Here is a 72,089-nt window from a genome sequence, read left to right as displayed (position 1 = left end):
TGAAAAAAAAAAATTGTTGAAGCTCTTTTAAATAGTTTTAGTAATGTTGATTTTAGTGTTCTATGGTAAGCCCAACTTATGGCTGAACTCAAACTGCTTGAAAATGCAAAGAAAATTAGAACGTAGTTTAAATTTAGGACAATTCTGCCCTTAGCAGAAGTGTGTCTTTCTATTTGCTCATGTTTTCTTAAACTTATGATTCACATTTTTTTTTTTTTTTTTTATAAGTTTTTAACTGTACAGAACCTTAGATAGATGTCTTAACCATTTTTATACAGTAGTTTAAGGAGAATATATAGAAGAAAATGTATAGGTTCAGGAGTGTGTGACCATCACAAATCATTTTTTGAGATGTACTGTTCACAATTATCAAAATTATCAATGAATCACAGTAATATAAGATTTTAATTTGAACAAATTTAAAAGTTCAGGAGTGTGACGATCTCATATCATTTTGAGATGTACCGTCTCATTGTTGTCGACTTGGTCACTTCGAAGAAGTTTAATTTCTTGAAGTTTGAGAAATGCACTACGTAATCCTTAAACTATAGCTGCGATATTGGTACAGCAGTTCACATGCTGCCGTACCGATATCGCAACTACAGTAAAAGGATTATGTAGTGCATTTCTCGAACTTCAAGAAATTAAACTTCTTCAAAGGATAAAGTCAAAATCAATGAGAACAGTTTATCTCAAAATGATTTGGGATTGTCACACTCCTAAACTTTTAAATTTGTTCAAATTATAATTTTATGTTACTGTGATTCATCAATAATTGTTTGAATTATTCATACTTGGTGTCAACAATATTTTATCATGACATCTTTTTAAAGTTTAGTGCTTTTCTATTATGCATCATGTATAAAAAATTAATATTCATATAATAAAAATACATAGAGGACCAATAAAAAAATATAATTTGCCAAGAATCTTTTATTTCACATCATACAAAATATTTCTTATAAATATATAAAAGAAAAATATTTTTTTAATTTTTTTTATTTTTTCCTATATATGTGTACCCCCCCAAAATAGGGGCTGACCTTACAAAACTGCTTATATGGCACTTTGAGACCATCCCTTGCTGCCCTGCAGACCAGAGAACTCATACAGTAGTCAAAGGATCCCATTAACAGCTGTGGAATGTGTCTTAAGAAAGGAAAATTGAGTATTTGGCAACTCTGTATTTGCTACTGGAAGTATTGCCACTTGGTCATCTTCCAGTTTTGGTTAGCATTCACTGAAATGGAGTATCTTGAAGTTGATAAGAACGTAATTGTAACTAAGACAATGCTGAGAAGTTTTTTATCCTTAACATAAAATTTTGACTTAGATGAAATTCTTAAAGGTGATCAAAATGTTCCAGTGAAAAGTAATCTTGAACCCAGAAGTACTTGATAAAATTCTCAAGTCACACTTGTAATTTAGCCAATTGCCAGATTTTTATAAGTACCATTTAACTAACTGAAGCAAATTTGCATTATTTATGACTGGACATTAAATTTATATTTTTTTACCCATTCAATGCCCTAAGACCATCTTTGACTATACAGTTTCATACTCCTTTTGAAAGGGACAGTCTAAGTAACTCCTACTCCACAATGGTCTGAGAGAATACTGTGCTTGGAAAGTATGATGCTCAAGATAAGTACCTGGGTAGCAATACCATATTGAAAAGTGTCCTCTTCATATCCACTTCTAGGGGTGAAATTTCATTGCTGTATAGCCCAATTTCTATAATGGAATGCATACCATAGAATAAAAGTCCAGTTTAAGAAAATATATTCAGAAAGCATTGGCACTAGCCATAACTTCCACGTTTCCCTTAGATCGATACTACTTGGATAAGCGGAATATATTCTGACTCAATAAATGACAATTTTACCAAATTAAGATACATTTTAAATGTGACTTCAAGGTTTGAGCAAAGATTTTCCTTGCATTTACAACCAAATATTTTGATTACAGAGATTATTTCACTACTTTTCATGCAGATGTATCCGTTTACTTTGTCCAGAATAACCAGTGTGTGCATGGTCAAACGCAAGAATTATATCACGCAGTATATTCACGTGAATTACACAATAGTTAACCTGAATCCTACATTCATACCATTGCATCAGTTGAAATAAAAGGCAACTTGAAACTTGAATGTGAATGAATCATCATTAATGTTCAGACATTTTTAATTTACTTGAAAGTGACAAGTCACAGCTGAAGGCACGAGTCATTGTTTCGAGCACAGTTCATTATACGAGGTTTCAAAAACTTCCAAGAAAGCGGTAAGACCGAATACACGTCAGAGAAACACCATTCACACGCTGCTTCTTTGATGAGCGAAAGACTTCAGAAAAGGGGATGACATCTGTGCAGGGTACTACCCTGACGCCCGCTAACTTCACCCCAGCGAGACGGCAGATCGAACTAGTGTTGCATTCCCCTGCACGGACGAGTTAGCACAGGCAGCGTGCCCGCCTAGGCAAGGCTCTGAGAGACGTGCATATGGCACTAAGGTGGTCTTAGATACCATAAAGCAGCAGTCAAATACCTCCCTTGGCAGGCAACTAACTACCTGACCTTTACATTATACAAAACCATCTGTACATATTAAGTAATTTCCTGCATGTTCTGTAAACCAAAAGGCAAAATTTATTCAGTGTGCCTCTGTAATTATGCGTCTAGGTGCAAATGGCTATCTTCAATCTTTGGTTCTCCTTGATATTGTATCAATTTGAATACCTCACATATCTTCTGACACAACAGCAAAATCCGAACAGATACGACCTACGCCACTTGAGAAAAATATCGTCTACCAATGCAGAAAGTAAACTGTTAGGAATGAACCAAATCATCTATTTGTACTATGTTCATCAAACGTCAACATACAAATGGAGGAAATACTAGCAATTGTACAAAAAGATCAGCATCCAATTTGGCAACGTATGCAAAGCAAAGAGGATAAAAAGTCTCATGAACACAGACTAATCAAATGGTAATAATTGTGCCATGACACAATAACAGATTCACATTCAATCTGTCAATAAGGTAGTATTTTTAAGTCTCTTCTTTTCAAGAGAAAAGGCAAAAGTCCCTGTCCCCAATAGCAGATAAATGTACAAAGATCATCCAAATCAAGTTGATGCCAACAACATGAAGGCAATCAAAATACAACAACCAGCTTAAAAGATCCTTTACTCATACCTTGAAGTAAGAATGAACTTCAGTCTTGCTCCAAAGACTTGGATTTCTGAATTTGGGCCAAACGGCAATGGGTAAAAATGAGGAAGTACTGTATAAAATGCAGAGAATAAACGAAGGAGGTTAACTGCTCTGCAATGCATCACTTTATTAACAAGCAAAATAACTACTGTGCACTGAAGACCTAGCACACACATAGGAGTGAAGGTATTGGGCAACGAGCATATGCTTGCAAATAGACTTGCTAAAAATATAGCAAACTTGATCCCTTTACATGACGATTTGAAAGACATTAACCTCAAAAGGCTCCAAGCAAGCGAACTGCTTCACAACAGTAGGGAAAGACTAGGGAGTCAAGTAGTGAAGCTGCCACTCTAAAACCTCACCAAGTTTGCAGACCTCACATGACCTTAGAAATGGCTTCACATCACAATTAAATACACAGTACTTCGCCAAAGAAGATATAGTAATAAGTTTCTTTTGGTATATGTAAAGAGCAGCGAAAAAGTTACCAATTGCGCACTATTCACCAAAACCTGCTGAAATGGTTGATCCGCAGGGCTCTGTACTAAGCCCATTAATATTCAACATCTACACAAATGAACTATCACGACTCCAGGACATTTGAGGGTTTATATATACTGACGATCTCTGCATTGCAACACAGACATGGACCTATAAGTCACAAAAGGAAGACTGACGAAGGCATTATCATCTCTCTCAGACTATTACAAAAAAATGGGAATTTAAGTCAGAATGCATGAAAACCCCTGTATGCTCATTCCATCTTAACAACCTCCAAACAGAAAACTGAAACTAAAATGGGAAAACAAAGAACTGCAAAACCACCCACATCCGGTGGACTTGGTGTCATTCTTGATAAAAAACCGACTTTTCAGGAGCATGTTAACAAGCTCAAGAAAAAAGTGGCCACCAGAAATAACCTCCTCAGCTGATGCAAAAACTTTAAAGCGAACAGCCTTAGCGCTAAGTTACTCCACAGCAGAATATTGTGCGCCTGTGTGCGAAAGATCAAGTCACACTAAAAGACTGAATACTAATCTAATGAAAGCTTGTAGACTAATCACTAGTACACTAATAGCAATAACCCTACCAGCTTTGCACAGACTAGCCAACATCACGCCACCTGGCATCCGTCGAGATGCCCTATCTAGATGGGAGAAGACCAAACAAGAAAATGATCACAGGCTCCCACTCTACAACTATCATAAAACAAGACGTCTGAAATCACGGAAGAGTTTCATGACAGTGAAAGAACTCGAGACCTCAGCCCTATCAAAATATAGACTGTATAAATGGAGAGCGAGTGACAGTCAGACCAACTAACAATGCCCTCCCTAACCCTAGTGAAGACGTAGGTTATGGATCCTCCCTTACCATGAAGAACAAAAACTGGTAGGACAAGGAATAACATCAAGAGGGGCCGACCTGTTCGGACATGGATCTAAGAACAGGAAACGATACAGCACTCAATGGGTAGAAGAATGGTGCGATAAGATATAATGTATGATGTTGCAGCAGTTTCTTTCCTTTTAATTCTATGAAACAAAATGGCTGCAGACAAATACGCACCCAGTAACAACCACGAGACTAATAGAGGAATCTATTATCGATAAGACATACACAACAACCTGGAATTAGTACAATGACTCACAAACTAGACCTAAGACAGAATTAATGAATAGCATTTTCAGGAAAGAGAAATTTCCATGGTAGAGGTGTAAGAATGCCACCACTGTACGTCCTGTGTTCCGTAGAAAATTATGAAAAGGACAGCTGCTGCCCTACAGTCTTGCTTCTTACCAAAAAGCTATGACCACTGCCAATGAGTGGAAACTACAGGTTTGCAGTTGGACTATTAATTCAACTTGACCCACTGCCTATAACTATGGTTGATAACTGCAAAGGCATGAAGTAAAAACCCTGTGAAACAGCGCCCGATGCAACGCAACTGACCCCTTATTGTAGGGGTAATGGAAATGTGATTTCCACCGAACAGAAAATGAGTATCATACTCAAGGCAGAGAAATTCAATAACTTATTCGGGGAACGTGAAATGAATAGCCTATTCAAAGAAAAGGAAATGAATAGCCTATTCAAAGAAAAGGAAACTGAATAGCCTATTCAAAGAAAAGGGAATGAATAGCCTATTCAAAGAAAAGGAAATGAATAGCCTATTCAAAGAAAAGGAAACGAATAGCCTATTCAAAGAAAAGGAAATGAATAGCCTATTCAAAGAAAAGGAAATGAATAGCCTATTCAAAGAAAAGGAAATGAATAGCCTATTCAAAGAAAAGGAAACGAATAGCCTATTCAAAGAAAAGGAAATGAATAGCCTATTCAAAGAAAAGGAAATGAATAGCCTATTCAAAGAAAAGGAAATACATAGCCTATTAAAAAAAAAGGGAACTGAAAAGCCTAATCAAAGAAAAGGAAATGAATAGCCTATTCAAAGAAAGGAAATGAATACTCTATTCAAAGAAAAGGAAATGAATAGCCTATTCAAAGAAAAGGAAATGAATAGCCTATTCAAAGAAAAGGAAATGAATAGCCTATTCAAAGAAAAGGAAATGAATAGCCTATTCAAAGAAAAGGAAACTGAATAGCCTATTCAAAGAAAAGGGAATGAATAGCCTATTCAAAGAAAAGGAAATGAATAGCCTATTCAAAGAAAAGGAAACGAATAGCCTATTCAAAGAAAAGGAAATGAATAGCCTATTCAAAGAAAAGGAAATGAATAGCCTATTCAAAGAAAAGGAAATACATAGCCTATTAAAAAAAAAGGGAACTGAAAAGCCTAATCAAAGAAAAGGAAATGAATAGCCTATTCAAAGAAAGGAAATGAATACTCTATTCAAAGAAAAGGAAATGAATAGCCTATTAAAAAAAAAAGGAAACTGAATAGCCTATTCAAAGAAAAGGAAATGAATAGCCTATTCAAAGAAAAGGAAACTGAATAGCTTTTTCATAGCAGAGAATATGAATAATATATTCACTGAAAAAAAACAGGGCTCAAATAATCAACATACTTGACAGAAAGATTGAAAACAGATTTGATTCTAAGGCCTAAGGGAATAACAAAAAGCTATGAACCTGACCTACACTGGGCGTCACTTAACAACAAAGTCAACTTTATCATTGCAAATAGATAAAGATCTTTACTTTTATCCTTTACTTGAAAGACAAAAGTGCAATATGGCAGTACCTGTTACGATATTTGCCAAGTGTTAAAGAGGCATAAGCTATTCAACTATAAACACAAGAAACATACTTAGATTTCGATCAAAGGTAACCAGCTATGGATTAACTGAAAAATTAGGATAAAATAAATCCATAAAAAACCAGCAACAGGAAAAATTAACTAAACGCCACTCCAGTGACCTGACACCTTTTGTCTTATAGTAATAGCACCAAAGACAGCATTCTACATCATTCTAAAACTGCATACCAAAGTCAACGCCATCCATTACATTTACAATGACAATCAATAACTGTAAAGGAGCTATGTATAAAATACTTCTATGGGAAAATTTTGGCTTTTCTTCCTCCTGATTGACTCCAAATGAGAAAGGCTTAACCCATCTACTATTCCTACAACATATGAAACTTCTTGATCAGTTATCCAGAAGAAAAGAACTTCCTGTCACCTGTCTCATTGTGTTATAGAGTATTTCACAGCAATGAAAATCCCCTTTCTATATCATCAAACTTCAGCCAGGACTCATAGCTATGAAGTTTATACAAGAATGTACGAGGGAGTTGGAGAGCTCAACCAGCTACCCACCCAATCCAAAAGCAATGCTTAAGTCGGAGCATATGAGCTACTCAGGAGTCAATACTAATGAAGACAACCTTGATCTTATAACAGAAACCAGTCAGTTCCAAATACTAACCAAAAGTGCCAGCCTTTCATACAGTCGATTACAAATCAAGTACAAACAAACATTGAAAATTAAGTGCTGCTATGTTTTGATTCAACACAGGTGGAAAACACCTTGTGATATGTACGGAAAGCAAAAAGTATTTCCAGATAAGAAAGAAGTACTGGAACTTATGAGAAATAATGGAGGACACTAAAGACATTGGAAATAAGATTTCCTGAGAGTGAAATTAGAAGTTTGTAAAATAATCGTTTCCTTCATTATAGGGAGGGACCAGACATCGAGAAATAAAACTGACTACAAAAGTGGCTCAGGTGAACAGTTAAAAGACGAATGCCCAAAGGAAGTGACATCAGATGGAAGCGAATTAAGCTTTGCTTTCCATTAAAAAAACAAAAGAGGCAACTGATAAGATGAGAAGCTTTAAAAATGACACGTGAGAGGAAAGAAATCTTCCAAAGAAATAAGAAGACCATCCAACACAGGCAGCATTTACATCAGAGCAGATAGACAAGACATGAGTATAGAAAGATTAAACATGTCTAAAAAAAAACTTATCAAGATACATTTAAGTCATCTTTGGCCACTTTTCTAATGGAAACATAAGGTAAATTCCTGAGATCTGCAAGAAAGAAATTTAGCAGGGATACATCAATGCAAGGAGCATCCACATATTTTACAGAGTAAAATACATCATGGATTTATTAGAACCAAAAAATAAATACTTTACAAAAAGAAAGATATGGTGTAATGAACCTTTCATACTGGACTAAGGATCATAGAACACAAAATGAAACCTTTAGAAGAAAATCAAAATCAGCTGTGAGAACTGAATAAAAAATAAATTCCCCAGACCGGAGTGGAATAAGACCAGGAAATACGTGCAAAGGAAATTAATCAAATAAATGGGAAAGAAGTTTAGAATAGATTTAGCAATAAACACATTGTTTTAACTGAAAAAAGCAGTAAAATGAGAGTATAAATCCACTTAAGAGAGGCCGCAGACAACCTCAGAAAGATATAATACAGGGTGAATTTAGGAAAGAACACATACATATAACCAAGGCACTTCCCCAAATTTTGGGGGGTAGCCAACATCAAACAAATGAAACAAAAAAGGGGACCTCTCCTATCTACGTTCCTCCCAGCCTCACTCAACCGAGTTCGGCTGGTACTGCTAGGGTGGCACAGCCCACCCTCCTCCACCCTCCCCCGTTATCCACCACAGATGAAGCTTCATAACGCTGAATCCCCTACTACTGCTGCTACCTCTGGGGTCAATCCAAGGCACCGGAGGAAGCAGCAGGGCCTACCGGAACTGCGTCACTAAAGGGCTCACTAAACCTTTCAAAGCATTGAACAGAGTTAGAAATGCAATGTAAGCAAGAAACTCCAGGTCGTCGTTGGAGACAGTGAACCCTGCGAAAACAGTTTTATAATTTGTGAAACTAAGAAAATATTCTTGGAAATAAGGAGAGGAATCATTGCTGTACAACCTTTGGATTCTAAGACAAGACAACCCATAAAGGGCAGATGTTAATACAAAATCCCTGAGCAAGGGCTGACATTTGAAATACAGCGCCCATGGATAATGAGAAGATATGTTTTCCATCACGGTCTCCCAAAAGTAGCCTCAAATATCAGTTTTGATTCTTAATTTAGTGACTAAGAAAATGAATCAACAAGGAACTTTCCTAAAGAGGAATAAGTTCAGCATTACCACACAAAACTTCTCAACAGATACTCTACGCAGAACATTGCACAATTTACAGAATCTTTTTTTAGTTTCAACAATCTTTCATGCTCTCAATACGATCTTCATTTCAATAGTAAAGCAATAGGTGTATTTTGGAATCCTTTACCATTAGGTTCAAGCCCTTATGCCATAAGATGAAATTAGCCATTAATAAACTGTGAATTTCATTCTAATCATACTGAAATTTTTTTATAGTTTTATGAAAAGAAAATCAAAATGAATCTACACTTTTTGGTATGGCCAAACTTACGGGATTCCAATACATTTTATTATTTGGTAGAACCATGGATTAACTCGATCTCCCAAAGCATCAGACTTTCCCGTTTGCCAATCTCAGGAAACATGGGACGAAAAAATCTCTAATATTGACTACCAAAAAAACAATGCCATATTAAGGATGATCATATTCCCTCCATATTTTATGCAGATATACAAGCGCATAAAAAATCTACAACCAAAGCGGGCTGGATAAAACCAATCTTTCAGGGAACATTACTATGAAAATTTTCAAGAAAAAACACAAACTGCCTTTTGAAAAGCTCTCACTACACAACAGCAATATATCAAATCCTCTACCGACAGAGATACTCCAGCACATGACAATGATGTCATATTAAGCTTTTGTGGTATTTCACAGGACCGCAATTTCCAAGCCGCTTCCAGGAAACGAAAAAACAACCACTTCCTTCGGAACAATGAGTCTACTCAAAATTAGCGTAAACATTAACTGGAAATTACAAAATCTATAAAGATAATTTCATAAATGTAAAGTAATTACATCACCTCGGGATGAAATGACGCAACTAAGATGCTTGTTCACTTTCCCTCACTCGATCGCCCACAGAGGAACAACGCGTGCGGTGAAAACCGAACGTGTACAAGGTGATACCGGTCTCCTCTCCAGTTAGTTCTTAAAACCTTATAGAGAAAACTGTGCCTGAACTCTTCTGTGTCCTTCGTAAATTAAAAAGGCCCTTGAATTAACAACTCTTTAATTCACATCCTTCGTGCTTTTTGTTTCTTCAAATGCAATGGTAAAAAAATTTGAATAGGTTAACTATTACGTTTTCTCCTAAAAGTCACACTACGTTCCAGAATTCTCAAGTTCAATTATGCACACACTGTTTATATTTAGACAATTCTCACAAAAAAAGCAGTAAAATAATCCTATGTAATTAAATCATTTACTTATACATACAGGGCTAATTGCTCGACAAATAAAGTCATATTTGAAACAATGATATTTTAGCAAATCAGCATCTTAATAGCAGAATATGTAAAGTTTATCCAAGTTTTTTCATTCTAAATAGTAACGTGAAAACCCAAAGGCTAATTCTTTAGCTTTCAGAAGACTATTTTCATAAAAGATGGACTTACAATTATACAATCAATATAGGAATCAGGTTATACAGCAAAACTCAAACACCCCCAGAGGATATCTGATAAGGAAGAACCCCTCACTTCTATGGCAAAGAAACCCAGCTACTGTACTCGAGTTTTAAATACCCTCCAGGTACTGTATTCCTTTAGTCCATCATTATACAAGTATGGAATTAATATGACTGGTCTAAACTTCATAAAGAGTAATACAAAACAGCACTGCCATAGATGGTCTCTGTTCAATGAAAGTCTAAAGAAAATATAAATTCACTTATTCAACCAGTCATAATATTAAAAAGCAACTTTGCTTCATGTTATTGAAAAGGAACTTATAAACTCTGACAGTTTGGCAAATAACAATTGTGACTCAAAATTATCAAGTCCTCCAGGGTTCAAGATTACATTTGTTTCTAGGACATTTGAAGAACACCTTTTACAATCGTATCTAAGTAAACTTTATCGAAAGGATAAAAACTTCAGCATAATCTTAAGCTATAACTTTACATTCTTATCAAATCTAATCAAGATAATCCATTTCAACAAATACTAATCAACTGGAAGACGACAAAGTGAAAGAATGCTCCCAGTATACAAACAGTTGTCAAATAATTTTCCATTCCAAAAAACACATATACCACATCTGCAATGGGAGTAGCTCTGGGAAAGTTTGACGACTGCATGGCCTCCGGCAAGCAGGGAGGGACGTCGTAAGTAGCACCCCGGCAGTTTTGTAGGTCAGCCCCTTCAGGTGTGGGCACAGTATGCCTTTATTTGTTCCAAAATTTCATCTACATCTACACCTGGAAGAGAACTTCATCCTTAGTTTCGATACAATGGCAATGTCAGTTACATAAAAAGACTTTCTTTTGACTATAAGACTGGGATCGTGTTTAACTCGAACGATGGTGAGAAATTTCATCAATTTGCAAAGTGAACTTATCAAACAGTGGTATGATTAATCTGCTGTACCTTTACTTATCATATTTCAGAACCTTACGCCCTAATTGTCATTTACAAACGTTTACCTTGGTCTTATTCTCCAAACATCCACAAAACTGAACAACAGAAATATTTACGGAAATGCTTACGCTGAACTAGGAACACAAATTCAACATTGTACAGCTATATTCATAATTCTTACCTAACTAATCATTACCAATACAATTACATATTGTAAACTAAACCTTCATCAATACAACTCAAAATGAGCATTTATCAAATAATGTTTTCCTTCCTTCATAATGGAATTTTTACTCTAGGTTTCACCTTTATGGAGTTAGATGTGAATAGATTTAAGTATCCATCTGCTCTCTCAATCCCTATTCTTCTTGGTCTTTTCATTTCTGCTACCTTCATGTCTACTTACTTTTTTAGATACTGTTCCTCATTCTATACCATTACAGATACATCCATGAAAAATAATGCTCAATCGAAACTAAATGTAGAAACCCAGTCTTATATCAAAAGAAATTACAATGTCAATTTCAAAACATAATAAATGACTGTAAACATGAAAGTTCTCTTTAACAATAATCAAATCATGTAACAAAATCATTTGATATATACAATAATATACAGTTTATATATCTCTAGAAACCCACACAGCAGCAATGACCAAATCTCTTTACTGTACAGAGGCTTCCAGACTGTACTATACATAATCATCAAACCGTTATTAAGTCTAAGCATTCGCAACATAAACTACAACTAGCTTGTAGGCAAGAAATTCCCTGAAATGGTTTCGAACCTCAGTATTTTACTCAAAAACTCCTAAAAAAATATTTTTCTAAACTCTACACTACTACACAATATCCATTAAAACAAATTGATATGAAAGATTCAGGTAAGTAATACTTTTGCCAAATATATTCAGGTCAAACTATTGTACTAATGATGTCGTTTTCCATCAAAACAGACCGAAATGTTCATAATTTTCAAGCATGGTGACAGAACCTTATCTAAACAAAAACAACTTGAAAGTTTAATCAAAATTAAATTAAGTATCGCCCAAACTAATACGTCATTCTGTTGGATGGCAAAATATATAAAAAGACCCAGTAGCAAAGAGTATGCTTCAGCAAATATCATATCGCTAAACTAACTTGAATCTGCTTTGATATCTAGCAAAAATCAAACAAACCTATACGCATTATTAGACTCATTAGGCAAATTCATCAAGACTAAGAGGCTGATCGGTGCTATTATAGTATGCTATCTACCGTCGAATTTCTACTATAGTATGGTATCTACCTCAAAGTATGTTATCTACCGTCAATGTTAATCCTCCTGTTTGATGAGGATTATCAAACAGATTACTTACCACCAGTATGTTATCCTCATTGGACTTTAATGATAGTTTAATAATATTTATTGGAAGGACAACATGGATTGCATAATTATAAACAGTTTGTAGGTTAGGTTAGGTTGGGTTAGACTAGGTTAGGACATGGGTGCATAATAATAAGCAGTTTGTAAGTTAGGTTAGGTTGGGTTATCAAGTCAGTAGTGATCCTCCTTATTAGAGGCGGATTAGCAAGTAGACCGTATCCTTAGGGACTGATGGTGGGTATCATACTATAGTCAGAGAGGGGTGGTAGATAGCAAAATCGGCGGTAGATAGCATACTATAATAGTACCGGCTGATCTATATGATGTTAGTTCCCCTTGGAAATTCGATTGCAAATTGGAATTTCTGACTTTCCTTGTCACCTATCATTTCCCTTTCCGATTAAAAGAAGAAAAACTTCCTTTCTGTCAGCGTGAAGAAAAACTTATGCTCACAGCCATGAAAACATCCACCAACACTTCATTTTTTAATAGAATTCAAGGATTTGGCCAATGCTGCACTGAGATATTACAGAACATCCTATACATACACAATTCTACTATGATTATCAACAGGCAGAGCACATTTGTAATACCTAACAAAGGATAAATACTCTTTCTATTCCCAAAAAATATGTAAGAGAACCATGTCAAAAAAGTTTAAAAAAGATTTTGAAAGTATACAATGAAGACTCTGCAGAGTCGCAGATCATTCAAACCACTAATCAAACTAGACTCAATTAAAACTGGTTAATAATGACACTTTTAGACTTTCCTTCTACAGTACTTGATTATCCATATTATATAACTATTTCCCTACTCTAGACTGAATAATAAATAGCCTAGAGATTTGACTAAGAACTCTGGTTAAGCTATTCATGATAAATATATCCTGCAAAAAAATATTGACTTCCTTCATAGATGCATCTTCCCAAATTGAAGGATTCTTTTTGGTAACTTTAAAGCAATCAAATTTAATTTAAAATTAAATCTATACTTCATAAACAAACAAACTCTTTGGCAAAGCAATCGTAAACAAACCAACCCTTTGGCAAAGCAATGGTAAACAAACCAACCCTTTGGCAAAGCAATCGTAAACAAACCAACCCTTTGGCAAAGCAATCGTAAACAAACCAACCCTTTGGCAAAGCAAAATGTGCTCTGCCTGATAATAATAAAAATCCTAAACATAAAAAAAACAGACATCAAATATACAGAGAATGCCAGTGAGGTTTTTAGAGTGGCCAAAAGAAAGCTAGTTTACATGAGACCTAGACCACAAGGGATTACAAACTTAAATTTTGCACTCATAATAATGTTCCCTATTAACTTAGCTTTTATAAAACATCATTAAAAATGGTAAAATAATAAAAGAGTGCTTAATAGTATATGAGTATAAACATACCTTGAAATTCTCAACATACAGAGGTGCTTTTGAAATCCAGATTGACAAAGAAAAAAATAAATAAACTGTGTTTTAAACAAGAAATGAACTCTAATGGGGTGTGCTCTAAATGCAGAATGTAAAAAAAATAAGAAAACTTATTAAATTTGTAGTAAAGAACACTGGTGTTATGAGCAAGAACTTAGATACTGTACAGCACAAACTGACTCTACTTCTAGTAAAGAACTTCAGGTCTGTATAGTTAGGCAATATAAAAACTTCCATATTTGTCATATTTAAAGGTTTAAAGGCCGCTCATGAATGGCCCATGCAAGGGACAGTGACATTGCCCTAGCAATCAGGACAATGCCCTAGAGACTGACCATATATCATATGATCAGCACCCAAGCATCCTCTCCACCCAAGCTAGGACAAGGGAGGGCCAGGCAGTGGCTGCTGAATGACTCAGCAGATAGACCTATAGGTTCCCCAAAACCACCCCAACCTTAGCTCACAAGGATGGTAAGGTTGCAGACACTAATAGCACCAATGAGTCTGAGCGGGACTCGAACCCGTCTGGAAAACACCAGGCAGAGACGTTACAAATCAGGCCACAGCAACCACTAAAATTGAGTTTGCTAAGTGCTTATGAGTGTTTCTTTAAGGCAAACCTAAGTCTTATGAAATTTATTAATCTAATTTTGAAAGAGAAACAAGTTGAAGAAACAAAGGTAACTAAAATTACTTTAAAATCAAAACTATGAATGTGCTTCTTCCCTTTCTAGGAACTACAAAACTGCAAGAATAGTGTGAAATTATTTCTAACCTGCTGAACTTAAAAATCAAATTTTATGGTATCCTGATTGCTTTTTCTATGAGAGCTCACAAAAAATAATTGTCTGTATCTATCCCAAATGAATCAAAACACCCTAATTCAATATAAATTAATATACTGTACTTTGAATAATTTTCAGTACCTTATAAATAGGAAATATTCATAATGGCAAACATACAATTAACATGAAAAATTACTTAATCCATTCAAATCAACAAAAATCTTTAATTAAACTCGCTGACATCTCTAAACCTTTAAAATATTATAATTACTCAACCAGTAATATTATCACCAAATGGAAAAATTATGAAACAAGAACCACATAAATTTTGAAAAACTTCTAATGAATTAAACGGATTCTATCATTCCAATCTTTCAAGACCCATTCAACCATAGATATAATCGTAAGTACAATCTCAGCTTACTGGCACTAAAGAATTCCTTTCCTCTTACATTTTTCTTTATTCAATTCTTTGTAACGGGTCCTCGCCTATCCTCCTCCTTAGATTCCTAGACTAGGTTAAGTCTGTTTGGGGTGCAGATATCTATGGTTATCTACGGATACGTCCCTGATTATACGCGATATCTTAGGATAGTCGTTTCGGGGGGTTAGAAGCCCGTGATACCCGACGGTAAATCTCTTGCAATATCACTCGCAGAAATATTATACAGTAGGAAGCTGCCCGAAGGAACTTCCATCAGGACGACATGGCTTGAGCCCAAAATTAGATTTTTCCTACATCAAAATCCGTTTTATGACCTGAAATACTTTCAGCCAAATCTACCTCTTCTTATTCTATAAAAAACCAAATTTCACTACTGATAAAACAAGATTGGTGTGAAACTAGATAGTAAATAGACCCTGAGCTCATTGAAAAATAGTCTAATACCTGTATGCCTTAGAAATTAAAATTGTTTAATTAGATGAGTATACTCCACACAAAATAGCATTCTAAGGTAACTGATTGGGAATAACAAGTACTGTTTACAGCTCAGGATATGTTAAAAGAAAAGAGCTAATTGGTACTGCAGAACTTTTTAAGGGCTTTTGACGTAGGAAAAATCTATCTTTGGGCTCGAGCCATGTCGTCCTGATGGAAGTTCCTTCTGGCAACTTCTACAGTATGATATTTCTGCGATTGATATTACAAGAGAATTACCGTCAGGTATCCCGGGGTTCTGACCCCAGGAAACGACTATCCGAAGATATCGTGTATAATCAGGGACGTATCCACGATAACCATAGAGATCTGCACCCCAAACAGACCTTACCCAGTCTAATCTACTAAGGGGAAGGATAAGTAAGGAGCCGCTACACCTGCTATCACCTTCGAGTGGCCCCTATACGTTCCCGCTTCCCATTCCTTCGGACGCAGCTGATGGCTACAGTTCGGTTGATTTTTGGGGGTGCTTTTAATCTTATAACGGTCCTTCAGCAAAGCCTTGAACTCAAACTCTAATGAAAGCGTATATAACCAAGTAAAATAACTAAATGGACCTGGGAAGACATTCGTAAAATCTCATAATGTTCCTTCAGCAAAGTCTTGAACACAAAAATCTAATGAAAGTGTACAGATACTCGTCGACATATGACAGTGTTTGGTTCCAACAAACAGGTCATAATCCAATCTGCTTGTAAGTCAATATTTGTTAAATTACCATAAGTAACGTTATACTGTGTCATGTTACTGTAATCATCTTATGGTAAATGGTTTGTCAACAAAAATCTGTTTCCTTAAAAAAGGGATTTTGACGTAGGAAAAATCTATTTCTGGGCGAAGGACCTGTGCCGCCCAGTGAATAAGCTCCATTTAAGCACTTATTCTTAGGTAATTTACTGCTAAATATACCAGAGAAAAAATGTAAAGGAGTGCTAGGTTAACTAGCTCGCTCACCTATTGGTGTCGGTATAAAATTGGGCGTATAATCCAGAGGTCCCGCACTATTTAGATTAATCCACGACAGAGAACCCCAATAGAGGAGAGCCGTTCAACCTCACTCGGTACTACTACAATGCATCCGCTCAGAACCCAACTCCTTAGCACCCAAAGTTTGGGGACTCCAAGGGAGAGGAGCTGGGAGGGTTCACTGGGCGGCACAGGTCCTTCGCCCAGAAATAGATTTTTCCTACGTCAAAATCCCTTTTCTGGGCTCGAACCTGTGCCGCCCAGTGAATCTATACAAGAGAAAAATGTCACCAAACTTGCAAAATAAAGGAAAAAACATAAGCGTAAGAGAAATACAGGATGCTTTAATCAGAGATGAGTACCAAAAAACAATTATAAGGGTATCTTAAATATGAACATAAATCCAATAAGGTAGGTATAATAATGCCGTGAGTGATAATATATACAGATACTCAGGAGCATAAAATTTACAAATATAATAACAGTATTCAGGTGCGAGACCAACGAATACAATAGGGTATAAATGAGGCAGGTAAGAGGGAGAGATAAAGAGTCAAGGCATTAACCTGTGAGTTACTCGGGAGTAACTACGCTCCCTGCGGCTACTGTAGAAAATTTTAGGGCTTCCAAATGTTTAAGGTAGTGTTTCTTGAACACTGACGGTGATTTCCACCCTGTATACCTGGAAAGGTCTGTAAAATTCATGTGGTGAAAGAAGTTCACCGAGGTGGCAACCGCCCTGATATCATGTGCAAGAGGAAAAGAGTCAGGGTTAGCTTGTTTAATAAAATACAAAATTTGTTGCCTGATCCCTTTAATAGTAATGGTACCGCCTTGTTCTCTAACGAATAGAGGCCCCGAGGAGTTAGAGGAGGTCCGGGATAGATAAGACCTAAGAGTAGTGACAGGGCACAGCGACGGATCTTGCGTGAGGGGAACAATTTTCCAGGAGGTCCATCTGTTTTGAGGGTCTTCATTCTTAGCCAAAAAGAATTTGTTAGGAGAAAGAAGGACCTCTCCTGAAGGCAGAAAGTCAATATGACCCGGGTCTCTCGACAAGGCTGCCAATTCAGAAATTCTTGCCCCGGAAGCCAAGCTCACTAGGAAAAGTGTTTTCCTGAGAAGGGGCATGTAATCACAAGAACTGTTAATGGTATCAGAAGCCAATTTGAGTACGTCATTAAGGAACCAGGTCACCGGGGTAGGACGAGTAACCGGTTTCAGTCTGGCACAAGCTTTCGGAATTGAAGCTAACAAAGAGTCGGTTAAGTCTATGTTAAAACCCACTAGGAAGATCTTTTTCAGAGCCGATTTAATAGTGGTGATAGTATTGGCTGCCAGACCTGATTCTAATAAAGATCTAAAGAAAGTGACTGTAAGGTTCAAGTTCATACAGTTCACGTCTGAGTCTATTAAAAATTTTGCCAACTTTTTAACTGCAGAGTCATACTGACGGATGGTGGAATCCCGTTTATCTGATTCTAGGAACAAGGTGTTTTGAGGATCAATATTGGCACCATGCATAGCCGCAAACTTCATAAAGTCCATAAAGTTAGGGCGCTCTGAATGTTTGAGAAAGCGTACACAACGCGTGTTTGTACTATCTGAGACAGAACCGGATTGGGTATCGGGTGAGGGTATAGTCTCAACTCCCGCAGGAGAGGATACCAGTTGCTCTTGGGCCAGTTGGGTGCGACCAAGGCTACTTGTCCCTTGAAGGATCTCAGTTTGTCTAGAACTTTCAGCAAAAGATTCACCGGGGGAAAGAGATAAATCTTTTCCCAGTTGTCCCAATTCTGTGACATGGCGTCTGTGGCGTAAGCCTGAGGGTCTAGATTGGGAGCCACATATACTCTCAATTTGTGGTTGGATTCCGTGGCGAAGAGGTCCACTTGGAGGCCGGGAACCTGAGAGAGAATCCACCGAAATGACTTTAGATCGAGTGACCATTCCGATTCTAGAGGGGAGGTCCGGGACAGGGCGTCTGCCACTACATTCCGGACTCCCGCCAGGTGGACAGCTGAAAGATGCCAACGGTTCGAGGCTGTTAGGGAGAATATGGCTACTAGAACATGGTTCAGAGGCCCTGACTTTGACCCGCCTCTGTTGAGGCAGCGGACCACCACTTCGCTGTCGAGGACCAGACGAAGGTGTTGTTTCTTGGGAAGAGCGAGACGTTTCAGGGTTAGAAGAACTGCCATGGCCTCTAGCACATTGATGTGAAAATGGCGGAACAAGGGAGTCCAAAGACCTTGAACTTTCTTGAGCTGAGAATAGCCGCCCCAACCTGATAGGGATGCGTCTGTGTGAATGATTAATTCCGGGGGCGGAAATCGAAGGGGAACTGACTTTGACAGACTGTTTGCTCTTGTCCAAGGAAGAAGTCTTTCCCGTAGAATGGGAGGAAGGCGGACTTTCCTGTCCCGGAGCTTCCGGTTCGCCCTCGAACGCCAGACACGATTGATATCTTTCAATTTTGCCTTCAGAAGAAGATCCGTCACTGAGGCAAACTGAAGGGACCCCAGAATCTTCTCTTGAAGCCGTCTGGAACTTACTTTGTCTTTGAGAAAGCGTTTGGTGTTCCTTGCAATCTCTAACCTCTTGGGTCTGGGAAGACACAGAGTATGAGATATAAGATCCCATTGCAGGCCGAGCCATTGGAACTTCGATTTTGGAAGAAGACGGGACTTCTTGAAGTTGATCTGGAAGCCTAGAGATTGAAGATAATGGATGACTTTGTGAGTGGCTTTTAGGCAATTTTGGGAGGTGTCTGACCAAATGAGCCAGTCGTCCAGATAGGCTACTACTTGAATCCCTTGATTCCTGAGTTCCTGAACAGCGACTTCTGCTAGCTTTGTGAAGATCCTTGGGGCAATGTTGAGCCCGAAAGGCATCACCTTGAAGGAGTAACTTTTGTCCCCTAAGCGAAAGCCTAGGTACGGACGGAAGTGTCTCGCTATCGGGACGTGATAGTAGGCGTCTGTAAGATCGATAGAGGTGGTGACGGCCCCACGGGGAAGTAAGGTCCGCACCTGCGAGACGGTAAGCATTCGAAACTTGTCGCATTGAATGGACAAGTTGAGAAGGGATAGATCTAGAATCACTCTTCTCTTGTCTGAATCCTTCTTCGGGACACTGAACAGCCGACCTTGAAACTTCAGATGTTTCGTTTCTTGTATGGCATTCTTTTGTAAAAGATCCTGGACAAATTCGACCAGGTCCGGGGTGGAATGTTGACGAAATTTGTTCGGAGGAGGAGGAGGAGGTCCTTGAATCCAACTCCACCCTAGTCCCTTGGAGATGATACTGAACGCCCAGGGACTGAACCTCCATTTGTTGCGGAAGGCATAGAGCCTCCCCCCTACCTGCTGCACCTCAGTATTGGTTTGAGGAGTTGCCTCCACGTCCGCCTCGGAAGTTCTTTCCTCTGCGAAAGGCTCTTCCCCTGCCTTTGTTCTGGTTAGAGCCACGGTGGTAGCCTCTACCTCTACCATAACTCTGGGAAGAGCTATGAGCCTCGTAGGACTGGTTAAAGGCAGGGGAAGTGGCGGAGGCACCAGAAAGCTGGCTCTTAGGTAGCAGAACGGTGACATAGTCATCCGAAGGAGCCCGAGAGGTGGAGGGCTGTGCAGGGGCAACAGAAGATGGAGGAAGAGGCAGCCGGAAGTTGGATGAAGCACTCTGTTGTTGCCTGAACTGGGTGGAGGTATATGGTCTAAGCTTCTTCCTACCCCGGGCTTGATAATTTGCGGGGTCATACTTGCGTTTAGGGGTCAAACCCCAACGGGCTTTAAGGCTCTGATTAACCCTAGTGGCCTTCGCCAAGACTTCCTCTACGAGATCCTCGGGGAAGAGATTTGAACCCCAACAGGAGGACCGGATGAGTTTATTAGGTTCATGCCTAATCGTCGCCTCAGCTAGAACATGCTTGCGACATCTGCGTTTAGCAGTAGCAAAGTCATACAAGTCATAATATAACGACTGTAACGTAGCCTTGTTGAGAGACTTAAAAATACTCTCCGTATTGTAAGTCAAGGCTATCGACTCCGTGGATGTGGCCAGGTTTAGAGTACGGCCCACACGTAGGCGGGAATCATATTCCTGTTTAATGAGAGATTCCGGGAGACGGGGAAGCTTCTCACTAAACAAGACTGAGGCACAGTCTGCTGCAAGCTTGCCGGAGGTAAAGGTGGTATGGACGTTGTCCCAACACTCAATACCTGAGGGAAGAAGGAGGGAGATTGGATCCACCTCTCGGATGGGAGGCAAGGGCTTCTCCTCCAGAGCATATTGAAAGGCAAGCTCTGCCACCTTATTGACGCATGGAGTCAAGGTGGTCTTGTCCATTAAGAACATCGTAAAGGAGCTTTTATGAGGCGTCAGCATGGTGTTAGTGCAGCCGATGTCATTCAAAAATCTGGCCCAAACAGATTGGGCTTGCTCCTTCGGGAAGATGACCGTCTCTTTGGGGACCTTGTCTAATCGGACTAAAGCTTCCTCGGTAAGTCTGGCATAACCATGAAATGGAAATGCCAGACCCGGAGGAAAGAATTCAAAGTCCTCTAGAGGACGAGTGCCAAGGCCCTCCAGAGTCAACATTCCGTCTGAGAACGGGGAATGAAGAGCCATCCGCCAGGGGTTGTTCTTGGCAAACGGCGGGAGCTTAGAGGCATCCGGTATGAGAGAGCTTTGGACTCTCTCCGGAGCTCCTTGCTCTAAAGCCCCAATTCTCTGACCGAAGTTAGAGAACATCGTGTCCATCCTCGACTGCATCTCCGAAACCAACTTTTCCTGCATCTCCGACACGATGCGAAGCATAGCTGATTCGGAAAGGCCCGGGCTAGCAGCAGGAGGGGCGGAAGGAACTCCCGGGTCGTGAGACTTAGAGGAGGAACCAGAGGTCTTTGAAGACGGGTTCGTACCATGTTTAGAGCCATGAGAAGTCTTGTGAGGCTTGCGAGCTTTGGGTAAGGTCCTTGAAGTAGACTTATCCTTAGGGGGAACCGGGTATGAACGTTGAGACGAATCACGGTCCCCAGAAAATCCAAGAAAGGAAGAGCGATCAGAAGAAGAAGAAAGAGCGGGGCTGAGGATAGGAATCTCAGCGCCGGACACACCTGCCTCACTTACCACCCTACCTGTATCCGGCTCGTCTAGCAACATTGGTTCGACGTCCAGGTTCATGGAGGCAACATTGTCCTCCAGACCTCCGGGGGCGTCCGATGGATCTTGCTCTGGGTCGATGAGACCCGTTATAGTGGCATCAATGTGGGCAATGATGGGAGCTGCCACATGCCTAGCCACAGCAGCTGAAGACTTGGCGTTGGGGTAAACCATGGTGCAGTAGTCCTCAGATAGGACGTACGGCCGCTTAGACTTTACATTCCGGGCAAACCCACCAATCCACACCTTCAGTGTGGCCCGAGCCGCAGACTTTTGCTCCGGGGATGCCTGAAATAATAGGGGGAATTATAAAAGGGAGACTCCCAATGGTCCTTCAAGACCATAGATATCTTACTAATAGTAAATAAAATAAGAAGGCAATATAGCCAACGGGACTCACCGAGTCAGATCCAAGGGTAGTGATGAGGTCGAAGCAAATCACACAGTTATCCGGGTGCCATACCACAACGTCTTCCAGTTGAACCCCACAAGGGGCGTGAGATCGGCAGACGGAGTGGCCACAAGGCTGGTGCAGAACAGCTGCACAGGCCGGCGTCAGACAATGCACCATCTGTAAAAAGAATAGTATATGAGAAACTGTAATTCTCTTAATTAGGGGCGGGTCTGGAGGACCCGGGCCTAACATAGGTCTAACACAAGATTAGAGCTTAACTGTACTATTCTTTAAGTGGCCTAACATAGGTCTAACACAAGAAAAGAGCTTAACTGTACTATTCTTTTAAGTAGGGGCGGGTCCGGAGGACCCGGGCCTAACATAGGTCTAACACAAGATTAGACTGTAAAAAATAAAATAAATTTTTTTTTTTTTTTTTTTTTTTTTTTTTTTTTTTTTTATAGGGGCGGGTCCGGAGGACCCGGGCCTAACATAGGTCTAACGCAAGGTTAGAGCTAACTGTAATATTCTTACATAGGGGCGGGACCGGGGGTCCCGGGCCTAAACATAAGTCTAACTTGAAACTAAAGTATAGCCATCCATTCCGGTCAAGCCGGGAGCATAAAAAAGGATGCAATAACAAGGAATTAAGACACATAGTGTCTGATTTCCCGGGGTGGGGTAGACCCCGGGCCGGGAAATAAAGGTATATTCAATACCAATTCCTTTAGAGACTCCGGGGTAGTGATCTGTCATATATAATCATCATAGGAAATGTTATAAAATAATAGGGGGGCGGAACTGTAACTAAGAACTGCCAATCGAACCCGGAGGGTTTCGTATAACATAACCCAGAATGAAAAGTGAATATAAAATAGGGTGCACCGGGATCCAACTCTGTTGACCGGTGGCCAACCAGACTAGACAGAGACTAAACCGCCGGGCCACCCGGAGGACAAAGTCCATAAACACTTAACTACCCCCTCTGAAAGGAGGGAAGGCAACGGTCCCTTAGTGGAGGGGGGAGAAGCCTAGCCTCCCACCTAGCTAGAGGGGGAGCGTGGGGGAGGATCACGTGATACGAGGCAGCAGGGCTACCAACTGACGATCCCCAATCAGACAGATCAAACGGAGTAATGGCACAAATATTCATTATAAAATTAATAATAGCGTTAAATATATGAATAAACACAGAAAATTTTTGGGCAAGGCATGCAACATAAATAATTAAATCACAAAAGACACACCTGATGGCTAAAATAACATTGCCGCCTTAGCACGGTCGGCAGCCATAGCGATACGTAAATGATATCGGCCCAAAAATTGAACCACGAGGATTCTAAACGCTAAATAATGAATATTCACAATAACAAATATTTGATAATAAAAATAATACACATAGTAACACCGCAAGTGAAAATTAAAAGCTCTCAAAAACAGGAGTACCAACTGTAGTGAAATCAAGCAAGATCGGTATGAACGAAGAGAATAAACTCCTATAATATAAATATTAAACGATCTAGGTTGCTCAAAACACAGTAAAACCCAGCTTGGTACTTAACTTAGACGGTGTCTCCTGGGAAACCGACGAAGAAGCCATAATTCACTAGAAAATATCCAAAAATCGAGAGCACTAGAAAAATGCGGGTTACTGCACAAGTCGTGCTAAACGGAGTTGGGTTCTGAGCAGATGCATTGTAGTAGTACCGAGTGAGGTTGAACGGCTCTCCTCTATTGGGGTTCTCTGTCGTGGATTAATCTAAATAGTGCGGGACCTCTGGATTATACGCCCAATTTTATACCGACACCAATAGGTGAGCGAGCTAGTTAACCTAGCACTCCTTTACATTTTTTCTCTGGTATATTTAGCAGTAAATTACCTAAGAATAAGTGCTTAAATGGAGCTTATTCACTGGGCGGCACAGGTTCGAGCCCAGAAAAAAAAATTGTCAATTATATGACATAAAATAAATTTAGACTCCATAAATCCACTATGGTTATGATCAGCTGATCTCAAGCCAACAATAATGTATTGAGAACATAGGTACATACCAATGACAAAAAGTCTCTCTCTCTCTCTCTCTCTCTATATATATATATATATATATATATATATCTTTTTTTCCTTAAGTATCTATTAAATACTACACATAAAATAAAACTTGTACTTTGCATAAATCTTTGTTCGATCATAGGCTGGGCTTAAAACATGTCTTTCAATTTCGTCAGCTAATCTCTAGTTTTAGCCAAGAACATTGTCACATTCTTAAAAATCATGATTTTTAAAATGTTAATTGTTCTTTATCAAAGTCTTTTTTTCTTTTTTTCAATTTTGGTAGCATTTTAGCAATCAACAACTACTGACTTTTTTACTATTGGCTGTGATCAACGATCTCAAGCTATACTGCTGTATCGAGGATATGCGCAAATACGAATAATAAAGAGTAACATTTATATAATTCCTAAACTTATTTAAAAATCTCCATAATGAATATTACATCATTACAAATATGTTCTAGCAAATCACGGATACTACCAATGAAGAGTTATTGGGTCCTCTGACTGGCCAGACAGTACGACATTAAATCCCTCTCTCTGGTCATGGCTCATTTTTTCTTTGCTTACACAGACAACGAATAGCCTGGCCTATTCTTTCCACACTCTCTTCTCTCCTTATACATCTGAAATTGTGATTACCAAACTATACGTCTTCACTCAAGGGGTCAACTACTGCACTGTCATTGTTCAGTGGCTACTTTCCTCTTAGAAAGGGAAGAAAAGACTCTTGACCATAGCTTCCACTGTCTTGGGATAGTTTTCCTCTTTAAGGGTATGCTCAGGCACACTATTCTATGCTTCCTCTTCCTCTTGTTTTCTTTGAAATGTTGTGTTGGGTAGGCTTAATATTAGAGTCACGGATGAGGCAAAGACAGCCTTTTGATAAACTATCAAGAGGTTGTCTTTGCCTCATCTGTTTCTTTATCTTCCTCACAAATATTAATTTTCAAAACCATCCTTAGTGTCCTCCCTTCAGCTGAAGTGCCTATGCTGGAGGGTAATTAGCCTTGCGTGGTGTCTTGGCTCTGCCATGTTGACCTATTTTACCCAACTTTTTATCTCAACTCTATGGATGATATCAATCACTTTACTTATATTTCAGTACATATTGTCTTTGTTATCATTATTTAGTTTTTATGTATGATGAATCATTTTAATTGCTTTTAATTTTTACCTGTCTGGAGACATTGAGCAAAATCCAGGACCAATACATCTTAGACTTTTCCAGTGTCGTCTATTGCATTGCAATATTCGTGGTCTGCATGCCAATATTCAAAACCTCAGCAAGCCAATATTCAAGACCTTACAGTTGCATCCACACAGTATGATATTCTTTTATGCTCATAAACTTTCTCAAATGAAGCACCCATCTGAGCTCCTTATAACTGGTTTTAAGAAGCCAATAATTTTGAAACGGGATGCCATTCCTAGGGCAAGGGAAATGGAAGTGTATACTAGGACTGAGTACCCTGCTTCACGTAAATCCTGCTACGAGTGTGATTGTCATGATATTCAAGTAATGAAAGTTTGTGGCAGGCATAACAACTTTTACTTGTGTTAATCTACCAGAATCCAAGTAAATGATTCTATCTTCAATTGTCTTTTCTTACCCTTATGGCTAAGATAAAGATAATAAAAATGCCTATGTTGCTTTTGTTGGTACTTTCAATGCTCACCATAGGGAGTGGTCAAATCATGTTTCTCCTACTGATCACCATGGCTTTAGAGCATTGGACTTTGCCTCTGAATCAGGCTGTTGGAAAACCATAAGTAAAGCTATTCATAGGTCTGATAACTACTTGAACCTAGTATACACTGACTCCCTTGACGTTATACCAAGTATGGTTGGTTCTCCAGTTGGGACATCTGATCATGCCTTAATTTACTAGTAGTAAAGACTGATCAGCCTATCTCTGATGTATCATATTCATGTAAGATTGATATAAAATCTCAAGCAGACTGGAATGGCATTTATTATTCCTAACTTGAATTGGTCACAGTTGCATAACAATGCTGAGCCTGCTGTTCTTTTGAATGACTATCTGGTCAACATAATTGATAGGCATATCCCTTTTCGTGTAAAAGACAAACCCTGGTCACTTTACTTTACTTCAAGGGCTGCTTTTCTGGTCCTATACAGCAGGGGAACCCTACTCTCTACAGGACCTATACGGTCATTTTATCACGTGCATTCCAAGGCATTCAGCATTTCACACCAAATATTGCTCGCTTATTGTCAAATCCATACTATCGAAGCACTTAGAGAGAAAAGGAAAGTCTTCAGTTTCCTCTCAAAGCCCTAATATCCTCAGTCTTTCGGATGTCTAGTGGAAGCTTACCGTATAGTCTCAGGGCTGCATATTTAAAGCCTCTAGAGCCTCTAGTAGATACTCCAATAATTTAAAACCATCAGTAACTTTTCTCCCGTTAACACGATTTGTTGGCTGCACAATATATAGAAATTCTCTTTGATATTTAGGATGTCTGGTTCTGATAACTTGGTGGGTTTATTATACATATCTTAAACTCAATTCCTGCTTTAATCGGCAGTCCGTGTAAATCAATTAGTGTAGGAGTGATCCTTTCTCGGGGTGGGGCACTTTTTATCCGTTTTCCTCCTCTACTTATTATGTTTTGTAATTTCTTAAGTTGCACTTTTGGTAAATTGTAGTAAATCAAGTTACATTAGTCAATCCTGGTAATAACACAGTTTCACTAGTTTCCTTACAGAAAGTTCATCCAGGTACTTCTTTATAAAAGCAATTTTTCTAAGATGATAGCCAGCAGTTTTTACTACATTATCTATTTAGTTCAATGATGATTGTCGGCGTGCTTATTTGGAGAAGCAGGAGGCCTATCATCTTTAGAAAGGTAACAGATCAGATTTGACTTGGAATAACTATACTAACTTTAGAGCTTTTCCTCAGAGAGTTTATGCTTCAACTGAAAAGGAATACAATTTAGCCCTAAAAGAAATACTTTCCTGTATAACCTAGGAACATGAGTGGTGGGGTACCCTTAAATCTGCAATATTTGGTGTAGACGTAGCAATTCCTCCTTTACTTAAACCAGATGGCTGTTACTCACTCTCCAAAGGAAAAGTCAACCCTTTGACTGACGTGTTAGACAGTAAGCATTGTAATTTGAAACTTGATTTTCCTCATTCTTATTTTCCAGAGGCTAAACTAACTAGTTTAACTTTTCAGTCTTGTAAAATTAAAGCTCTTTTGATGGTCCTCCTTGATGCTTTGGAGGTGTAAGCCTAAATGATATTTTCCTTTTGTTTTTTTTATAATGAATGCAGATTTCTTAGCTCCTAATTCATTTATCATTTTCTGCAAGTTAGCAAGATGTTCTTTCTTTCAACACTTGTTGGAGAATTTGTAATGGTATACCATTACAGTATGTAAATGTGTTTGTGGTAGCTCAAGACCACTGATTACTGACCAATTTCCATAACTCCCATATTATCTGAAGATCTTGGACGTTTTTTGGTAAAACACAAAAAGGTTTGTTGAAGGTAATCATCTGTTCCCTAGTTTGCTATTTGGCTTCCGTATAAGTCTTGGAGTATGTGATGCCCTTCTTACAATCCACAATGCTGTGAAGAAATGTCTTGATTGTGGTCCGGACGTTCATATGATTGGCCTTGATTCTAATGCTGCCTTTGGCTGTATTAATCATGAAGCCCTTGTTTTCAAATTCAAACAGTTGGGAGACGGTGGGTCTTTCCTTAGCACCATTATTGAATCTTTAAGTAATAGATAGCAAAGTTTTTTGTTGATGGACACCATCGCAAGTACACTATAGGAATGTAATATCTGGTGTTCCTCAGGGTAGTGTTCTTGGTCCATAACTTTTCAGACTATATACACATGACATGTTTGGCCTAGAAAACAAGCTCATTGCATATGCAGTTGATGCTACTCTCTTTGTATCAATTCCATCTCAAGAATGTAGAAATACTACCGCCAGAGAGTTATGGGGTCCTTTGACTGGCCAGACAGTACTACGTTGGATCCTTCTCTTTGGTTACGGTTCTTTCTCTTTGCCTACACATACGCCGAATAGTCTGGCCTATTCTTAACAGATTCTCCTCTGTCCTCACACACCTGACAACACTGAGGTTACTAAACAATTCTTCTACGCTCAAGGGGTTAACTACTGCACTGTATTTGTTCTGTGGCTACATTCCTCTTAGTAAGGGTAGAAGAGACTCTTTAGTTATGGTAAGCAGCTCTTCTAGGAGAAGGACACTCCAAAATCAAACCATTGTTCTCTAGTCTTGGGTAGTGCCATAGCCTCTGTACCATGGTCTTCCACTGTCTTGGGTTAGAGTTCTCTTGCTTGAGGGTACAATCAGGCACACTATTCTATTTAATTTCTCTTCCTCTTGTTTTGTTAAAGTTTTCATAGTTTATATAGGAAATATTTATTTTAATGTTACTCTTAAAATATTTTATTTTTCCTTCTTTCCTTTCCTTACTGGGCTATTTTCCCTGTTGGGGCCCCTGGGCTTATAGCATTTTGCTTTTCCAGCTAGGGTTGTAGCTTAGCAAATAATAATAATAATAATAATCCCTTAATACTTATAGCCAAAATTAGTTCATGGTGCAAATTATGGGACATGAAGTTGAACCGTAACAAAACTCAAAGTATGATTGTAAGTAGGTCTAGGACAGTAGCTCCTCAACATCTGGATCTCAGCACTGTTAATGAGTTTCTCAACTCTGTAAGACTTAAACTTTTAGGTGATTCTTAATGGCAAATTTACATCTGAGAAACACATTAGGTCTGTACCAACTGCGTGTCACACGATCGTACATAGTTCATTTTGTGCTTGTATCTTCGCTCTCCCTTCACACTAAATGAACTATGTACAATCGTGTGACACGCGGTTGGTACATGTGGTGACCCCGGAGTGACCAATTTGATGGTCCGTCAACGCACAACCTTCTCTTGGCCCGTCACAGGTCAGTCTCTTCTTCAGTTACACAAAAAATTAGCTTACTGAGGAAGTCTTTCAAGATTTTCGGTGATCAATCTATTCTGAAACGTGTTTTAATTCTTTCATTTTAAATTTTTCAAGTATTGTTTTCCTATCTGGTCTTCAGGTGCTGAATCTCAGCTTAACTTAATGGACAGGAACTTACGGTCTATCAAATTCTTTTTTTCTTATCTATATATTAATCTCTGGCACCATCGTTGCATAGGATTTTTCATAATTCTGACCATCCTTTGCATTCAGATCTTCCTGACAGTACCATCCTGTTCATACTACTAGATATGAAGTTAATTCTAATCGTGATGCCTTCTCCATCATAAGGCTCAATATCCACAGTGTTGTCAAAGTTTTATTCCAGCTGTGACCATGTTGTGGAATGATCTTCCTAATCGGGTACTGTTCTCGAATCGGTGGAACTTCAAAAAGTTCAAACTTGCAAGGAAGGTTTTCTTGTTGAACAGGCTGACATAAGTCTCTTTTTATAGTTTATTCATGAAAGATATATTTTTCAATGTTGTTACTGCTCTTAAAATATTTAATTTCAATTGTTCATTACTTCTCTTGTAGTTTATCTATTTCCTTTCTAAGCTATTTTTCCTTGAGCTTATAACTTCTTTTATAGTTTATTTATGAAAGATCTATTTTTCAATGTTATTACAGTTCCTGCTGCTTCTTCCAATGCCTTAGATGACCGCGGAGGTAGCAGCAGTAGGGGATTAAGCATTATGAAGCTTCATCAGTGGTGGATAATGTAGGAGGGTGGGCTGTGGCACCCTAGCAGTACAAGCTGAACTCGGTTGAGTCCCTTGTTAGGCTGGGAGGAACGTAGAGAGTAGAGGTCCCCTTTTTTGTTTTGTTTCATTTGTTGATGTAGGCTACCCCCCAAAATTGGGGGAAGTGCCTTGGTTATAGCTTCGTGCTTTTCCAACTAGGATTGTAGCTTAGCTAGTAATGATGATAATAATAATAATACAGTTTGTTTGTAGTTATTATAGACTAAGGTTTAAAATACAGCACTGCGATTTCGTCAGCTGATTTCCAGTTTTAGCAGACAACATTATCGCATTCTTAAAAATGCGCACATACGGATAACAGAGTATTGTATATATAATATCTTAACGTATTCAAAATATCTTCATAATGAATATTACTTTAGCATCAATATGTTATAGCATTCCCTAGTTTTCATATAGTTCCTTTATAACTACTATTAGAAGTTATTATATGACACATAGGGCACCTCTGAGAGAGAGAGAGAGAGAGAGAGAGAGAGAGAGAGAGAGAGAGAGAGAGAGAGAGAGAGAGGGAGAGAGAGAGAGAGATAAAATGTATCTCTCTCTCTCTCTCTCTCTCTCAGAGGTGCCTTACAATACATATAGTATATAAAGCAGAAGGAACAGAAATCTTTTTTCCTCGCAAAGTATCTATTAAATGCTACATTCAAAATAAACTCATACTTTGCTTAAATCTACGTTTGATCAAAGGCTGCGGTTAAAACACGTCATTCGATTTTGTCAACCGGTCTCTAGTTTTGGTCGAGAACATAACGTATATGTACTGAAAGATGTCTAAAATAATCCTGGATTTCAATGTTAACCCTTTTACCCCAGGCTATTTGGAACTTTCCAACCCTTAACCCAAAGGGTTTTTTTTTTTCAAGCCCATTTTGCTATATATATTTTTAAATTGCTCTAACAGCCTTAATTTTTGTCATAGAGAGGTCAGGTTGGTCTCATTCTTTTGGAAAATGCCTGAAGTTTCTCATAAAGTTATAAAAAATATGCAAAAAAAAATGTAAATATCAGTTTTTTGCAAGGACGTACCAGTACGTCCATGGGGGTAAAGGGATGAGTTTTGTGAAACGTACCAGTACGTCCTTTGGGGGTAAAAGGGTTAACTGATCTTCATTTAATAATTTTTATACTTTTTTACTACAGAAAGTCCTCGACTCACAAACTTAATAATTTCCAAGAACCTGTTTATAAGTCTAATTTTGTGAAATTTTCATCGAACTGAAATGCCTACGATTTTCAGCTGCAAAACTTGACAAATAGTCCCACTTGAACACGTCCGAACGTTCACGGGTGCTAACGAGGAATGATGAGAGAAGTATAGGTAGTGGAGGTGGTGGTGGGGGGGGGGGGGGGGGGGGGGGGGGCAGTAGCTGCAGTGAACGACACCTCGTAGCAACAGGGTATTTTGAGGAGGGAGAAGTCTAATTGGAAAGGGACCTCTGGTAGTGGTATCACTCGCCCCAGTTTTGATACCGACACCCTTTAGGGGTGAGCGAGCAGGGTATATTCCTGGCATTCCATGCAACTTTTTTCTCTGGTATATTTAGCAGTATTTATACCTTTGAAATGGTGCTTCAAGGAGCATTTCACGGAGCGACACGGGTTGAGCCCAAAAAACAATATTTTAATAATGTATTTCATGAAGAACTTTTGATACAATACCCGAGATTTATGATTTCAATTGGTTTAGAGTTTGTATCGCCAAAAGTTTAAGTTGAGAACCTTCTCTTAAGGTGTATTTTAACAACATCAATTACCAATTGCTTTCATTTTGGTTTTTGCCGTCCCGCTGATCTCAAGGCGATGACGGTATCCAGATAATGCTCACCTATAATTAACAGAGTATCGTTTACATAATTTCCTAACTTATGCAGTATTACTAAATTTCACAATTTTTAATACGGTGCTGTACAGTATTTTGTCTTGGACTTTTTGAACACTGCGCTGTATCTGGCAATTGGAACTCAAACTTTTACGTCTTGATTCGTGTTTTATTTGGCCATTTGGAACTCAACGTTTTACGGCTTGATTCATGTTTTATTTGGCCATTTGGAACTCAAAATTTTACGGCTTGATTCGTGTTTTATTTGGACATTTGGAACTCAAAATTTTACGGTTTGATTCGTGTTTTATTTGGCCATTTGCAACTCAAAATTTTACGTCTTGATTCGTGTTTTATTTGGCCATTTGGAACTCAAAGTTTTACGTTTTGATTCGTGTTTTATTTGGCCATTTGGAACTCAACATTTTACACCTTGATTCATGTTTTATTTGGCCATTTGGAACTCAACATTTTACATCTTGATTTGTGTTTTTTGCCAATTTTTAATACTGTACATTATTTTCTGCCATTTTCAAATGCTAAATTTCAAGTGTTTTGGCTTGTGCTTCTTAACATCACACTCTATTTGGCGATTTAAAGCTCTGAATTTCACGTTTTCACCAATGTCGTAACAACGTTGCCAGACATACTAGTTGTAGTCACAGTCATAAGTCGACGAGTACGTATCTGTGTAGGGCTCAGGAAATAGTAAAAGTAAAAAGCTAAACGGACCTGGGGAAGCCATTTTTAAAATCTCAAAAGGATCCTTCTCCAAATAAGCCTTGAATACAATGAAATTACTAAAGAGATAGTAACAGAACACTTTAGGTTGAAAGACCTGGATCCTAGGAAAGGACAAACCAATCAATAATGAATAAATGAATACCTATAATCAATCATATTTCGGGCAATATAACCACTCGGTTATTGAGCAGAATACGGACAACTTCCATGCAAGTAAGAACTTATTTTCTCAAAATAACTTGAGAATTACCATTGAATTACCAAACGTTCGGGCCATCATGCAATACTCATGTGCACAGTGAATTGATATAAAAGATTTATGTAGGATGACCTTCGATCAAAGGGGTAGATGGAGAACGCTGGCCAGAAACATCGACCCCACACAGAAGTGGGAAAGAATGCAGAACTGGTCATGTAGCAGCACAGTCTCTATTGTCTCTTGAAAGATTAATCTTCGGTGATGTTGGTCTTCAACTTCCTATGCACGTCGATAATCTGGAAAATAAAAGAACATATTCTAGTTGTGCTTTTGAGAATGTTCTAAAATAATACACATATGGAGAAATTTTAAAATAAGCATTTTATATATATTTCAAATTCCATTCAACAAGTGGACTTTTTCATACATTTAAAAGCAATATACATTACTAAACTTGCATATTTTCAATAATACCTTAATAATTCTGAGTCTATTTACATAATTCTGGACTTTTGAATGCATCAATCTTTATAAAAACAGGTCATTCAATTATTCAAAGTTTAACTTGTCTGCCAATTCATCTTTATTTCATATGAAATCTATCATGTAAGCCATTGCAAAGTCCAGAATAATAATAACTGAAAATCCTAATATTCTGGAATAAGCACTACTCTCTCCATTCAAAAGGGAATAAGCACGGTACTGTACTATGAAATACATTACGCCCTTTTGTATCATGGATACGATAACCATAATCTAGATTCAAATCCTAAAGGTATAAATTAAATGCGGACCACAAGAGTTACACCTTGGTAATAAATCAGTGTTTCATAGTATACAACACAATATTTTCTTTATACGCATTTAGAAATGAATCCACATGACAGAATTTCCCAGCCAATAAATGACAAAATAAATGGGGATAAGTATAACCAAGGCCTGAATAAGCACTTCAAATATTGAAGAGTTGCAGAGGTACCAATCTGAAGTGGATCCAACTGAGGAGAATGAATCCCTGTGGGAGTTCCCTATCGGAAATATAGACAGGAAAATTCAATCAACAACTTTTTGGTAGCGAAACGTTGCAACGACGATGTTAGGGTTGCTCATTCGCACCCTTATCTACTCGTATGTTGGTTATGTCATTGTTAGAAAACTATTGTTTTTTCCTCATCGGCCCGTTTATTTTCGAAGTCAGAATAGGTTTGGTCTGGCTGGCTCCTGGGGCTTTATGCATGCTGTTGGATACATCTTAGCGTACGCACCCCAGTTGCTTCGATTTACCAATAGCAGTGGGTGCTGGATCTATCGCAGTCTGTGCATTCGCGATTTGTAGCTGTTATTAATTGTGAGTGAACGGAGACATAACAGACTTAAAACTTTTAACCCTTTTACGCCCAAAGGACGTACTGGTACGTTTCACAAAACTCATCCCTTTACCCCCATGGACGTACCGGTACGTCCTTGCAAAAAACTGCTGTTTAAATTTTTTTTGCAAATTTTTGTCAATTTTTTGAGAAACTTCAGGCATTTTCCAAGAGAATGAGACCAACCTGACCTCTCTATGACGAAAATTAAGGCTGTTAGAGCAATTTAAAAAATATATACTGCAAAATGTGCTTGAAAAAATATAACTCCCTGGGGGTTAAGGGTTGGAAATTCCCAAATAGCCTGGGGGTAAACAGGTTAAAGAAAGAGGGAAACTTGCTCTATTCTGCAGGGTTCATAAGAGCGAGCATAATACCAGAGGCTTCCGTATAATGACTCTCATGACGAGATCTAACAAGACCTTTACAATTTTGAAATGTATGGACTTTGGTGAAGCGATCACTTGGAGGGAGGCCTTGTCTATCACTACTGAAGATATGGGAAACTATGTTGTATTTACCTAACACAAATCTTCATTAATACCTTACAAAATGACTTAATATTCTATTTATTGCCCACAACTACAACTGATTCCTCAAAGAGGAAGCTAGCATTCCAGTTTCCTCGAGTTCATATCGTGGAGAACTTCCGCCCACCCCTTGCACTTATGAATTCATGGTTATTTCTGTGGGCTTTCTAGTTATGATCCACCCTAATTCCAAACACCATTATGCACTCACGGGACCATCCTGGTAGTGTGGCGAATATCTGTTCACCTAGCTTCCAATGACAAATATTCCAGAGGTACGACTACTGAAAGGTTTTGAAAAAATGTCCACAATGACATCCCTTCTGCAATCTTCTGTTACCTTGACCTCATATGACCAATGACAAAATGTAACCAACACTCTCAAGGAAAACCGAGGTTGTAGCAATTAAACCCTGCATCTTCATATCCCCAGTGACATAAGCACCTCAAGAAGGATTGTCATATTCATGCATGAAGATCCATCAAATTTCATTAATAGATTTTGGAATAAGGTGAATCCTTGCTCCTCACACCGTCATCTATCATTTACTATTCCTAAGGGTAGGGAAACAGTTGTTGTGGTTAACTGTATCAAAACCTGCCACTCTTTTTCTAACTGTTTTCTTGAAGATGTAATTGAGTATCAGTGAATCAAAATATCCCCTGCAATATGATTGCCCAACAAGTTAAACATGCACAACTGTAATCTCATCAATGGTTTCCTCTGTATTCCTACTTGATACTTGCTAATTCCAAAGGTATCCAACACTGAATTTCTACCGACCAGGATGCAACGTCTAGAAAAGTTCATGTAGCAATCAGGGAGTTACAAACGGACAATGGATCTTCTATCCCTATGTATCAGGGATCCCCTAGGACATCTCAATACGTAAATCTCATGGTTTGAGGGAGACACATTTCCTTCGAATGTTCATTTTCTGTTCCCTTTTAACTGAATATCTGGTCAACAAAGGACAGTGTGTTGGTATAAGCCAAATAACAGTGATCCTTTTGTAATACATTCTATGAGCAATGGGTCAATTCTGATGTTCCTTCTATAAACAATTTAAAAAGCAATTCTGGCATTCTTTCCTCTGACAACTACGAAAACTGAGCTGGCGTTTCATTAACAAACAGCTGTGCGAAGTGGGATTCCTTTTGTTATAATATCAGTACCAGCCGAACTAGATTGAGTCCCTTGTCAGGATGGGAGGAACGTAGAGAGGAGAGGTCCCCTTTTCTGTTTCACTTGTTTGATGTCGGCTACCCCCCAAAATTGGGGGAAGTGCTTTGGTATATGTATGTATAATATCACATTATAATACTGACCTGCATTGGGATATAACCACTTCCACACTCTCTAAAGACATACAGTATTACAAAACAGAATTTCCATATCACCTAAAGAGCCTTTACAGGAATTAGTGTTCTTTTTTTCTTGAAGACCATCTGCATTCTTATTCTAATAAAGTATTAAGATAAAAACCAGCCCATTACCGAAGGTCCTCTACTAAATGCGCCACAAGTATGTACAAGATTTCCGTTAAGACGTGGAACCCGAAGCTCTTCATAAGTTTAAGACGCAACTGCTTGTTTCAAGGGCCTCAAACTATAATCACCATATATTTAACCCAGTTTACCAACTGTTCAAGAGTCCATATTGCCACAAGATGATCTGTTTACCTTCCTATCTGTAGTTTTCTAATAAGTTACAATTCAAAAGGTTTCAATTTTCTACTTGTGGGCTTCCTATGGAACAATATCATCAAAATTTGCTCCATGTGAACATGTACTCTCACTGTATGACACTGATGATGATAACAGAAACTATGTTACGTGTATTTATGGTAAGAAAAAACATCCTTATAGTTTTCCCCATATGGAAAGAGAGAAAAAGGGATAAAAAACTGTCGCCTATCACAACACAACTTATGAAATTCGTGAAATATTAAAAAGAAAACCAAAAGAAAGCATGAATGGGATAATCTGTACTCAAAACTAAAGTTACAGACTAAAAGTGCTGTGGCCTGATTGGTAACGTCTCTGCCTGGTGTTTGCCAGTCGGGGGGTTCGAGACCCGCTCAGACTCGTTAGTGCCATTAGTGTCTGCAACCTTACCATCCTTGTGAGCTAAGTTTGGGGGGTTTGGGGGAGCCTATAGGTCTATCTGCTGAGTCATCAGCAGCCACTTCCTGGCCCTCCCTGGTCCTAGCTTGGGTGGAGAGGAGGCTTGGGTGCTGATCATATAATATATGGTCAGTCTCTAGGCCATTGTCCCGATTCCTAGGGCAATGTCACTGTCCCTTGCCTCTGCCATTCATGAGCGACCTTTAAACCAGACTATCTAAACAGCCAGAGAGCTAAGACCTATTGTAATAAGGAAGAAAAAATTCTTGGACTTTTATATTTTCAAATTTCATCGCTCAGTAGAATTGACGACAGCTCGTAACAGAGCGAGCACAAATCCGGGAACCAAACCATGTACTGGGCCTGTCCCGGTTCCTGGATAAAGGGAATGGAGCAGTGCGCACGAGACCGGCAGAGGTCATGCCCAACGGGGTCGTTGAACGAGGCAGGGCATCCTTCGGCAGTACAACGGGCCTTCTGTAAAAGAAAGGAGACATGAGTCTGGTGTTTCTTGAAACTCTGATAAGGGGATAAAAAACCCTATTATTCTAGAGTTCCGGCACTCACTAAATTCCCTAAGCACCAATATTGCATTGAACTAACAACCGAATATTACTTTTAAAATGATACCGCCCCATACCATTGTTGGCACTTTAATATTCAATTGTTTGTATATTTGTAATTTACCTAACGTCTGTTAATGACATAAGGATAAATAACTTAAAGCAATCAGCCGACCTCCGAGGGTCGGGGAAGCAGTGACATGCCCTTAAAATAAATATAAACACCAGCCTTAGCTAAAGGCAAGGCAAATATAAGTGTGAAGTGTATGGCGACCTCCGGTGAAGCCGGAGCGTAATGAGACGTCCTGAATAAAGAAGCCTTAGCTAAAGGCAAGGCAAATATAAGTGTGAAGTGTATGGGCGACCTCCGGTGACGCCGGAGGATAATGAGATGCCCTGAATAATTAAATTGTGGCTAATAATTCAATTGTGAAAGATAAAAAGCCAAGCCGCAGCTAAAGGCTAAAGCTTAGATCATAGCAAAGCGTATTTACGATCTCCGGTGAGGCCGGAGGGAGAAGAAAGGTCCTGAATAATTATTGTGAATAAAAACACAATTGTAATAACAATGGCTATTGTGGATATGGCCATGGCCTGAGACCGGAGTAAGGGCCACCGGAGGGTCGTATCTAAACAATATGAAGCCCGTCCCATGTAGTAAACAATATATAAATATAACAATAGAACGAAAGTCATTGAGAATCCCTCATGGCGGAGTAGAACTCAAGGCGGAGTGGAAAACGTTCATAAACTACTCCCGAGCCGTAACGGGGAGAGGACGAAACACGGACCAAAATAACGCTAACAATTGAAAAGTCACGAAAAATAAATAACTCGTAAGTTATCATCCACCCAGAGGGGGAGAGGTGAGGGAGGGAGAACCCGTTGAACGCACAAAACGGAAAACGGGAAATCCGCTCAACCACCGGAGCTAAGAAAGAAAACGAGAGAAAGGGGTAACTCGTGACTGCGAACAGAAAACGGGGACCCCAAGCTCTCGCTCTCTTGGACACAAAAACAGGACTAACAATCACACAACACTATTATAAACGTATAAAATAAAAATGTACATCCATATAACACTACGATCGAAGAATAGCATCTGCTAAAACTTAAAATAAATACCACAGTCGAGTGACGAACACCTCGGTGGGGCGGGTACTAAACAAATACAAAGCTAGATCGCTATCTCGTTCGTAGGCTGGACTTGCTAGCAAAAAGTACCATGAGCATAAATACACAAAAAAAAAAAATAATAACGGTTCTAAAGGCATAAGGCCAGGGACTTAACCAAGAACCTAAGTGACAGAGTACTAAACGGGCAGACAAAAATGAATTCTCAAACAAGTGAACAAACAATGGCCGCCATGAAAGGCCAGACGGGAATAATAAAACAGACTATACTGGATATAAAACAAAAGCCCGGTACAATAAAAAACTGTCAAAACAAACTATGGTACTTAACATTGGAATGTGTGAAGATGGAGCTTCGGACATGACAAAATAAATCCACGATTGATAAAAAAGACCGAGAGCACCACAAACAAATTCAACACTTAAGATTCCAAAAGAAGGATGTAGTTCAGATGGCGCTCGCGTCGTGGCATGGTGGTGTGGTGCTGGTGGTTGGCTAGGGCCTTTGTATCGGCCCATCCCTTTAACGAAGGAATTAACTAAATGGAAGACAACCTGTGAATAGTGGTTTTCACGCGCCTTTGCTTTATACACGACACCCAAAAGGTGCTCGCGCGAAGGTAGTAACCTCAGCATTCCATGCTTTTATCTTTCTCTGGTATAATTGGAAGGTTTTATCAAAAAAGATATATAAGAAGGACTCTTTTCACCGGGCGCCACAGGTCGACCCAGAAATAACAACAACACCTACACTCCAATAACTTGACTTTACAATAATTTCTCCTCATTTGACCAATACCAAGTCCGAGACATCACGACATAATTGTAAAGTCTTAAATAGAGATATTTATATTTTGGCGACATTAGTCTATAGGACATTTCATCAGACTCTAGGAATTTCGGTTTCCAAGACTTAAAAGTTTTTTGAGAAAAATTTATACATTAGAATTAAATTTCTATTTACCATAGCCTTTTATATAAAAATCTTATTTATCCTATATTCTATATAATAATTTTATATTTCATTAATAGCTTTTATATAAGTCTATTTTTATCCTATATTCTATATCGATTTGCTTTATATTTTATAATCAGTTTTAATATAAGTATTTTTACCTCTAGAATTTAATCAGGCCAGCTCTGTAAGAGTCGACTCATGCAAGCTGGTTAAGGTCTTCCCTTTTATTAATAATAATCTAATAAACAAATGATGAATTTTGACTTTCACAAAACAAGAATTTTTTTCAATCAAAGTAATATTCGAAATCAATTGAACAATTTCAACTCATTATTTCATGGTTATAAATCATGACTTACTTATGCCCAAATGACTGGAACTTCTCTAAACTCATTTACTTTTAATAAACTGTTGACTTACTTCTGCCCAAATGCCTGGAAGAAGATGGAGGTCACGCCGGCCAACGTGCCGACCTCGTCCTAGAAGTAATCTATGATGTCTTGCTTTAGGTCGCCGTTGTCTTCCTCTGAGAAATCTTGCGGATGGATCTGCGGACGTAGAAGATATCCTTGAGAGAGAATAATGATATATATATCATACATATACCAAGGCACTTCCCCAAATTTTGGGGGGTAGCCGACATCAAACAAATGAAAAATAAGGGGACCTTTCCTCTCTACGCTCCTCTCAGCCTGACGAGGGACTCAACCGAGTTCGGCTGGTACTGCTAGGGTGCCACAGCCCACCCTCCCACATTATCCACCACAGATGAAGCTTCATAGCACTGAATCTCCTACTTCTACTACCTCTGCAGTCATCCAAGGCGACCGGAGGAAGCAGCAGGGCCTACCGGAACTGCGTCACAATCGCTCACCATTCATTCCTATTTCTAGCACGCTCTCTTGCCTCTCTCACATCTATCATCCCATCACCCAGAGCTTTCTTCACTCCATCCATCCACCCAAACCTTGGCCTTCCTCTTGGCAAGGAAAATTATATCAATGAACAGAGAAAGAATGAGATAGATTATCTATTACTTCACCCACGGCTAAATATGAAATATTGCAATGCAAAAATACCCAAAAATTTCTCAGACAGAGTAGAGAACTTTTGACTTTAATATAATTCAGAAGTATGGATATATGGAACCTTCTCTGGGGTCAGGGCCTGGGAGGCCAATTGAGGAGTAAAGTATACTACAAAGTTCAAGTTTAACGAGGTTGAATGACAACTGCAGTAATAAGAAGGGCACATATGTTGAGACTTATAAAATGTAGAGTTGCAAGAGGATGAAGGACCCCTGTTAAGTTAAGTTCAAAGACAATGGACCAGGTTAGGTGCAGAGACAATGCACCAAGTTAGGCACAAAGACAATACACAGATTTATAGAGGTCACTACTGTCCCCTTGAAGCGACGAACTTCAATACAGTACTTTGAGATTTCCCTTTTGCGAGTGGTTTACCCCAAGATGATTCCTGACCCAGAACACTTAGTCAAAAGGGGTCAGGATTGCTTTAATATAAATGGACCCAAACTCCACTGCAAGTTTTAAACCTATCCTATCCGTCTTTAAAACCGATACTCTTCTATACTGACCACAACGGCTATGAGAACATCGTCGTGGGACGACGTCCTGACGGTGAGCTGTCTCCACACCCCTTCGTGGGTCAGGGGATCGAACGGTTTGTGCTCCGAGCTGCGAATGTAATCCTGGAATACCTGATGGAAAATAAAAAGGGGTAAACATCAGTTTGAAAACATGTAGCTTCTTACCACTAGGATCTTAAACAAAATGGAGACCGCATAGAAAAACACTGGTCAGTTTTTTGAGGTCTTAGAGAAATCATTAAATTTACAGGTAAAGTAATCTTTTGGCTATTGCGAGCATCAAGACCCAAGCCCCCACTGCAATGGTTGACAACCGCTAAGTAGATAAATAAACCTGTATTCTTTTTTTAAATTGCTGTAATTTGCCCGTAGCTATAACCCCTCGTGAATAACGATAACCAACAACCACAGACACATTTATGGATCTATTATTTCCATGCTGTTTATACTCTACAATTCTCGATTCAGTTTTCTTACTATTTTTACTTACCACACCAAAATTTACTAGTTTCCTTATATAATTTTTCTATAATGGACTTAAAATTGATAACTTTCAACAGTTATATATCATGAATATGATTATATAATTGCATGTAGTTAATAACAATATATATATACTGTATATTACGTATTTTTTCTAACTTATGCATCAGAAACTTGGAGCCTTACCTAAGCCTTAGAACATAAGCTAGTTATAACTCAAAGAACTATGGAAAGAATAATGATGGGAATAACACAAAGAGAAAGAAAGAGCAACATGGATACGAGAGCAGACTAAAGTAGAGGGTATTCTAACAAGAAAAAGAAATGGACACGGGCAGGACATTTTAACCCTTTTACCCCCAAAGGACGTACTGGTACGTTTCACAAAACCCATCCCTTTACCCCCATGGACGTACCAGTACGTCCTTGCAATAAAATGCTATTTAAATTTTTTTTTGCATATTTTTGATAATTTTTTGAGAAACTTCAGGCATTTTCCAAGAGAATGAGAACAGCCTGACCTCTCTATATCAAAAATTAAGGCTGTTAGAGCAATCTAAAAAAAAATATACAAATATACTGCAAAATGTGCCTGAAAAAAATAACCCCATGGGGGTTAAGGGTTGGAAATTTCCAAATAGCCTGGGGGGTATAAGGGTTAAGAGAATGACATATATTAGATGGACATTAAGAATAACAGAATGGGTCTCAAAAGAAGCAGGAGAATTTGATATTATAAAAATATTTCGCAGACAAAAGCAAATGTTAATCTTAAAACATGTGCGAATATCAACTACAGTGAACCCTCGCTACTTCGCGGTTCGACAATCGCGGATTCACCACTTCGCGGGGTTTTCCCATAACCCATATATATATATACATATCGCGGATTTTCCGGAAAATTCGAAAATACCGCGAAATCTGAAGACAACCAAATACGATATTTTGTTACCTGTAATTCCATTAATACTGTAATTAGTAATATCTGCTCTTACTGATTGTTCATTGCATTACATATGATATATAATTCAGCACAGAAAAAAATAAAACACGAAAAGAGAATGTGATCATACGATAATTCAGTACGTAGTAAAATTAAATCGAACATGAAACGCAAATCAGATGCAGTCATACCATATTAGAATGGTGTGTACTGTAATGGATGTGCTTCTTTTCCATGAATCTTTTGTATGTATACGTACGTAGTACAGTACTGCATCCAATAATATTCTTTGTTGCAAAAATCACATTTCGAATACTGTAAGCGTACGAGAGAGAGAGAGAGAGAGAGAGAGAGAGAGAGAGAGAGAGAGAGAGAGAGAGAGAGAGAGAGAGAGAGGCGTAAAATAGCGTACGTAAATTTTTATTATTATTGTTATTATTATTATTATTGTTGTTAATAAAATTATTATTGTTATTATTATTAATCATTATTATTATTATTATTACTGTACAGTATTATTATCATTATTTATTATTATTACGGTATTGTACTTAATCTACGTACGTTCAGTATGCGCGGGGGCATCTTCTATGAGTAACCAACGCACCATAGTACTGTAAGACGGGTTGTGATTGGTTCAAGCGCTGATAGATGACGAATCAAAACTCAAGTTTTGTTATCTAGCCTGTGATTGGTGTTTTGCCCGCATCTTCTACCCGCAGCATCAAAGTTCTCGCGGGGCTGGATCGTTCACTTTCTCTTTCCGCGTATTGCTGAGTAGACGTTCTTAAGTTTGTGAAGTTTAATCTGTGCTGTGTGCGACTGTTTTAAGTTGAACTTTTTGTTGAACTTTCTGTTACAATGCCTCCCAAGCGTTCTGCTTCTAGTAAGGCTGGTAGTGAGCCTAAACGCCACCGAAGGATGATGACGATAGCTGAGAAGGTTACGCTTCTCGACATGTTAAAAGATGGTAGAAGTTACGCGGCCGCCGGCCGCCATTTTGGCATCAACGAATCCACCGTTCGCTACATCAAGAAGGACGAGGCGAACATTAGAAAGACTGCTGCAATCACCTTTAGCAGATCAGCGAAGCGAGTCGTTACAACGCGTAATAAAACGATCGTACGCATGGAAGGTGCTTTAGCTGTGTGGATTGCCGACTGCCGGAAGAAGAACATAGCGTTGGATACGAACACCATCCAAACAAAGGCTTTGAGCTTATATGAGAATTTTGCTGCAAAGGAACCTAAAGACGACGACGGCAACCATGCTGAAGATGATGATGATGCAGATGATCCTCAACCAGGGACATCCACTGATTCCCAGCCTCAGAAACGTTTTTCCGCAAGCAAAGGATGGTTCGCGAAGTTTCAGAAACGCTTCGCCCTGAAAAGCGTTTCCCTGCATGGGGAGTCTGCTTCCGCTGACACAGCCGCTGCTGAAACTTACATGAACCAGACTTTCAAGAACATTATCGCTGAAGGTGGATACAAGCCGGAACAAGTGTTTAATATGGATGAAACCGGCTTGTTTTGGAAGAGAATGCCGTCGCGAACTTTCCTGTTCAAAGAGGAAGCCAAAGCCTCTGGCTTTAAGGCATTCAAGGATCTCGTTACCCTCGTGATGTGTGGCAATGCTGCTGGATTTTTGTTAAAGCCGGGGCTTATTTATAAGTCGAAAAATCCTCGCGCTTTGAAAAATAAAAATAAGAATCTCCTTCCCGTGTACTGGATGCATAATCAAAAAGCATGGATTACGAAGATGCTGACCTCCAACTGGTTCCACCAGTGTTTCATCCCGCAAGTCCATGAATATCTCTTAGAGAAGGGCTTGCCATTCAAGATCCTTCTCCTTATGGATAACGCTGGTGGACACGCAACTGACCTGTCGCGTGAGGGCGTTCAGGTTGAGTTCCTGCCACCCAACACCACGTCATTAATTCAACCGATGGACCAGGGGGTTATCAGGGCGTTCAAGGCCCTCTACACGAAGAATACCTTGGCGGACCTCGTTGCGTGTGTGGATGCTGCCCAAGATGACGAGGATGAAGATTTCAACTTGAAGGCGTACTGGCGGCAGTACACCATAGCCACGTGCCTGCAGAATATTCAAAAGGCACTTCAAGAGATGAAACCTGCAACCGTGAATGCGAGCTGGAAGAAGCTGTGGCCCGATATTGTTTACGACGACAAGGGATTTACTCCGTCGGAAATCCAACACTCTGCAATACGGAAATCTGTGCAGTTGGCTGCCATAATTGGAGGTGACGGGTTTGGCGACATGACGACTGAAGACGTCGACGAGTTGTTGGACTGCCATTCCCAGCCCCTAACTGACGCAGACCTCGAAGACCTGACGAAATCGGCAAGTGAGGAAGAGAGTGAGGGTACCCAGGAAGAGACCCAAGAAAATGTCGAAGAAACGGGCTTAACATTAGAACGGCTTGCCAAGTTCTGCAACCATATGAAGGAGGCGAAAGAAATGTTACAAGAGTGGGACGAGGATATGGTTCGCTCGATGCAATTCTCAAATAAGGTCGATGACATCATGACTCCCTACAGGATGCTCTTGGATCGAAAAAAGAAGCAGCGGCAACAACTTCCGATCACAATGTTCTTCCAGCCTCGCAAAAAAGAGCCAGTTCCTCCTGCTAGTACGCCTTCGGAAGAAATTGAAGAAGTTGAAGAGGTGTCCCAGGAAAAGACACCTCCGTCTGAAGAGACGTAAAATACTATCATTGACTGCACAGTAGAACACATCATCATCATTTCTACTGTGCAGCAAATTCATCGCCATCGTCATTCAAGTTTTTCTTGAACTTCTTTCGTGGTGAGTACAGTAACAATCTTTATTTTTTACTTTAACCTGTTTTATAGTTTAGTAATGTACGTACTGTATGCATTAAGTTAAAGGGAAGGTTTTAAAAGTCTACATGTTGTAACCTATCATATTTTTTTTGTTTAAAATTTACATTCGTACGTAAAACAATCTCTCTCTCTCTCTCTCTCTCAAATTGTTTTCCTGCTTTGCTACGTACAAGTACTGTATAATTTATATTTGTAAGGTAACATATTTTGTAAATGCTTTTACTGTAGATACTGTATGTACTGTATCATTATTTATCACTATCATCATGCGCGTTAAATGCCTTGTTTGTTCTGAGCGTGGTTGTTTACTGAGCGTACACGCCGTCGTTTCAGGCGGCGTCATAAAGAAAAAGATTTCATTTGGAAGTCCTAAGAAAAATACGTAAACTAAAACATTGGTAATAAAAAAATCAACATACAGTACTGTATAATCAATATAATCGATGCAAAAACTAACCTATACATATATGTGTACACTAAATGAGTTTGTTTCTTCATTATGATCAGAGATGAACGTAAACAAAACATTGGTTGCCATTTTTTATCGTGCTTTTTAGGTGTTTAGGAAACACATGATATAAAATCGCCTTTAATATTTGTGCCTGTTTTAGTTTAGGGTGCTGTAGTACATGCATTAAGTGTTCTGTACATTAAAGGGTGGTTTGTTAACAGTACTACGTACAAGGGAAGGTTTTAAAAGTCCGAATATACATGTTAAATAAATAGGTAAATATGCTGTCACTACTTCGCGGATTTTCACCTATCGCGCCCGCGTCTGGAACCTATCTACCGCGATAAACGAGGGTTCACTGTATTACAAATGTAAATGAAAACATTCGGACCATCTCTACTTGGCACCACAGAGTCTCAACACTCAAAACATCCGACCTACCTCGACGACCTTCTTCAAAGTATTTGGAATGTGGACTAGATGACCTACTGGTCTGACAGCCAGGCTCCCGGCCTTGTAACTGGAAACTCGGAATCCGACAGTCGGCAAATTGTCTTCGGGGTTGATGCCTAGAAGGTGATATCGAAAAATTAATAAAGCTGGAAATTGTTCTTAGTTGGGAAAGCAAATTCCCATATCTTCAAGGGAAAAAGGAGAGGTAATAATTAAATAATAAGTAAATAAGAATAACAAAACAAGATCTGAATGCAAAGGGTAATGAGAACTATGAAAAATCTTATACAAGCATAAAGAACTAACTGAACAACAGTGTCAAGAGATTAATATCTATATCAGGAATAAGAAATTCAATAGACCTTAAATTCCTGTCCAACAAATTAAGATGAGAATCAGCAGTTGAAGACCAGACAGGATTACAATACTCAAAACAAGGTAGAATGAAAGAATTAAAACACTTCTTCAGAATAGATTGATCACCGAAAATCTTGAAAGACTTTCTCAATAAGCCTATTTTTTGTGCAACTGAAGAAGACACAGTCCTTGGTTTGAAGTCTAATTTCTATAATCCCATCCTAGTTTCTGTAATTGTATAGAAATTCAAAGAGTGTCGAAGTACTATACAGTCATTTTATTTTATCAAATTGGGACAATCTCTTGAACCATTCTGTGATAATTAACAAACATGGACCGAACCACTTCTTGCTGAGAGAATAGTCTACACTTGAACAGGTGTAAATAAGAAAACAAGTTTTCGGTGTAAATAAGAAAACTAGTTTCCGGTGTAAATACGAAAACAAGTTTCCGGTTTAAATAAGAAAACAAATTTATGGTTTAACACATTATCTAATAAACAAACCGACAGAGTACGTTAAGTCCAGAAAGCTTGGGACTCATAGATTTCGGTGGTCACTGAGCTTCTCAATGGCAACATATAAACAAACAAATTACACATATGGGAATACTTATGATTTACCCATCACAGAGATTTAATAAACTTTTAACGGTGTCATTTCAAAGCTTAATATCTTTACTTCATTAATCTAAAGTAAAAAAACACTACTGTATATTAAAATAGCGGCACGTAATAATAAGCCACATATGCATCTTCAGTTTTTCAGTTAGATTTTTCCAATTAAAAATTGAATTTCAAAAATAAAATCTATTTCTACATTCGCCTGTAGCTCATATTACTTCTTCTCTAGAGGTTTGGTTTAAATTGACATTTACCATAAAATCTTCAAACAATTTAAATATTTCCATTTTCTTTCCTTCAATTATTAAAATAGTACAAACTTTCAACCAGTGATTTATGTGATGAATAAGCCCAAAGGCTTAAAGTGAAAAATAGCCCATTGAGGAAAGTAAATAAACTTCAACAGAAGTAGTGAACAATTAAAATAAAACTATAAAAACTGTACTGTAACAACATTAAAATAGATCTTTCATATATAAACTAAAAAAAAAACTTCCCTGAGCTTAAAATCAAGAACAGTGGCCCGCCATTAACTAACAGGAAAGCAACGAGTAACAGTATCGAGACAGCTAAGAGAACCGATCACTTCCCACTGTAGAGGATTCGCCCATCCCGATATTACAGTCACGCATTGAGACGAGTCTAATATTGCCTCTCTTATTAATCTACTGTACTTGAAAATAGTTGGACAAAACCCTTTCTGGGAAGCTCGATACTTGTTCACCACTCCACTGGTATCATCGCCTCTCCTCATGTATGTGCCAACTTACTCTCGGCTCATCAGAAAGGAGAAGTCTTTTACATTTTCCAAAAATGACGACTACAAACGGGTGAGAGTTTCTGAAGCTTAAACTAAAAAGTTTTGGATCAATAAAGGGAAACACTTCATGAATGATCACCAGGAGATAGTTTACATAGCAGATAGAGAAAGGTGTTTCGCAATACGATGCTAATTTCTTTGAACAGTCTTAGATATGCGTCAGGTTTCCGGTCAGCCACACAAGTTAATGGGTCTATGAAGAAAACAAACAAGGCTGTACTTGCAAAACTATTGAAATACCGTGGGTCATCTACTGAAAAAAAAGGACCTTGAACCCAGTGAGATGTTAAGAGACGCAATGGCATTACACTAATTTCGAAACTAAATAATGAAAATCTCACATCCGAAGGAGTCCGATTATTTTCACAGATGTTTCACAAAAGAAAAGTAGCATGAAAATTGATTTGGTCTTCGATGTGTACAAGGAAAAGTTAAGTGAACATGCTGAGAGTCTTGATAGTGGTTATCTTATAACATGATCTTTAGAGAATCAACATCAAATTACATGGTCAGTCTTTAAAAACTCCTGAAACTTTCTCAGATTAATCAGCGTCTTTGTAAGCTAAAGAAAAAGTTGTCCCTATAGAGAATCAACATCAAACTGCATGGCCACTCCTCAAAGAATCCTACAATGTCTTGCCCAACCTAGCAATTCACAAGCATTTCACCTTTCCTATTAGTACACCTTTCAATATCATGGTATCAAACTAATCCAAAGACCTAATAGCAATGCAGCCCTCAGTATAACAATGGCATGATATATCTCAACTTTTCTTGTCATAAAACATAACAACAAATCTCATTTTCTCTCATCAGTAAAAATATGGGGAATGATCTTCCTAATCAGGATGTTAAATTAGTGGAACCACAATTGCATAGAATGTATCTACTTATTCATGTCGAATAGACTGACTTAAGGTTCTCTTTATAGTTTATACACGACAGACCTATTTTTATACGTTACCGATCTAAAAACATCTTAATTATTCATTACTCCTCTTTTAGTTTATCTTTATACTTTATACACTACAGATCTATTTTTATACGTTACCGATCTCAAAACATTTTAATTATTCATTACTTCTCTTTTAGTTTATTCATATCTTTACTTACTTTCCTCACTGGGTAATTTCACCCTGTTGGAACCCTTTGGTAATCATCCTTCTTTTCCAACTAGGGTTGTAGCTTAGCTGGTAATAACAACATCAATAAACTTTGATAGAAAAAAGACTTAGGATCCGTTACCTAACATATCACCTCGGTAAATCTCCACACCATCAAATCGTTAAGGACTCAATACCTTCGAGAAAAGCTAACATTACCCGATCTTCGTACTTAAAGTGGGCAAACGGCGTCACGCTCTTCACGACCCGTTCGTTAATTGGGATTTTGGTGTCCGGGTCTACTCCCTCCAGGAGCTTGGAGTTGGCGGCTCGTTTGGCCTGAACCGGGTCTTCCACTGGTTTCGCGATCTGGAAGAAAAATATAACTTAATAAATCATTTATATAAATTATTTTCACTGAAATCTCCATGTGCAGTTTCTTTTTTATTTCTAAACCTATTGGATTAACTATTTATACATGCCATGCAGCAATTCTAGTTGGAATAGCACTATGATTGATAAATAAGTTACTATTTTAGCAAGACGTAAATTAAGACAATAAATAATCTACAATATATACAAAAAATACTGGAGACCTGTAAGAACTTTAACACCATAAGAAGAATATGTACTGTAAAACAAAAGTCAAACCTGTACGATTCACATACTGTACAGCATCAGCATTAAGATTAAAACGAGTCTGAAGGACACTCCAAAATCAAACCATTGTTCTCTAGTCTTGGGTAGTGCCATAGCCTCTGTACCATGGTCTTCTTCCACTGTCTTGGGTTAGAGTTCTCTTGCTTGAGGGTACACTCGGGCACACTATTCTATCCTATATTTCTCTTCCTCTTTTGTTAAAGTTTGTATAGTTTATATAAGAGATATTTATTTTAATGTTGTTACTCTTAAGATATTTCCTTTTTCTTTGTTTCCTTTCCTCACTGGGCTATTTTCCCTGTTGGAGCCCCTGGGCTTATAGCATTCTGCTTTTCCAACTAGGATTGTAGCTTAGCGAGTAAGAATAATAACAATAATAATTGTAAAATTAGGGAGCACATTTCACAAATTGGTTACAGCAGCGGGAATGAGTTCCAAAATACTCTACGGTTTTAACCATTCCTCAAGATAAAAAAAAAAAGGAAAACTAGAACGACCAACATGAAAGCCCTTCGGCCACATAGCAACGCACATTGCCTGCATAGGCAGGAAGTGCATTGCAACATCCATATATGAACATATAAATAAAAAATGATCAGCTGAGTCTTCACATACACATCCAAATATTACAGTAATATACAGTGGAACCTCTACATATGAATTTAATCCGTTCCAGAACCAACTTCGGATGTAGAAAATGTTCGGATGTCGAAACAAATTTTCCCATAAGAATACATGGTAATTCATTTAATTCGTTCCTCAACCTAAAAACCCATAATAAATCCTTAATAAATGGCTACACATAATTACGCATAACAATAACATAACTGCATAATATGAAAGAAGCATGTAAAAAAGATAAATATAAAGAAATAATGAATAAAAAATGTGTTTTATTGCCACTTTACCTTAGAGACAGGCCAACGCAGGTGTAGGATTTGCTACCCAGGAGGAGACGGACGATCGGCGAGAAGGTAGACATGGTGTTAACATGTTCTTTAAATAAATACTCTCTCTCTCTCTCTCTCTCTCTCTTGTTCTTCTTCACTGTTAGTGTTAGAGACGTCTATTAATTTTTTTTTCTGAGAGAGAGAGAGAGAGAGAGAGAGAGAGAGAGAGAGAGAGAGAGAGAGAGAGAGAGAGAGAGAGAGAGAGAGAGAGAGAGAGAGAGAGAGAGAGAGAGAGATTAGAAAAAAATGAGATTAAACAAAAATGTGTTGTGTACATATGATTTTTACCAGCGTTAACGAGTTGAAAGACAGTTAAATGTAACTAAAAAAACAATATCAGCGAATCTGAATTCTTTATTAACTAAAACAAATATTGATACAAACACACTCGTGTGCGTATTCGCAAACACACACACACGCGCACAAGGAGACACGATCGGTGAGGAGGTAGAGATGGTGACTGCGATAACATACCGTAACTTACACTACGGAAATTTTAATCTAACTAAGCTTATTTATTTTTTTTTTTTATTTTTATATTTCATATTTTTCACATTTTTTTTCTTTTGATTTTTTATTTTCATCACTTTCAGTGACGAGTTACGATATGTTATCGCAGTCACCATCTCTACCTCCTCCCTGACCGTCTCTCTTACTGCGTAGCAAAATTCTTGCACCTGTGTGTGTGTGTTTGTGCATACGCACACGAGTGTGTTTGAATCAATATTTGTTTTAGTTAATAAAGGAATTCAGATTAGCTGTTATTACTTTCTTAATTTCATTTAATTGTTTTTCAACTCGTTGACGCAGTTAAAAATCATATGTACTCTAAACACATTTTTGTTTAATCTCTCTCTCTCTCTCTCTCGGAAAAAAAATAATAGACGTAGACGTATCTAACACTACAACAGCGAAGAAGAACGAGAGAGAGAGAGAGAGAGAGAGAGAGAGAGAGAGAGAGAGAGAGAGAGAGAGAGAGAGAGAGAGAGAGATTTTATTTAAAGAACATGTTAATGCTATGTTTAGAGAGAAACAGAAAAAGAGAGAAGTCTTATTTAAAAGAGCTTGTCAACGCTATCTTGGTTTTCTTTGCTTCACTTTTTTCTTTCTTTCTATTCATCACGCTGGCCCTTCTCACAAATGATCGTTGCCAACAATCTCTTTGTCCTTTATCCCTATCAATAAAAGGCGCTCTATCTCTTCCAGGGTATTGCTACGATGTCTTGTAATAATGGTGATCCCCTTCGATGGTTATTTGCTTTAATGGCTGCCTTCAGCTTGATGATCCTCGAGATCATAGGCCTATTCCGGCCATATTGTTTAGCCATACAGTATCACTCACATGTACACTGCTCTCATGTTTTTCTATAATGTAATTTCTTGCTTCAATTCTAATGAAAGAATTGCCTTCTTCCTTTACTGAAACTTAGCTTCTTAGGCACCATGATTATAGGTAAAATCACAAAGGAAATGTGAGAAAAGGAAGAAAATAAGCACTTTTAATAACAGACCAAACAGAGGACAACCACATGATACACACAAGAACAGAGAACTGAGCACTCGACACTCAATGGCGTAATGTTTACTTCGTGTGTCGAAATAAAATTCGGGTGTAGAGTCAAAAATTTGCTTGAATTTTACTTCGGATGTTGGAAAATTCGGATGTAGATACGTTCGGATGTAGAGGTTCCACTGTATATGAACATTGTTATTACCAGCGAGGATATAATTTTACCTGGATTTACCCGACTGCTTATTTACGTGTATCTGTTTGTGGGATTTTCATCAAATTTCAACAACGGATCGACATTATGCCCCAGGACGAACCCCTTAAAGTTTTTTAGGTGATCCAGATGAAGATCATAATTCTGGTTAACCCTTTTACCCCCAAAGGACGTACTGGTACGTTTCACAAAACCCATCCCTTTACCCCCATGGACGTACCGGTACGTCCTTGCAAAAAACTGCAATTCACATTTTTTTTTGGCATATTTTTGATATTTTTTCTAAGAGAGATTTCAGGCATTTTCCAAGAGAATGAGACCAGCCTGACCTCTCCATGATGAAAATTAAGGCTGTTAGAGCAATTTATAAAAAATATACTGCAAAATGTGCTTGAAAAAAAATAGCCCCTGGGGGTTAAGGGTTGGAAAGTTCCACATAGCCTGGGGGTAAAAGGGTTAATATTGTTATTATGTAATAGATTTATTCACAGCCAACAAACCAGAGGAAACCTTGGACCGAAGACTTATCATCATGCAGTACCGTAGATACAATCACGGCCAACACAAAAAGACGAAATCCTGGTCCGTAGACTTGAGTACAGTAAAGCGTTGACAATCTTCATTGCCAGAGGTCTGAAATCTACGATTACTGTACTCTTTCTACTTATTATAAGACTCACCGAACATGAGAGGACGCATTTCTTCCACTTGAACTCGGCCAGCACAGTCAGAGCCTTGGTCTTTGTTGGAGCCGGCTGGCTTGATCTTGTGCGCCTTGAGCTGCAAGGTCTCGTTCAGAAGTTTCTTCAGTTGCTGGAAAGATAAACGATTGTTAGCATTGTTTGAGAGCAAAAAGTCTAATTATAGTCGAGTACTGTTTGCAGGCAAAGGTCAAATTATAGTTTAATACTGTTTGCAAGCAAAGGTCAAATCATAGGCCAGTACTGCTTGCAAGAAAAGGTCAAGTTATGGTCCAATATTGTTTGCAAGCAAAGGTCAAGTTATAGTCCAGTACTGTTTGCAAGAAAAGGTCAAGTTATGGTCCAATACTATTTGCAAGAAAAGGTCAAATTATAGTCCAGTACTGTTTGCAAGCAAAGGTCCTGTTATAGTCATTGGGGGTTTAGTTTTCTGCTATTCCTCAACTGTTTATCTAAGTCACCTTATTAAGTGGTATGAATATCAAAGTCCTGTCCTTAAAAAAACGGCATTAGCCGACTGACCCGCTCAAAGGACGATATTTGGCACACGTAAAGGAAGGAACGACCACCAATTCGTCATCTGCTTTTGTCTATTTATTAGTTAAAACAAGTTAGTTAACTACTCACCCCCATTGCATAATATCGAGGCAGCCCCTAATTTCTCGGACGTGAACTCCGTGTCTCGCTTCGTCTGCGGCGTTTCCCTGGTCTCCACAGACGCTTCCCTTCCAGTGGAGCCGTTCGTGTCATCTTCCTGTACCTCATCGATGTCACTGTCTGCCTTGAGAATCAGCTCGTCCTCGGCCTTGCCGGTGCTGTTTTCCTCGTCGTAGTCGTCCTCCGCCTCATCCTCCTCGCTGTTCAGGTGATCCTTGAGCTCAATCATGTCTTGGTCATCGACCATTTTAACACTTCCTTTCGTCAAGTTTTCTGAAAGACAAAGTTGAGCTTAGTAAAACAAATACATCTGATAGACATAATTATTCTTAAGAGAAAAGTTACTATAGCTAAGAACTAATATATACTCATCCCTTTGAATTTTTATTATATGCAGGAAGTTTCACAAATTCCTTAAGAAATAATTCTCAGTACGGCAGTCGGATATTTGCAAGCTCTCATACCAGTGGAGTGCTTGTCTCGTCAACATCACTTCAAGTACGGTACTTGTACTGAGCTCATTTTAATATAAACAACTTTCAAAATAAAGGATTAGTATTCTTTGGTTATAAAAGGATAAAGGAATAATCAGTACCTGTCTACAGCCTCTCTTACATTAAATTGGTGAATTTGAAAGAACATTTAATGAACACTTGGAATAACAACGTTAACGGCCCTTTTAATTACGGAAATACGACGCAGACTAACTGGAGATTTGCCGACCGAGAATGGATAAAACTTCACTGAATAGACCCAGAATATGATCCCAGAATATAATGAAATCTTGATATAAATTTATATATGATATATACTGTTGGCAGGAACCGTTGATAGATTGATTTTGTGTTTTTCCGTCATCCTGACATACATCAAGCTTTGTTGAAACAACTAAAAACACGATGCAATCTTGACACAGAACTACGGATGAAGATGAAATAAAGGCTAGCAAAATAAAAACTAATTACCCACAAAGCTTCAAGATCCATATCCCAGAAGAAGACGATACAAAGAAATTAATCTACTGTAATCCACTTCAACTAATATATTCAATTGAATCCCAAAGTCCTATTCTACTGTTGTACCTTTTCAGTGGCTCCTTTACTTATAAACAAATCATAAAAACAAAAAACTTTTATGTTCGACAGCCAGCATCTTTTATCACTAACTACTATTAACCATCATAATAAATATCGAACCAAGAACATGTTAAACATTTACACTCGGGAAATTTCAACAGCCTTCTGCCACGTAAAAATTAAAATTTTATTCATATCTATTTTCCCTTACCATACAAACCCGAATCATTTATCAGGAGAATGTTTTTAGCGTAACTACAAGGCGACTTAAAATTCTTAAATAGGAGACCCTAGGGGATACGTCAAAGCACTTTGGTCCTGCACAGGAGCTAAAATGACACCTCTTGTCAACCCCAACGACATAAGCATGAAAATACAGCCGGCAATAAGCCAAGTCACTAGCAGGAACGGGTTGACGTCAAGGATGGCGAGGTTGTAGACTCTACTAGACATGGTCCAGCTTGAATGGTCCCTGAACTCCCGTCCAACTGATTACCAGGCAGAGATGTTTCCGGAACAGAAAGGAAAGTCACCTCGGTCCAGGCTAATCGTAGCGAGGAGATGAAGGAGGATTGAAGTCGTGGCTGGCTGATTTCTAAATCCAGTCTAAGCATTCCTGACCGTAGGTAATGGAGATCTTAGAAGCTTTCCAATGAATAGTGATAAGAAAAACACACCCTTTACTTAAGCTTGGAGGGGATACCACAGGCTCTAGCGGGTCCTCTAAAGCTAACGTTCTCCTATCGACAGATTCCGGAAGACTGACGACCAATCTCCACATACAACCATAAAAACTAAACAAGTTCCAAGAGATAGAAAAGGGTACTAGGAATTAGGGGAGCGTAGTGGTAGATCCTTCACCGCAACGAATGGACCCAAAGTGTAGCAGTCCTCATAAAAGGTCTGAACACGTTTCAAGTAATGGGATGCGAATACAGATTTACTTCTCCAAAAAGTTGTATCCATTATGCTTTACAGAGAACGATTTTGTTTAAAAGCTACCGAAGTAGCTACCGCTCTTACTTCGTATGTTTTCACCTTAAGCAGTCTAAGCTCTGCCTCACCACACTGGGCATGAGCTTCTCTAATCAAGAGCCTTATGAAAAAGGATAAGGCGTTCTTCGACATAGGCTGCGATGACTTCTTAACTGCGCACCAGAGAGCCTCCGAGCTGCCTCTTAAACTCTTTGTTCTGGGATGGAGTCAGCTGTGACTTTTTTGAACTTATTAGAAGTCCCAACTCTTTTGCCAAATCCAAAGTCATCTGAAGAGCCTTCAAGCAGCGATCGGCTGAGGGAGCTCTTATGAGCCAATCGTCCAAGTACAGGGAGGCCCTGATGCCTCTTGAGTGCAGCATGCTCACCACACTCAGCATGATCTTCGTGAATATCAGAGGGCTGTGCAGAGACCGAAACATAAGGCTCGGAACTGGAAGACCTCCTTCCCGTACACGAACCTCAGATAACGTCTGCAACTTGGATGTATTGAGATATGAAAATAAGCGTCCTGGAGGTCCAACGATACCATCCAGTCGCCTTTCCTTACTGCTGCCAGCATGGTTTTCTGAGTTTCCATGGTGAAATGATATTTTCATAATAAAATAAATTTTTGAATATACTTACCCGCTGGTTATATAAAAGAGCTGAAGTCCCTGACGCCAGGGCAGAAAATTCAAATCTCGCGCTATCGAAGATACGCCAGGTGTACCAACCGCACCCTAGCGGTAGAACAGGTGGAACTACACACCAACTCCAGTTCTTCCATGCCTCATAGCCATACCATAGGTAGTCTCTAGAGGGGAGGAGGGAGGGTGTTAAATTTATATAACCAGCGGGTAAGTATATTCAAAAATTTATTTTTTTTATTATGAAAATATCATTTTTAAATATAAAACTTACCCGCTGGTTATATAAAAGAGCTGATTGACACCCCTTGGTGGCGGGTCAGAGACCGCTACATACAGAAAATTCACTTAAGGGTTACATACAATAAACTTAAGCAGTTCTCACCTGATAAGGAAGCTGACAGCAATGATACTCTGCCTCATTTCGTCCGCTATCCTTAAGAGATCCAGTAATCCACTCGGGCTGAAAATCTCTAGGAGCTGTCAAACGGTACAAACACCTATAACATGACAGGACCTCAACCAATACCCTTGTTCCGGGTGCACTCAAGGAACAAATTGACCACCTAGCCAAATCAAAGATTGCGGAAGACTGACGCCCAATCTCCACAAACAACCATAACAAACGAGTTCCAAGAGATAGAAAAGGGGTATTAGGAAAAAAGGGAACGTAGTGGTAGATCATTCACCTACTATCGCATTAGCCGCTATAAAAGAACCCAACGTAAAAAAGTCCTCATAGCGAGTCTGAACATTCTTCAAATAATGGGATGCAAAAACAGACTTACTTCTCCAAAATGTTGTATCCATCAGACTTTGCAGAGAACGGTTCTGTTTAAAGGCCACTGAAGTCGCTACCCGCTCCGACTTCATGTGTCTTGACTTTGAGGAGCCTCTGATCCGACTCATCACACTGAGCATGAGCTTCTCGAATCAACAATCTAATGAAAAAAGACAAGGCATTCTTGGACATGGGCATCGAGGGTTTCCGAACTGCACACCACAGAGCGTCTGAGTTACCTCTCAGATTCTTAGTTCTGTCCACATAAAACCGTAGAGCTCTAACTGGACAGAGAACCCTTTCCAATTCATCGCCAGCCAAATCAGAAAGGTTAGAAATCTCGAAGGATTTGGGCCATGGTCGAGAAGGGTTTTCGTTCTTGGCCAGAAACCCCAGTTGCAAAGAACAAATGGCTTTCCCATTCCGAAAACCAATGTTCTTGCTTAAAGCGTGAACTTCACTAACTCTTTTCGCAGTGGCGAGGGTAACTAGAAAAAGGGTTTTCAAGGTTAAGTCCTTAAATGAAGCCGAGTGTAAAGGCTCAAATCTGTCACTCATGAGAAATTTAAGGACAACATCCAAATTCCAGGCGATGGGAGCTGTTTGAATCTTCTTGGTCGTATCAAAAGACCTAAGTAAATCTCGTAGATCTTTATTATCAGAAAGGTCTAGGTTCCTGTGTCGAAAAACCGTAGCCAACATACTCCTGTAACCTTTAATAGTCGATGACGAGAAGTTATGCTTAGCCTTAAGGTCCAAGAAAAAATCTGCTATTTGGGAAAGCGATGTACTGGAAGAGGAAATCGCGTTAGTTCTACACCATTCCCTGAACAACTCCCACTTGGACTGATACACCTTGATGGTTGAAGACCTTCTTGCCCTTGCAATTGCCTTGGCTGCCTTCTTCGAAAATCCTCTAGCTCTAGCGAGTTTTTCGATAGTCTGAAGGCAGTCAGACGTAGAGCTCGGAGGTTTTGATGATTTCAGGCCAAGTGAGGTTGTCTGAGAAGATCGGGTCTCATGGGAAGGCTTCTCGGGACATCCACCATCCATTCCAGTACCTCTGGAAACCAGCTCCTTGACGGCCAGAACGGAGCTATCAGTGTCATTCTGGTCTCCTCGTGTGTGCAACGAACTTCTGAATCACTTTGTAAAGGATCTTGAACGGAGGAAAAGCATAAACCTCCATGTGTGACCAGTTCATCAGAAAAGCGTCTATGTGTAAAGCTTCGGGGTCTGGAACCGGAGAGCAGTAACACTCTAGCCGTTTGGTCTTCGCGGTGGCAAAGAGATCCACGAGAGGTCGACCCCATAACCGCCACAGACTCTTGCAGATGTCCGGGTGCAGAATCCATTCTGTGGAGAGAACCTGACCTTTCCTGCTGAGTCTGTCTGCGCTCACATTGTTGACCCCCTGGATGAACCGCGTCAAAAGAGTCACCTTCCTTTTCTCCGCCCAGATGAGGAGCAGTCTTGCAATCTCGAACAGAGGCCAAGAGTGGGTCCCGCCTTGTTTCGCAATATAGGCCAGAGCTGTCGTGCTGTCCGAATTGACTTGGACTACCTTGCCCCTGATCTGCTTTTCGAAGCCGATGAGAGCCAGATGAATAGCTAAAAGCTCTTTTTGATTGATGTGGAGAGAGGTTTGCTCCACCGTCCAAGTCCCCGAAAGTTCCTGCTTCTCTAGAGTGGCTCCCCACCCCGAGTTGGAGGCGTCGCAACACAACACGAGGTTTGGGTTCCTCTGAAGTAAAGACAAGCCTTCTTTCAGTCTGGGCTCGTTGTTCCACCATTGAAGATGAGACTTGATGGAAGTCGAGATGGGAATGCAATCCCTGTCGAGGCTGTCCCCTTTCTTCCAATGGCGATTGAGATGAAACTGAAGAGGACGCAAGAACAACTTCCCCAGGGTCACGAACTTCTCTAACGACGAGAGAGTCCCCAGAAGACTCATCCAATCTCTGACGGAGCAAAGATCTCTCTTCAGGAACGTTTGTACTTTTAGGAGGGCTGCTTGGATTCTCACCGACGACGGAAAAGCCCGAAAACTCCGACTGTGAATCTCCATCCCCAAATAAAGAATCTCCTGGGATGGAATGAGTTGTGATTTTTCCGAGCTCACCAGGAGACCCAGTTCTCTGGAGAGATCCAAAGTCATCTTGAGGTCCTTCAAACAACAATCGGCTGAGGAGGCTCTTATCAGCCAATCGTCCAGATACAGAGAGGCCCTGATTCCCCTCGAATGCAGCATGCTTGCCACGTTCAGCATGATCTTGGTGAACAATAGAGGAGCTGTGCAGAGTCCGAAACAAAGAGCCCTGAACTGGAAGACCTTGTTTCCGTCCATGAACCTCAGATAACGTCTGCAGCTGGGATGAATCGGAAGGTGGAAATAGGCATCCTGAAGATCTAAAGAGACCATCCAATCGTCCTTCCTCACAGCTGCCAGAACTGTTTTCTGAGTCTCCATAGTGAACGTCGAGTTTTGGACGTAACCATTGAGCGCACTTACGTCCAGAACCGGTCTCCACCCCCGGAACTCTTGGGTACTAGAAAAAGGCGGTTGTAAAACCCCCGAGACGTAACATCCTGCACTTCCTCTATTGCTTGTTTCTCTAATAAAAGAGACGTCTGTAGAAGCATGGCTTGTTTCTTGGGACCCTCTCTGTATTTGGGCGAAAGATCCACTGGATCTGCGACTAAAGGAGGATTGGTCAGGAAGGGGATCTTGTAGCCTTCCTTTAACACCTGGACGGAACAGGGGTCCGCTCCATTCCTCTCCCAAGCCTCCCAAAAGTGAGTCAACCTGGCCCCCACTGCTGTCTGAAGGAGAGAGCAGTCAGACTTTACCTCGGCCGGACTTGCCCCCTCTGCCTCTAGGTTTCCTTCCTTCTGGTTTAAAAGAGCCTCTTCCAGAGGGCTTCCCACGAAAGGACTGAGGACGAAACCCAGAAGAAGATTCCTTAGGTTTACGAGAGGAGAATGACGGAGGCAAAACTTTCCTAGTCGAATGAGTAACTAAGTCATGTGTGGCCTTCTGAGTGAGAGCAGTAGCCACCTCGCCCACCAATTCCTGAGGAAATAAAGAATTAGACAAAGGTGCGAAAAGAAGGCCCGTTTTCTGATAGGGAGACACTCCTGCGGAGAGGAAAGAGCACATCGTGGCCCTTTTCTTGAGAATTCCAGCTGTAAACAAAGCAGCAAGTTCGTTGGAGCCATCCCTCACACCTTTGTCCAAGCAGGACATCAAATGAACCAAACCACTAGTGTCCGTTTCCGTCATATCAGAGACCCTCTTACTCAAAGACCCCAAAGCCCAGTCCAAAAAATTAAAAACTTCGAAGGCCCTGAAAAGACCTTTAAGCAAATGGTCGAACTCTGGAATGGACCACCAAATCTTCGTCTTCCTTAAGGCAAGACGACGAGAAGCATCTACCAAACTTGAAAAATCCCCTTGTGCAGAAGAAGGAAAACTCAAGCCCAACACTTCACCAGTCTCATACCACACACTAGATTTAGAGGCTAACCTAGCGGGAGGAAAGGCAAAGGCCGTCTTGCCAAAAGATTTCTTGGAGTCCAACCAAGAACCCATTAACTTCAAGGCCCGCTTAGAGGATCGAGAAAGAACCATCTTGGTGTAAACTGGAACCTTAGTAGCTTTACCTAAGATGAATTCAGAAGGCGGAGAACGAGGGGCCACAGGGGTAAAAGAATCCGGGAAAATTCCAGTCAGAATAAGCATAAACTTGCGAAGGTCCACAGCATGCTGATAATGCTTCTCCTCCTCATTTTCAGAGACTTCCTCAATAGGATTATCCTCATCCGACTTTTCCTCTGGTTCGTCTTCTGGCAGTGCAGCAACAGCCACAGCCTGAACCGAAGGAACAACGTCTGGATGGGACTGCCTGTCAAGGCCAACATCTGTGTCAATTTGATGGGGAGAAGTAGAAGTAGATTGATGCGAAACACGGACATGTAGACGATCATCCAAGGAAAATTAATCAACGATAGCTTAAACTCAAAAAAGAACGTTGTACATCACCAAACAACTTCCCAAGAGAGTAAAAACACGAGAGCGAACTTCTGTATGTCAGTCAGCTATGACGGCAGAGAGAAGAACTGGAGTTGGTGTGTAGTTCCACCTGTTCTACCGCTAGGGTGCGGTTGGTACACCTGGCGTATCTTCGATAGCGCGAGATTTGAATTTTCTGCCCTGGCGTCAGGGACTTCAGCTCTTTTATATAACCAGCGGGTAAGTTTTATATTTAAAACTTCGAATTCTGGACCTAGTTGTTGAGGGCACTTACATCTAGAACCGGTCTCCATTCCCCTGAACTCTTGGGAACCAGGAACAAACGGTTGTAAAACCATGGCAATTCCAAGTCCCGCACCCTCTCTATCGCTCTTTTTTCCAGCAAGAGAGACATCTGAAGCTGCATGGCCTGCCTCTTCGGTCCTTCCCTGTATTTGGGCGAGAGATCCACAGGATCTGTGGCTAAAGGAGGCTTTGATAAGAATGGGATTTTGTATCCTTCCTTTAGAACACGAACGGACCAAGGGTCCGCTCCCCTTACCTCCCACGCTTGCCAGAAGTAACTTAGCATGGCTCCTACTGCTGCTTGAAGGCGAGGACAGTCAGACCCTGCCTCGACTGTACTTAGCTCCTCTTTTCTTAGACTTCCTCGCATCGGGCTTGAAGTTACCTCTCCCGATAGGCTTACCACGAAAGGGCTGAGCAGTCTGGGAATATGAAGTCCCTTCTTTCGTTCTACGAGAAGAGAAAGATGTAGGCAACACCTTCCTAGCTGTTTTGGCAACCAAATCATGAGTAGCCTTCTGAGTCAATGCTGCAGCCACCTCCCTCACTAAATCCTGCGGGAATAGAGCAGAAGACATGGGAGCAAAAAGTAACTCCGATCTCTGACATGGAGTGACTCCCACAGAGAGGAAGGAACACAAAGTTGCCCTCTCCTTCACAACTCCTGCAGTGAACAGGGCAGCTAACTCCTTAAAACCATCTCTAACTGCCTTGTCCATACAAGACATAAGCTGGATAAGGTTACTCGTGTCAGTGCCCTTCATTTCCGTTACTTTTCTACCCAAGGCTCCCAGAGACCAGTCAAGAAAATTAAACACCTCAAAAGCCCTGAACAAACCTTTCAAGAGATGGTCAAACTCCGACAATGACCACCACACTTTAGTCTTCCTCATGGCTAGATGCCGAGAAGAGTCCACTAAGCTCGAGAAGTCCCCCTGAGCAGACGCAGGAACCCCCAAACCTAAGACTTCGAGTTTCATACCAAACGCTCAATTTGGAAGCTAGTTTGGCTGGTGGAAAAGCGAAACATGTCTTGCCAAGAGCTTTCTTTGAGTCCATCTGCACTCCCATTAATTTCAATGCTCTCTTAGAGGAGCGGGAGAGAACCATTTTGGTGAAAAGGGATGTCCTAGCTGCTTTACCGAGTAAATTCCGAAGGAGGAGACCGCAGGGCAACAGGGGTAAAATGGTCTGGAAATAACTCCATGAAGAACCAGCATTAGTTTCTTGAGGTCCACCGAATGTTGAGGTGGCTTATCCTCTTCTCCCACTGAAACGTCATCCAATTGTTCCTCCTGAGAGAAAACCTCATCTGGATCTTCCTCCGACAATTCAGCCACTGGAGTTGTGCCTTGATCAGAAAGGCGATGTTCCTGTGCAGGCGCATCAGTGCTGACATGGGCGTGCTTACGCTGTTCAAAATTCCCATCCGACTGACAATCACTAGCCATGCGTTTGCTGTCACGATCGGTTTGTGAAACAGCATCAACCTGATGCGCTGCAAAAACAGTCGACTGCCGTGTAGTCATGGATTGGCTGGCGCTGAGGCTCCGCCGCGTCATGGTGCGCCGCTCCGCCACGTCATGGGTTGACTGGCGTGTGTCATCACGCTAATGCTTAGCGTCGGCCTGCCGTTGACGCCCCGCGGCGTCATGGGTTAACTGCTGTGTCGTCACGCTGACGCTTAGCATCTGCTTGCCGCAGGCACTGACGGTCCATCTCGCGCCCGCTCCCATCCTGCAGCTTAGCGGCCCGCTCTGTTCCCTGGCGAGCGTCGTCACGTTTGGAAGACTGACGATCGGCTGTATGCGCAATCGATAGATGTTGTGAAGCAGAGCTCTGACGAGATGCATCCACCTCAACCCACTGTTGAACGCTGCGACTGGGAGACCGCCTGTGCGATAACACGTCAGTACCAGAGAAAACAGGCCGCCTGTGTGACAACGGGTCTACAACGGAAGACTGACGCCCAGTCGCACTGTCAACAGCAGGCCGATAAGACTGCATAAGCAACGAGAGCTGTTGTTTCATGCCCAACAACATAGACCACTTGGGATCACCTTGGGGCGATATTTGCGCCGCCTCTCCCAATGCGAATTCGCCTTCCTCATCGTTACCAAACCGCTACCCGCTTTCAGAAGACAAGCACTAGTCCGATGGAAGCGGCGGAGCATGAACCGTAACACCCGAACCAGGAATTAGTTCCGCATCTGACTGAATCAAATCTTTATCTATATCGGAACCCACGTCAGAGCACTTCGCAGGCGAACACTCGTCAAGGGACCGAAAACGTTCCGGTGTATCCCAATGACTACAGCCTGGCTGTTGCGGAGAGGAAACGCGCCGCTGTTCCACCGACTGCGCTTTTCTCTTAAGCGGTCTAGAGGCTTGCCGCCACATCTCATCACGTGACCCTTCATCCGAAGAAGGAGATGAAGCACTAACCTCACCTTTCCTAAGGTGAGGTTGAGCGACCTGTGATACGACAGCAGGAACGCTCGAGGGGACGTCTGTGCGATTGATGAAGCCTCTCGTTCCCCTTCGCCGTTCAACATAACTTCTCCCCTGGGTCCGGGAGCTTGACAGAGGTCTTAGGCTAGGCGAACGACAGGATCGCGCAGACGCACCCTTCACAACACTGAACACATTAGTCGAACTCTTTACACTTGATCGGTCGCCAGTGCGACAACTTTTAAGTAAATTAATATTCGACATAATTTGCTTTTTGTCCGCAGCAAATGATTCCACTCTCACAACGAGCGCTTGAATAGCGGACAACATAGCCTTCATCGTAGGCTCTTTCGGCTCTTGATCTACCACTACGGGGAAAGGAATAGGATCAATGACATTAGATACAGGTAAATCCACAGAAAGGGAAGAACTATGTCTAATCCTGTCTCTCTCTAATTTCTGAGAATAACGCTCATAAGCTACCCACTCATTTTCGGTTAACGAAGAACATTCTTCACACCGATCCCCAAAAGTACAAGATTTACCCCTACATTTTACACAAATTGTATGTGGATCAACAGAACCCTTAGGAAGGCGAGTACGACAACCTTTAATACACTTCCTATATACAAGGGAGGGGTCGGCCATATTGAAAAGTTACGAGAGAGATCCCCCAAAAAATAACAAGAGTCAAAATTAACTAAATAAACTCAAAACAATAAAGATTTCAAGAAATTATGAAAGAGAAATCACTTATGCGAGAGCCCAAAACAAAAAGACAGAGTACCTCACCAAATAAACCGTCCAAATCAAAGTAATCTGCGAGAGAATTTCCAATGTTCTAGCCCCTATGGCGGCAGAGAAGATCTGAAGGGGTTGGATTAGTTCGGCCTGTCTACAGCAAGGGCGGTAGTATACACCTGGCATATCTGTGATAGCCGCGAGATTTTGAATATTTCCAGGGACTTTAGCCATTCTTATATAACCAGCGGGTAAGTATTATGTTTAAAAATGACAAACTCTCATCACAGATAGGTGGTCCAATATCAAAGGGTACCTATTCCATTACTACCAAAGTTGTCTTTCAATCTAAATCTATTTATACAAACAATTGGATGAATTTAAGAGACAATGCACAGATAAGCAGTTCACTTTTTAATTTATGTTTTGATTAAACAGGAATTACTTTATAAAAACACTCATAATTTCAGTAAGGGAGAAGACACTTTACCAGAAATATTCTCTCTGTTTGCCTCAACTTTCCCAACTCAAACATGTTTCGCTATGATATAGAAATAGTTAAAAGAGTGAACAAAGGAATGGAAGATACAGTATAAGCAAAGACCCTGTAATGTTGGTACTCAGACAAGGAAGTTAAAAGGAATTAGTGATAATGGAAAGGACAAACTTAATTGGTTCCAAGAATCCCACCCTACAAAACATAAACTCTACTTACTATTCTCCTTTCTGATTAAGAAATCCGTTTCCCGGTGTGGGGGCTGAAGATCACCTACTGTGGCTTGTGGGACGATTCTCGCATTCAAATCTGAAAAACATATCTTGTTAGAAAAAGTCTCAAGGCTTTCTATTAATTATGTAATTTTGGATACTCACTAGATGTACATCAGCTCCACTCATTTTTCCATAGCTAGAGTCTATTATTACTATCATTATTATTATTTGCTAAGCTACAACTCTAGTTGGAAAAGCAAGATGGTATAAGCCCAGGGGCCCCAACAGGGAAAATAGCTCAGTGAGGAAAGGAAACAAGGAAAAATAATATATTTTAAGAACAATGATATTTAGATAAATATTTCCTAATATAAACTATGAAAACTTTAACAAAAAAGAGGAAGAGAAACAAGATAGAATAGTGTGCCTGAGTGTACCCTCAAGCAAGAGAACTCTAACCCAAGACAGTGGAAGACCATAGTACAGAGGCTATAGCACTACCCAAGACTAGAGAACAATGGTTTGATTTTGGAGTGTCCTTCTCCTAGAAGAGCTGCTTACCATAGCTAAAGAGTCTCATTTGAATAGACCTTAAGTTGTCTTATTTGATGGTAGTATGATCATTACCCTAAATTTTCAGAATGCGCTCTCTCAACGTAAATTTCTAATTTCCTATGTTATCTATCCTATAAAAACTAATTTCAAAATACGATACGGGATATGTGTAGTGATAATAAGTAAGAAAAGCAATAATTCACGCAAAGTAGACTGTAATGATGAAGGCAAGAACAGACACTTTAGATCTAAATTGGAGAGGCAGATACAAAAATAAAGATACAAAATGTATGTGTGGCCATGAAGAAGAAACATTGGAACACTTTATATTACACTGCGAGATGTACAAGGAAGCAAGAAATAACTCCACACTATTGCATCAACCATATATTGAAAATGAACGTGAAATAATAGCGGACATTCTTCGTTTCAAGAATTGTGATAAAAAAGAAATAGAAAGCAGAAAAAATCTTATCCAAGAACTGGGGAAAATAAGAAGAAAATAAGAAAAAAATAATAAAACAAGACATCAAGTGACAAACGACAATACCATATAAAGAAAAGAATAGAGGAGCCGTTGCAAAGGCTTATTCTCAAAGTACAAGTACAAATTTGCTCATTTCCCTTTTTACCCTTATCTATATACTAGGCACTACAATTTAAGCTTGCTCTCTCAATATTTCAGTTCTACATTGTGCATCAGTATATTTTACAGTAAACGTCATGAATATTTAGCTTTTCCTAATGCAGATAAAGAACAGACACCACAAAAAGGCAAATCACCATCTGCAACTTCTTATTCCGAATAAGGGATAATAAATGTAATGGGCCACCGCTAGCCCAAGCGCACAGGTGGCTTATTGAAGGATAAAGCAAAGGGGACGAATCGTCACACCCCCACACCCATTTCAATAAGGACCCAGCGATCTAGGTTAGAGTAGACATTTTTAACGGGTTATTGCGACTCTTCAGATTACTTCTTTGAATATGATCACTGCCTCAGTAGCATTGCTTAACCCTTTTACCCCCAGGCTATTTGGAAATTTCCAACCCTTAACCCCCAGGGGTTATTTTTTTCTCAGCAGATTTTGCAGTATTTTTTTTTAAATTGCTCTAACAGCCTTAATTTTTGTCATAGAGAGGTCAGGTTGGTCTCATTCTCTTGGAAAATGCCTGAATTTTCTCAAAAAAAATTATCAAAAATATGAAAAAAAAAAAATTTTATTACATTTTTTTTGCAAGGACGTACTGGTACGTCCATGGGGGTAAAGGGATGGCTTTTGTGAAATGTACCAGTACGTCCTTTGGGGGTAAAAGGGTCAATAGATCTGATGATTTTCTTTTCAGCATTACTGCATTCTGCCAATAAGAGGGTAAAATTCATCCTTCATCATCATGGGTGAGGTAGATCCAATGCGGGTCAAAATTGGGCTTAATGCAATTTACAAAATGAGTACACAAAGAAGGTACGGTACAGTTTACAGCATCACATTTTGAGAAGTACTATCTCTCATCTTCAGGCTGGGGTGTTTGAAATGGTGCTGGTAACCCTGCTTCCAAAGTACCCATTCCTATAAACCTGCTTACCATAAGACAAGTCGTAACCCTGTGTTTGCTTCCCAACAACCCATCCCTATAACCCCTCTTACCCTAAGACAAGTCATAACCCTGTGATTCCTTCCCATGTACCCATCCCTATAACCCCACTTGGAGCCTTTGTAAATCAGCGGTCAGTTCCTCCAGCGAGCATAAAATATGGACATAAACTAACCTAAACTTCACCCAATAACCTAACCTACAAGAAGTATTCTTACCTACTTAACTAAAGGGGTTGGTAAGGGACACCAGCGACCCCCTTACACTGCCGTATTCTTAGTTAGCCGTCATCATACATACAGATGGCCGCTATCATACATACACCCCCCCCAGCTTATCCTAAGGCAAGTCATACCCAAGTGTTTGGAGCGCAAATATTTGGTTACAACTTTATAATATTCTTGTGTGGACACATGACACTCTCTGACATGTACAAGGTTATGTGTATATGAGCTGTCTTACTATGTAAAGTAGTATACAATACAGTACAAGTGTGGCTCCGAGTTGTCTTACTTGTACATTACTATAAAATACTATACAGTATAAGTGAGGCGATGAGTTGTCTTCTAGGTACTAGTTTTAGGGTTAGATCAGGATACGCTGGTCTAAGCCTGGTTGATGGGGCAGTAGCCAACCCAACCCCAGTAGTTACGGCTCCTAGACTGCGTTAAATGGGGTCAAGTTTGTTTCCCTTTTAAAATGTAGTTTTAAAAAGAAAAATGTAACTTTAAAACATTTGAAGTGTGTATAATATGTTTCCCCTAATTATTTGCATCAGTATAGTTCAAAGTATTTACAAATATACCAAGAAAGCTTCTTATTTTCTTTATTTGGATCATTGTACTACAGTAAAGATTTACCCCACAGGATTTCCTGACCAGGTCCGTCCCAATAAACTATGAATTGCCACATATTAACAAGGTAATATAGCAAGTATTTACCATATAAATTACCTATTTGTGGTTTTTCCTTTAAAAAAACATAATGATTACCATTTAATATTTGTTTAAGACGAATGATTTCCGTGGTCTCGTAGTCTTTACGTTCGATCAAAGGTCGTGTGTAAGCTACATCGTAAACTCATTTCCGATAGAAATGAAGACAAGAATCGTATAATGAAGACAAGAACCGTTACAATAATGAAAATAATCGTTATAATAAATCTAGCAATCGTTAGGACAAACAGAAGAATCGTTAAAACGAATATGAGACGATAAAACGTAGTCAAGAATCGGTACAGACACAAAAATGGTTAAAAAACGAAGACAAAAAAAGGATAATACGAAGACAGAACTAGTTAGCAACTAGACAAGAATAGTTAGAATAACATAATATGAACACACATGTAATTAATGTAATATAATTTGCTTTTTATAAGGATAAACTGTAACTTTACCGAACGCAATATTGTACCCCTAGCTGTTACACGTCAAGCAAGGTGATCATCTTATAATTAAAAGGATTTTATACACTTACTGTGTTCCTAATAGTTAAGATTTACTTTTAACTAATGATAATTACATTATAAATTACGTAATGTAATACAATTATACAATATCATGCAATTATTTACCTTGCCCGCTGGGTTTCTGGTTTGTTATTGTTCACGCCGCAAAATAAGTTTGCTTGTGGGTAATGACGTCATAAATTAGAGATGGCTTCTTGGTGACGTCATACCAAAACAAATAAACTATACATCTTTGAAATGTTTTATCTTATTTTATTACTTTAAATAATATAAATATATGAAATATAAATCATATAAATAAATTATTATTACACTTAAATACGTTTTAGTAGAATTTATTCTGGATATTAGTTGAATTTGAAGATTTAATTAAGATACTTTACCTGGATTAAAGCTATACCCATGACGTCATAGAAACTTCTTCCTAAAAAGAGTGCTTTCAATGACGTCACTGGGAATCGCCGGCGGCCATGCTGGAGGGCATACAAAGCGAAAACATGGCGGCTGCTACAGTGAATATGGACAATGAGAGCGACTTTGTCAAACAATTGTCGGGTGATGATAAGCGTTTTTACAAGCAGAAACTCGATCTAATTGATGGCCTAGATCCATACCAGATGCAGAATTCATTCAGTCAAAATATTGAGGATTTTCACAGTATTTCATACATTGATATGGTGAACTACTTGGTACTGTCGGCCAACCCAGAACATGAGTGGGCATACATTTCCATTGAATAATCTGCTTCCATAATTGGTTGTTTTTCCCTTTAATGCTTTTTAGTCCAAAATTAGATAAACACTGGGCCGATGAAGAGAGTTTTATTATTATAATGCTAATGTTGATCATTTAGCCTAACCTTGTGTATTATAATTTTTGATTGTCAAAATGTATGTAAAAGTTTTGCATTATTATGTCAAATCTTTATCAGTTCATGCATAACCATTGTGTTTGTGTTTGGTTACAAATGCTATAATTTCTTATATACATATAAACATATGATGGACAAACTCTATTGTAATGCTCTTGGATGATCGTTTTGCCTCCTTGCAATTAAATGCGCAAGTTTAATTATTTTTTCGATGTTTCATATATAAGCTGAAGACCCCTTCGGATTAAACCAGCTTTCAGATATTATTATTATTATTTATATATATATAATATATATATATATATATATATATATATATATATATATATATATATATATATATATATATATATATATATATATATATATATATATATATATATATATATATATATATAATCAATGTTTATTCATCACATAGGCCTGTATGTCTACACAATTTAATACACAAATTAAAATGAATATAAATATACACTTAATTATATATAGGCATGAGCACCTTGGCGAAAGAGAGACCTAGGTAAGTAGCCTTTGTTAATATAGCCAATATGGGCGCTTTTAATTTTTGTTTTGTAAATCTGAGATGCCCCTTTTGATGTTTAAAAATTGAGATGCCCTCTCCCCCACACACACTACACACTGAACTGACGGTGATACTTTTGAAGTCACCCATGCGATCGGATATAGCATGTTTACACAGGAATAATGATACTTTTAGGGCCTAGCTGAGACTGACCTGATATGAAATAATCAGAACAGATACGTGCTTAGGATAGTGAGGATTCACGTAGATCAGCCCGTGATATTCTGGTCAACCACAAGTCACGTCTGCACTTGGATAATTCTTCTGTATCTTTGTCCTGATTCTGAATAACTGCCGGTATGCGGTAGAAACTCTTGTCTTCTCTTCGTCCTCGATTCCCACAGCCAACAATAGCGCAAAAACTGGGCATTGTGTGAATGTGAATGTGATGAAATGGCTAAATATTCAACAGCTCAACCATAGCTATTCACTGAACGCGTCTTTGTATGCCCTCCAAGATGGCGGACCGGAAGTTTGATGACGTGTATTGAAAGCACTCTATTGCTCACTCTATCCCTTTATAGATAGGTGCAAAGCTTCTTCTTATTATTATTGTTATTAAGTTTATATTACCTGTGCCTTGAATAAATTAATATCGTAATGAGATTCTCAATCTTTACTTTTATTCCATTCTTCCTTGAAATTAGATAGGATAACACCTTGCTATCATCAGTTTTTGGCAACCTAATGTGGTAATCAGTTTGGATTTCTTAAATTCTTCTTTTGTATGCATGGCCCTACCTATAAATGCAGCCAGATCCCTGCTAGGATTTTTCAGCGTACCTAATCTTATGTCTACATTCATTAGATGTCCTAATTTTGGGCATAAAAATAAATGTTCATTAGTATCTTCATCTTTGCACAAGTCACACAAATTATCTTCATCCATTATAGAGTACACTACAATTTTTCATTTATGGCTGGCATAATTTCATAGCGTAGCTTATTGTTCAATCTACGTACACATGGAAGAACAATATAAAAATCAACCAATTTTGATTAAATGTGCATTTAATTATGAATAAAAGACCAATAGAACATCAAAATTTGATTTATAATCCATATGAAAGAGATTAGGGTGCTACTATAGTGTGAGGTCTACCGCCATATGTCGCCTACCCAGGTTGAGGGTGAGGTTTACCGCGTGACCAGCGTCCCACAGCTCCTAAATCAGTTTTTCCCTCGGTCTAAAAGAGATATCATCGATTGAGGGTACTAAAAATGTTGCTGAAGGAGTTTTATAGAAGAGTCATTCTGAGAGAAGAAGGAGCACTCGCCTTTTTAAGAGAGCACAATCTCTTGGATACAGTTCAAGAAGCAGATCTATTTGTGTCATTCTTAGATGTACGAAGTGTGTATCAAATAGAAT

At 39.3% G+C, this 72,089-nt stretch overlaps 1 long non-coding RNA gene across 1 annotated transcript; it reads right to left on the bottom strand.

Annotated features, from left to right (window-relative positions):
- Positions 1–32,473: 32,473 nt before the first annotated feature.
- LOC137636262 (uncharacterized) lies at positions 32,474–53,328 on the bottom strand. Its single transcript, XR_011043011.1, has 6 exons — positions 53,268–53,328; positions 49,473–49,622; positions 46,340–46,467; positions 41,143–41,265; positions 39,966–40,093; positions 32,474–33,162 (listed from the first exon to the last, which is right to left on the bottom strand). It is a non-coding gene; the product is annotated as an uncharacterized lncRNA (long non-coding RNA).
- Between the last annotated feature and the right edge of the window lie 18,761 nt (positions 53,329–72,089).

Source organism: Palaemon carinicauda, unplaced genomic scaffold, assembly GCF_036898095.1.
Source record: "Palaemon carinicauda isolate YSFRI2023 unplaced genomic scaffold, ASM3689809v2 scaffold262, whole genome shotgun sequence".
NCBI classification, from domain to species: Eukaryota; Metazoa; Arthropoda; class Malacostraca; order Decapoda; family Palaemonidae; genus Palaemon; species Palaemon carinicauda.
Note: the sequence above shows the minus strand (reverse complement) of the source record. Positions and strands in the feature narration are given on the sequence as shown.